The sequence below is a fragment of the Lactuca sativa genome, chromosome 2 (genome assembly GCF_002870075.4).
Source record: "Lactuca sativa cultivar Salinas chromosome 2, Lsat_Salinas_v11, whole genome shotgun sequence".
Lineage (NCBI taxonomy): Eukaryota > Viridiplantae > Streptophyta > Magnoliopsida > Asterales > Asteraceae > Lactuca > Lactuca sativa.
In genome coordinates this window covers 174,048,859-174,120,947 of record NC_056624.2, presented here as the reverse complement: position 1 = coordinate 174,120,947, position 72,089 = coordinate 174,048,859, and the positions used below count along the sequence as shown (strand labels likewise).

At 36.5% G+C, this 72,089-nt stretch overlaps 5 protein-coding genes and 1 long non-coding RNA gene across 8 annotated transcripts; 2 read left to right on the top strand and 4 right to left on the bottom strand.

Annotated features, from left to right (window-relative positions):
- Window positions 1-3,460: 3,460 nt before the first annotated feature.
- Window positions 3,461-5,283, bottom strand: LOC128132087 (uncharacterized). The gene is made up of 3 exons (XR_008230012.1): window positions 5,077-5,283; window positions 4,171-4,236; window positions 3,461-3,612 (listed from the first exon to the last, which is right to left on the bottom strand). It is a non-coding gene; the product is annotated as an uncharacterized LOC128132087 (long non-coding RNA).
- A 2,320-nt stretch (window positions 5,284-7,603) lies between these two features.
- On the top strand, window positions 7,604-9,545 carry LOC111900213 (protein SHORT-ROOT). The gene has a single exon (XM_023896081.3). The coding sequence runs from the start codon at window positions 7,729-7,731 to the stop codon at window positions 9,322-9,324; it is 1,596 nt and encodes a 531-aa protein (XP_023751849.1). The 5' UTR covers window positions 7,604-7,728; the 3' UTR covers window positions 9,325-9,545.
- A 15,984-nt stretch (window positions 9,546-25,529) lies between these two features.
- On the top strand, window positions 25,530-27,362 carry LOC111900214 (ADP-ribosylation factor-like protein 8b). The gene is made up of 7 exons (XM_023896082.3): window positions 25,530-25,758; window positions 25,860-26,068; window positions 26,273-26,354; window positions 26,449-26,481; window positions 26,592-26,713; window positions 26,801-26,962; window positions 27,040-27,362. Exons 2-7 carry the CDS (start codon window positions 26,031-26,033, stop codon window positions 27,155-27,157), a joined length of 555 nt encoding a protein of 184 aa, XP_023751850.1. The 5' UTR covers window positions 25,530-25,758; window positions 25,860-26,030; the 3' UTR covers window positions 27,158-27,362.
- Window positions 27,363-28,615: 1,253 nt separating this feature from the next.
- LOC111900215 (single myb histone 1) lies at window positions 28,616-30,499 on the bottom strand. 3 transcript variants are annotated; one of them, XM_023896086.3, is made up of 7 exons: window positions 30,347-30,493; window positions 29,901-30,072; window positions 29,573-29,793; window positions 29,369-29,453; window positions 29,137-29,220; window positions 28,718-29,040; window positions 28,616-28,647 (listed from the first exon to the last, which is right to left on the bottom strand). In XM_023896086.3, coding segments are annotated over exons 2-7 (864 nt in total). In that variant the 5' UTR covers window positions 30,051-30,072; window positions 30,347-30,493; the 3' UTR covers window positions 28,616-28,646. The 3 variants fall into 3 exon arrangements, with proteins under 3 accessions (XP_023751854.1, XP_023751852.1, XP_023751851.1); XM_023896084.3 differs by having other exon boundaries at window positions 28,616-29,040; window positions 29,901-30,067; window positions 30,347-30,499; XM_023896083.3 differs by having other exon boundaries at window positions 28,616-29,040; window positions 30,347-30,492.
- Window positions 30,500-31,633: 1,134 nt separating this feature from the next.
- LOC111900216 (probable amino-acid acetyltransferase NAGS2, chloroplastic) lies at window positions 31,634-34,498 on the bottom strand. Its single transcript, XM_023896087.3, has 9 exons — window positions 33,972-34,498; window positions 33,779-33,866; window positions 33,501-33,706; window positions 33,260-33,411; window positions 32,725-33,142; window positions 32,538-32,635; window positions 32,323-32,434; window positions 32,058-32,217; window positions 31,634-31,971 (listed from the first exon to the last, which is right to left on the bottom strand). Exons 1-9 carry the CDS (start codon window positions 34,311-34,313, stop codon window positions 31,748-31,750), a joined length of 1,800 nt encoding a protein of 599 aa, XP_023751855.1. The 5' UTR covers window positions 34,314-34,498; the 3' UTR covers window positions 31,634-31,747.
- Window positions 34,499-55,069: 20,571 nt separating this feature from the next.
- On the bottom strand, window positions 55,070-56,826 carry LOC111900217 (uncharacterized). The gene is made up of 4 exons (XM_023896088.3): window positions 56,596-56,826; window positions 56,146-56,523; window positions 55,921-56,051; window positions 55,070-55,343 (listed from the first exon to the last, which is right to left on the bottom strand). Exons 2-4 carry the CDS (start codon window positions 56,384-56,386, stop codon window positions 55,227-55,229), a joined length of 489 nt encoding a protein of 162 aa, XP_023751856.1. The 5' UTR covers window positions 56,387-56,523; window positions 56,596-56,826; the 3' UTR covers window positions 55,070-55,226.
- Between the last annotated feature and the right edge of the window lie 15,263 nt (window positions 56,827-72,089).

The following is a 72,089-nucleotide window of genomic DNA, read 5'->3' as shown; positions in this document are numbered from 1 at the left end:
TGCGTCTTGGAATACACTAAGATATCATCTATGAATACTATCACAGACCGGTCCAGCATCGGCCTGCACACACGGCTCATGAGTTCCATGAACACGGCTGGAGCGTTGGTGAGCCCAAATGGCATCACCACAAACTCATAATGACCAAACCTGGTCCTAAAAGCAGTCTTCTGCACATCCTCATCTCTGACTCGCATCTGATGATACCCGGAACGTAAATCGATCTTGGAAAACCAAAACGCTCCCTGAAGCTGGTCGAACAAATCATCTATCCTCGGGAGTGGGTAACAGTTCTTCACCGTTACCTTATTCAACTCCCGGTAATCTATACACATACGGTGCGACCCATCCTTTTTCTTCACAAACAAAATCGGAGCTCCCCAAGGCGAACTACACGGTCTGATGAAACCCTTGTCTAGCAGCTCCTGCAACTGCGTAGACAACTCCTGCATCTCAGGGGGAGCTAACCGATACGGGGCCCTAGCTATCGGCGCCGCACCCGGAATCAGATCAATCCCGAACTCTACCTGTCTCTTTGGAGGTATCCCAGGAAAATCCTCTGGGAATACATCAGGGTAGTCTCGCACTACCGGAACATCATCTACTGCCATCTTACCCTTCTCCCTGGCATCCAAAACATAAGCTACATATCTGGCGCAACCCTGCTGAAAATAGCGCCTCGCTCTTGCGGCTGAACAAAAAGCTGGTCCGCGCTGTGGCCTCTCGCCCTGAATCACTAACTCTCCCCCACTGGGAGTGCGAACCCTCACTAGTTGCAGCTCACAATCAATCACCGCCCCATTGGGACTCAACCAATCCATGCCTACTATAACCTTATTCCCTCGCAGGGGAATAGGGACCAAGTCCATCATAAACTGCTCGTCGAACAACTAAAGAGAACATCCTCTATGCACTCTGGCAACCCTCACGGTCCTGTCATCTGCTATCTCGACCTCTAGTGGACAATCCAGCTCCCCTGGAGCTCTACTAAATCTCTTGCTAAGCGCTAGCGATACAAATGATCGGGTAGCCCCCGAATCAAATAATACTGTAGCAGAAATGCCGTTCACGGAGAATGACCCTATACAAAACATATAACCATAAGCAATAATCAATCAATGATAATAAAGAGATGAAAGGAGAAATACATACCCGTCACCACATCAGGAGTCGCTCGTGCCTCCTCTACTGTCATCTGAAAAGCTCTACTCTTCGCCACTGGCGCCTCAGCTCGGCCCTGCCGGCCATCTGTAATCCTCAAAGTAGCAGGGGCAGGTGCAGCCACCTTCCCCGCTGCAGCTAAACTCGGACACTGGGACTTTTTATGTCCCCTCTGATTGCACTGAAAGCAAATCAGATCTGATGCTGCAATGGCGGTAACAGGGGCCGTACAATCCCTGCTCAAATGCCCAGTCCGACCGTACTTGTAGCAGCCGAAACTCCCTGCCTTGCACACCCCATCGTGCAATCTCCCACACTTGCCACATCGGCCATGGCTCTGCTGAATCCTGGATCTGTGATCTGAAACCTTGGGCTTTTTGCCCGAACTACCTGTACCCAAAACCACCTCCGGTTTCCTCTTCTTCTCCATCTCAAGGTCAATCTCCCTCTCCCGAGCCCTAGCAATCATGTCATCCAGTGTTTTACAGCTGGACCGGCTCACAAACTGGCGGATATCGCTCCGCAACATCTCATGATAACAGGCCTTCTTCATCTCCTCATCGGCTGCATACTGAGGAACGAGAAGAGCCCTCTCCCTGAACTTGGCGGTGATCTCCGCCACGGTCTCTGTAGTCTGGGTGAGGTCCTGAAACTCTCTAGCTAACTGCTGCACCTCAATAACCGGTGCAAACTCCGCCCTGAACGTAGTAGAGAAATCAGCCCAGGTCATGGCATCTAGCGCTGCATCATCTCCAATGGTATGTCCGACCTCTTCCCACCAATCCCGTGCCCTGTCCTTCAGAAGACAGGACGCCAATCTAACCTTGTCCCCTTCGGGACACCTGCTCGTGCGGAAAGCGTTGGCCACATCCGCCAACCATCTAGTACTCGCTATGGGGTCCCGCGCCCAGTGGTAATCTGGAGCTCCACATGCCCTGAACTCCCTGAACGTAAGTGTGCGCGACCCCATCATGGCCGCCACCTCGGCACGGAAGGTGCCCAATCTCTCATCCATCAGCTCTAGGATACCCTCCTTGATCGAACCGAAGATCACAGGAGTCTGCTCCAGTATGATACTAGTAATCTCTGAAGAAAGAAACTCTTTGGTCTGCTCATCCATACGCTCGGCCCCCGAGCCTGATCCTGATCCCTCCCCGGCACCGGTACTGCCATCTGCTAGCCTCGAACGCAAAACCACCATTCTGAAACACATCAAGGCAACATCCGAAAACTAAAATATCTCAAGGGATCATTGATACTACTACTAGCTTCCTGGTCTTGCCTCAGCCTTCCTTGATTCGAGTACGGATCCTCTGCTTTCAGTAGTACGGGCCCATACTACCTTCCACATCTATCCGTACTTTCCTCAAGAACTGCCTTGACTCCACCAAGTCACTACTACTACTACTGATCTCTGTTACTCTCATCCTAGGCTTGCCCTAGGGAAATCTCTGACTCCCCTCAAACCAGTCCTCAGCTGCTGAAGGCCTCCTTATAATGCTAATTAGCCATCACCTGAATACCATCACATGTGATGAGGCTCAGATAATCCTTCGAGTAAAAGGCTCGTCCCCTACAACGGTTGGACTCAAACAAGAGCTGCGCAATAGGGTCAAATCCAACACTCTGAGATTATTCAACCCTGATCACATGTGATGTGACGTATTCACCTAATGGCTAACTCCCATCACTCGGAGTCCCACAAAGCACAAAGCAAGTAGCATTCGGACACAAGAAACTACTCAAGCAATTATATCCTCATAACGAGAAAACTGTATTAGCATACAATGCTAAACTCATACTATCAGGCATAACCTAAACAGGCTATCCAACTGCTGTCTACTCAATACTAGCATGCAATTCTCATAAAGCTGAAACACATATAGCAGGCACATAATGCATCCTCCTAAATCCTTAGTCCTATACTAGCATGCTGTTCTACTGAAACTGAAACTGAAACTGGAACTAAAACTGAAACTGAACTAATAAACTTGTATGGGTAATTTGGGAGTACTTACTTGATCTCGGCTGATCGCATGCACCACACCCTTATCTCGTTTAAAAATTCTTTCTTTCTAAGTGCTTTTCAAAATTCTTTCGAAAACATTTTCCTTTTGAAAATCTTTTTATCTTTCCCTTAGTTTGAGTTTAGATACACCCGGAAGTGTATCCGAATCCCTCAAACCAAGGCTCTGATACCAACTTGAAACATCCCCAAAATACGACCCGGAAATTTCATTTTTAATATAACCAAAATTCATAAAATTGAGTATCACATAATAAAACCATACGCTACGTATCTCAAACCATACTAAAATACTGTGTGAAAGCTGTGTCACAACTGTATCAAAACATATCTAAGTAAACTGAATCAACTCCCAAGACAAAAACTGAAGTTGTGGTGTGTGCGATGTCATCATCCCGAGCTCTTCCCTTTGCTTGCGGAAGTACCTGAAACCAAAAACTGAAACCGTAAGCACGAAGCTTACTTAGCTCCCCCAAACTACCATATACCACACAATAACAAATAAAGCACATATTGGGCCTTGCCCACTGCATCAGACCGAAGTTTGGAACTAGCTGCATCGGACCGAAGTCCGGAACTGACTGGGACCTTGTCCCCTGCATCGGACCGGAGTCCGGAACTAACTGCATCAGACCGAAGTTCGGAACTAACTGCATCGAACCGAAGTCCGGAACTAACTGCATCGGACCGAAGTCCGGAACTGACTGGGACCTTGTCCCCTGCATCGGACCGGAGTCCGGAACTAACTGCATCGGACCGAAATCCGGGTCTGTCTGAACATAGCATATCATAAAACACGTATTTGCTAACATAACACATATACTGCATCGGACCGAAGTCCGGAACACATAACACAAAACATGCTTGAATCACAAAGACATCAAGCACTCTTACTACTGCATCGGACTGAAGTCCGGAACTACTGCTAACTAAACGAGCCGGCATTTTGGCCGCAGACCCGTTCCTACTGGAAGGAAACTCACCTCGTGAACTGGCTGCTGTGTGTATGGCTCTGGAAGCTATCTGCTGCTGCTCTGGTATCTCCCTGGCTACAATTCCATAAACACACTCAATCAAATACTAATCACTGCATTGGGGTAAAATGACTCTTTTACCCCTGGTCAAAGTCAACTCTCCCGGTCAAAGTCAACCTACAGTTGACCTGACTCGCCGAGTTGGGCCGCCAACTCGCCGAGTCTCTATTCTCATTTCTCAACCCTACTCGTGGCTACTCGTCGAGTATGGCATCAACTCGACGAGTTCCCTTTTGATTCAAAAAAACTCAGGCAATCTGCATCCGACTCGCCGAGTCGTATGAACAACTCGACGAGTTGTTCTTCGAGCTAAGAAGATTGCCTTGGACTCGTCGAGTTGTATGAACAACTCGTCGAGTTCCTCCATTACTGAGTCTAACCTCCAACTCACTGAGTCCACTCTACTACTCACTGGTCCCCACTCGGCATCACTCAAAAGGGGAAAATCGGGGACTCGCGACTCGACTCGCCGAGTCGTTCTTCCGACTCGCCGAGTCGCTTGCATGCAGCTACTCTAGACTCGATTCTGCTTGAATACAGCGTATAAAACTTATAGATCTGGGCTCCCTTAGCTCGATTAGCACGTAAAGATTCTATCTTTATGTGCCCATAAGCATCCATGAAGATAATAAGGCTCAAAAAGCATAATAAAGGCTAGATCTAGGGTTCTCATGCAAAGCATCTTCAAAAAGGCAATATATCTGGGCTCTACAACTCCTAAATGAACAGATTTAGGGATATCTCGACCTATTAAGGCATCCCTAAAACTATAAGGTTTGGAAAATACATCAAACTAGCCCTAGAAGTGTTCTAATGGAGGTTTAAAGCATAAAACAGAAGGAATCCGAGAAATACCTCAATGAACTCTGATTTTGACCTTGGATCTTTGCTCTACACCTCTTCTCTTTGGACCTTTCTTCTTTTTCTTCTTCAAGCCTTCAAGAAATCACACAAAAACACTTAATCAATCAAGGGATGGTTTAGGGTTTCTCACAGACTCTCTGAGGGTGAGGGAGGCGAGTTTGGGGCACATAACAGTGCTTAAATAGTGAGCAACCCGGGGATTTAGGGTTTCTTCCTGGCAGGCAGACTCGCCGAGTCCCGAATATGGACTCGCCGAGTCGCTGACTTACACGTGCTCGAAATCATGTCCCTACTCGACGAGTCGGGCTATAGACTCACCGAGTCCCTCTTGAAAACTTCTAAATAAATATCATGGAAGCAACATACCAGAGACGGGTCGTTACATTTGGTCCCTAACTTTTTTTTTGCATACGGACCATCCCTATGGTTTGATTTTGTTGCGTTTTTCGTCCCTTGACCAAACTTGCAATTTTGACCAAACGATAGGGACGAAAAAACACAACAAAATCAAACCATAAGGACGATCCAAGTACAAAAAAAAAGTTAGAGATCAAACGTGTAATTTTGATCAAACCATAGGGACGATTTCAGTAATTTACTCTTAACAAAATTGTTGGGTTGAATTGTGTTGGTAAACTTATTTAATATTTGACTCTGTTTATGAGCCAACCCAAGTACCCAACCCAAAATATTGATACCTCCGGTTTCAACTAGCTACTATATGATCACTAATTTTCCGATATCATAAAGTCCTTTATATCAATCGTGATGGTTTTTAACGAAAATTTAATCCAAAACTAATACAACTCGCGTATACAAATATATGGATATTCAAACATGGGATTTTCATATTCTTTCTAATAATTCTGGGAATTTGGGATGAGCGTTAGAAGCATGGGCAAAGGTTGTATGGGAAAAAGAAAAAGCGGTTTTGATTTAAATAGAAAATGTGCAGAGGAATGAGGAGGCATGCTTTGTTAAAAGATGAGTTTTACCACCGCCGGCAGCTTTTCCTCAAACCTTCAAATACTTTAAAATATACTTCCCCACTTAAAAGAAAATATATATACAAAGGTTAACTCCAAACATTTTATAAATAAGATAAAAAAACAATTGAAAATTATGAAATCTAGTCTAAAACTAGTTTATAAATGTTAATATTTCTTTAATATATAAAAATACAACATTTGTATTTAAAGCTATCTAGAATAATACGACCTCTCATTTTCTAAAAGATTACAATCTAAACTAGCAATTATTAAAAAAGATTGTGACATTCATCTTAGGCCACAAATATTAACTTTTGAATTAGTGCTTTTTAGGCACTAGATTATAAATCTAATTTTTTTTTTGGTATATATTAAGACCAAAAGATGTATCCATCGAATGTATAATGAAATGATGCGGCATTACAGTGAGATGAGGAACACCACATCATCTGGTGTGATGGGTGCGATAATCCTATAACCTTCATTGCAACGACCTTTTTTTTTTCATTGTTTAGACATTTGTTCGTTATAATATTTCATTGCTTCATGTTTATTAAAAGTAAAATAATAGTAAAAATATGGGTAAGTGAATGGTGATCTTTTCCTAAACGAAGGAAGAATGACAGAAAAATAAAGGAACAAGGAACTACACTACTTGGCCATAGCTAGATATGACATTTTCTTTTTAAAAAGAAAGAACTTTAATAATTACTCTTGAATAAAATATATGGTATCTTTTAGACAAAAAAATGTTACCTTTCGATTTAAAATAGTAATTAATTATGTGACTTCTGTCCGTTCAAGTGTATATAGTCTAAGGGAAAAGTGTAATACAACCACAAAACATGTTTAAAATTAAAATCACATAAAAATCGTTAAAAACGCACGTCTTTGGGAAATTTTGTTATGCTACGTATTATTCATTTCGTGTGCAAAATTTTCTACATAATGTTTTTTTTAAAAGGTTTCAGATTTTGATATAAGATTTTTTTTCTTTTTATCAAATTATACATTTCTTCCAAAAAGGAATTTAATTTAATAATTAACAAAGGAAACCAATTCATAATCCCACTTACGTGCCTTAAAAATTGTGACAAGTGTTTTATACTAAGATCTACATATAATCAAAGTATATTGAATTCTATAAAATTTACACACAAATATAATATTTTGTTTGTTATATAGTTTTATTATTTTTTATAAGGCCTCAAACTCTATAAACGTTCAATAAAATATATTTTAAAAAATATCATTATTAAAAAAATTATCCTAACAAAAAGTTTAATGATACACCTATTGAACGTTAATATGATATTGAGTTTAATACTTTAAAAGCCGATTAGATTTTATTTCGTTCAAACATTTTATTAAACTACTCATAATTATTCAAAATATTCCACAAATTACTAAAAAATATTAATTGATTTACCGATTTAATTCCCCTTTGGTTCATGAAAATTATTAAAACTCCATTTTCCCGAAAAGCACAAACATCCCCTTCAACGTTCAGTTTCCTGTCATTGATTACCCGAAAAGCATAAACATAAAACACCCCCTTCTCGAATTTAACTTGAATACCTACGATACAACCTACAAAAACACACATTACCTTACCTTGTATGATAAGACATCTTTCATTTTAACAGGATATTATATGGATACTATGTTCACCCTCCGACACCAACAACTCCTCTCTGATTATCAACAACAACATCATCATCATCATCATCGTCAATCTTTCAACTCCACCGTAAGTTCTAGCAGTTCTAGATCCTCCACCGATCATCAAACAACCACCGGCGCCGGCCATTACTACCAACCACAAGAAGAATGTTTCCCTAGTACTTTCTTCATGGAAGAAGATGATCTCTCTTCTTCTTCCTCATTGCAACAACACTACTACTCTTCTAACCAGTTACAACCCCATTTCCACCACCAGTTTTCCGCCACTCCTACTCCTACTTCCACCACAAGCACCACCACCACTCCTCCTCCACCTCCCAAGACTCATGGTTTTTCTTCTAATTCTGATCATACCAACTTTAACTACTCGTCTTCCCAGGATCATATCGCTATGGAGTTTTCGAATTCGTTCTCCGCCAACGGCTGGGCGTCGGATGTGTTATTGGAGGCTGCGCGTGCGGTGGCTGATAAGAACAGCACGCGTCTACAGCAGTTGATGTGGATGCTCAACGAGCTCAGTTCTCCCTATGGCGATGTAGATGAGAAGCTTTCTTGTTACTTTCTTCAAGCGCTTTACAGTCGGATGACGGATTCCGGTGAGTTGAATTACCGGAATTTATCGTCGATTTCGGAGAAAGTTAGCACCTTTGAATCAACCAGAGAATTGGTGCTCAAGTTTCAAGAAGTCAGCCCATGGACGACGTTCGGACACGTTGCGTGTAACGGAGCGATCTTAGAGGCGTTAGACGGCGAGACTAAATTGCACATTGTTGATGTCAGCAACACATACTGCACACAGTGGCCGACGTTGCTGGAAGCCATCGCCACCCGGGCAGATGAAGCACCTCATCTCCGCCTCACGACGGTGATCTCCTCCAGATCAGCCGGCAGCGACGGAATAGAGAGGATCATGCGAGAAATAGGGAGTCGGATGGAAAAATTCGCCAGGTTAATGGGTGTCCCGTTTAAATTCAATGTGATACACCATATCGGCGATTTATCCGATCTGAATTTTAGTCAGTTAGCTATTCAATCTGATGAAGCTCTTGCTATAAACTTAAATGGCACGTTACGTTCTGTTAGTAATCACCGTAGGGATTATTTGATCTCGATGTTTCGGAGTATGAACCCTAAAATAATGACGATCGTGGAAGAAGAAGCTGATTTGGAAGTGGGGATTGATGGGTTTGAATTCTTGAGAGGATTTCAAGAGTGTTTGAAATGGTTTAGGGTTTACTTCGAAGCTCTCAACGAAAGCTTTCCTCAAACGAGTACCGAGAGATTGATGTTGGAGAGGGAGGCGGGGCGGGCTGTGATGGACTTGGTGGCATGCTCGCCGGCGAATTCCGTGGAGAGGCGGGAGACGGCTAACCGGTGGTCCAGTAGGCTTCGTGCAAGTGGTTTTGGTGGGGTTTCATATAGCGAAGAAGGGTGCGACGATGTCCGGGCACTGCTGAGGAGGTATAAGGAAGGGTGGTCAATGGCTCCGTCGGAAACGGCGGCCGGAATTTTTTTGATGCGTAAAGAAACACCGGTGGTGTGGGCTAGTGCATGGAAACCTGTATGATGATTGCGACTTCCACTAAAAGAAAATAGAAAAAGGAAAGTGGAGTGGGTGGCACGTGCATGGCATGACGAGGGTTCGCTAGCTCATCATTAATTTAATCTTGTCTGCCAAAATTGTATTCATTTTCTTTTTATTTTTATTATGATTTTTTTACCAAAATTTTGAAAATTTGTATCAACTTTTTATCGTAATTTCTAAATGGAAGCTTTCATGATTTGAAATTTCCTTTTTGATCAAAATTACATCTTACATAAAAGGTTATTTAAAACAAGTGTCGAACTAGTTGGGCCGTGAGGTCACATAGATAATGGGTTAACTAAAAGTGGGTTGTGGTTCGGGGAAAATTAGGGAAATATTTTTTGTTTTTTTTTATGTTTAGATAATATATTTTTACTAATTTATAAAATAAATCCTATTATTTTTATAAATAGATCCAATAAAATAATAATATTTTTTTAAGACGTTCAAGTCTCTAAGCGTAAAGTACAACTAATCGTGAATAAAATAATATTATAATTTGAATGCGATTTTTACTCGGTCTCACATTGTTAATAAACCCTCATATCTCGGTTCTCTCCATCTCCAGATTTTGAGTTGTACCTCTCAACGCCTTTCTCCGGTATATCCAACTTCCTACCACCCTGACTTTCACTCTCCCTTTCTTCTCTCTACAAACCCTAAGCTGCCTCCACCACTACCAACATCAATCGCCTCATCCGTCACCACCATCACGTCTTACCACAGTCGCCCACCTCACGACCACCTACTCCACCATTTCCGTCGTCATACTACCGTAGAAATCTTCTTTCCTTGCTAAGTGGTCGTCTTTTCCTTCTCACAGACCACCGACCTCCAGATGCGTCGTACCATCTCTAGCCACCTGAATCAGCATGCTCCCAACGATTCCCTTTCTCTCCCTTAATAGAAACCCTAATCGTTCGAAACCTACATCTGGAGGTTAATGGCCGATGAGTTTCTGTATCAGAGCCACCTCAATTTGGAGGTTGAAGACCCAAAACCAAATCAATCTATTAACACCACTATCCGCCACATCTATTGTTATCATTAGACAGCACCATCGGCAAAGCCAACCATCATAATTGTGACCATCATTAAAGATCGCTGCACCAACAACATTATACCACCTATAGTCTCCTTGTCGAAACCATCACCACCAACACAACTCTTCCCATCTCTATATCGCTAAAAAATTAGGATGAGAACCACCATTACTCACAACAACCTTCAACTGTCACCACAATCCACCGGTGTCGCCTTTTCTGATTCCAACACGCCTCCCTTTGTCTTCTTCTATATATAAACGTAAGTAACTTATCCACTGCATACCGTTTATTTGACGCTTTCTTTCTATACTCTAGAAATTAGAAAGATACATGTGAAAGACACAAACAACCATCGCCACCTACATCATCTCGCGATTATATATCTTCCCAGTCGATCTACACAAGTAAGTTATACATCTATTTTTTTTCCTTCCTTAATGAAGATAGAGCCAGTTTAGGATTTTTATGTTTTTCTTATTTGGTTCATGTTTATTGGATGTATTTCGTGTTTCTCTAGGGGATTTTGAAGTTTTTAGATTCAAATCGAACAAGGGATTGTCGTTTTTAACATTCAAATCGAACAGGTTCATATTTCAAGTTTCCCTAATCCTCAGACTCTGAATGTGAAAAAAGATAACAAAAAGATTCCTTTTGTTTTACGTAGAATCGCAGACGAAGGAAAGAAAAGAAACTAGGTGACCAAACATAAAGCCTAACTATTAGGTTTTGCTTTTGATTTCTCTATTTCTTTTTTCTTTTTTGGTGACAAAGTTGGGTGAAGACATATCAGGAGGAGGTGGATATGTGAGATGAATTGAAGGGTTGTTTTATTTTTAATCTTTTTATCAGGAGGTGGATCTTTGAGATGAATTGAAGGGTTGTTTTATTTTTAATCTTTTCATCTGTATGAATTTTCAAATTAGAACCCATGGAATTTTTGTTGTTCATTTTGTGATTTTCCAGGTAGTGACAAAACTGTATAAGGAACTGGTGTTCTCTTTGGGGAAAATGCACAACCATGGTATATATTGAACTACACATAATGAGTTACAATAATATGAATTTAAACCCTTTTTCAGTTTGATTGTTTTGTGTATGTGTACAAGATCTATTGATTAGGTCGCTGGAAAATTATAGGGTCACGGTTCAGAGGCTACTAAAAAACACAATGCTGCTAAATAATCTTGGCAACCAAGGCCAACTATTTTGAATTACAATATGTTTTTAGGAATGGTAGCCAGTTCATGATTTTATCTAAATTATAGACTGCTATCTATTTTATTTTATAATTGGTCTTCAGTTCTTAATAGGTGTTTGTGTTAAAGGAATTGAAGATTTTGAAACAAAAGAAGCATTAGGATTATAAAAACCTTTTTCTTTATCTAATTTGAAGGCACTTATTATGAGTAAAATGTATATTTTTTATTAACCATTAACTTACTATTACTAACAAATTGGCTCCTGTTTCTTTTGCAGTTATCAGTAAATGCGATTTGTTTGTTTGTTTGTTGATGCTATATTAATGGTATGGTTTCTCCATTCCTTTATTTCTACTGTTAAACTTCGCTCTTTTGTGATTGATTTTTTTCTCATTAATTTTTTAAAATTGTAGATGTCTCAAAACATAGAAACGAATCTTTCAAAGTAAGTAGTTCTTACTATACATACATTTTGTAAATCATTTTCTTATCTTAACCCAACTTTGCTGTCAAACATATATTTAATCTTCAGTTCCATAGTTTTAGTGGGACAAGGTGGAAGGCTTACGCAAAATAGAATAGATGGTGAAAGTTGGCAAATGATGGTATTGAAAATGTACATTTTTAGGAGAGAGATAGATACGGGTGATGTAGAATCATGAGCTCCTTGTAAAATAAACACAATGGTGAAATTTGTATATTATATACGGTTAAATGTCAACATTTACGTACTGAATGCTTGATTTCCTCTTGTAAAAAGCGCATGCATTCACAACTTAAAACCTTTGTATTTTATTGAAACAACCATACATGTAGAAAAATCATGTATTCACAACTTAAAATTTATAAAAAAAATCATGTATTCACAATTTTAAACATCTATTTTCTTATTAATAACAGTTAAAACTAACATTAACATAACTAAATAATAAATAAACATTAAAACATTACAATTCATCATTTTAAAAAACCTAAGTTAACATTATTTGAGAAAATAGTAATATAAGAAAGTATAAAACATCAAAAAAAATCATGTATTCACAACATTCACGTTTTAAAATTCATATTTTTCAATGAAGCAGTCAGATCTGTATAAAAAAGCATACATTCACAACTTAAAACTTCTAAAAAAAACATGCATTTAAAGCTTAAAACTAATGCTTTCATTTACAAAATCATATTTGTATAAAAAAATCATGCATTTACAGCTTAAAATTTATAAAATCACGCATTTGTAGTTTAAAACTTATTGAAATCATGCATTCACAGCTTAAAACTTATATAAGTTCATGCATTCACAGCTTAAAACTTATATTTTATTATTAATAACAATTAAAACTTACCTTAACATAACTAAAGGATAACTGAAACATTAAAACATTACAATTCACGCTTAAAAACCTAAATAAATTTATTTTTTAACACTAAAATAATAACAAATATCCTAAACTTAATTTATTTTAGAAAACACTATCATTATGCAAATATTATAAAAAAAAATAATAAGAAAATAGACCAAGATTCACTACGTAATAACAGTGGATTCACAACTTAAGAGTTTATGCAAATATTATAACAAATAAGAAAACAAACTTAGATTTATAATTAAATAGCATGATTTCACAAATTAATAACATTTAAAACTAATTTAACAAAAGTACACACCAAAAGAGAGATTATAACACTAAATTCACAGCTTAACAGAAGGAATAAAAATCAAAACAAAAAATCGACGTACCTGATGCATATATGTGGTGGTTTTCATCGAAAATTAAAGAGAAAGAGATGGAGCCAAGCTGGTGATTTTTCACTGGAGTGGCTAGGTAGCATGTGTGATGGCGGTCTTAGATCTCGTTGGAGCTCGTAGATATAAAGGCATAACTCGTAGATCTAGAGAAAAGTATCATAGATTTGTCATCAGAGATCGTAGATCTATCACCAAAGAAGTATAATGTGGCTTTTTTTAGTGTTCCAGCAAAGAAAAAAGTGGTGGATTTGAAGGTGGAGGTGGCAGTGATGGAAAATTTGAAGGCGGAGTTTCTAGATCTGACCAAATCTAGATAGATCTGGAGTAGGAAGAAGACCAGGGATGAGAAAAAGTACCAAAATCATTTAGATCTAACTATATCAGAACAGGAAACACAAAGAAAATTGGTAGCAATCATGTTAATTCGACAATGATGGAGGTGTTGTAGGTGTTTTCATCAGATCTTTTCATAGATCTATAGACGAAAATATAGAGGTGAAAAGCATAGATCTGGCACTGTTGGAGCTTGTGGAGTTGATGGCGGCGGCGTGACGATGGTAAGAGGCAGCGGTTGTTTGCCGACAGTAGGAGGCAACAGCGGTGCATGGTGGTGGTTGGTGGCAACTGGTGGTAAGTTATGTGTGTTCTTCAAGTTTAGTGGAAGAGCTTTCAGAGAGTTTCAGATATTTATTTCTAAAGTATCAGGCATTGTTTAAAAAGATGATTTAGATCTGATACATATAAGTTGTTTTAGTGTTTATGTTATCAAAATGACTATAATGCCCTTATTGTTTTTTTCTATTTATCAAAACATAGAAAAAAATCAAATGTTTGGAATTAACAAAAAAATACACTTAATATATGTTAAAATAGAGTGGTTCTTAGAGTTCTTAGTCTTTTTTGGTTCTCATTTGAACATTTACACACACACACTCACACACACACACACACACACACACACACACACACACACATATATATATATATATATATATATATATATATATATATATATATATATATATATATATATATATATAACCATTTAAATTTAGCTTAAATTTGTGTTTATATATTTATCAAGTTAAATGGTCATATATATAAGAAAATTTTGTTTAAAAGTAAATAATTTTTTATATAATTTTCTTAAGACTTTTATAACTTTTTATAATATTTTTTTCCTATATGTTTTTCTGATACAATGTTTTAATCTTTGCTAATACTTTATTTTAACTTTATTATAATTTCATATAATTTTAATACAATTGTTTTTAAACCAAATATTTTATAAATGTTTTAAATTTTTCTTACAAATTTTTAATTTTTTTTTTCTTTTACATCTTCATACAATTTTTTATAACATTCGGACAATTATTTCTAAACTTTCTTGTACAATATTTTTAAAATGTTTTATAGATTTTGTATGATAATTAATACTTTTTTATAATATTTTAAAATACTTTCGTTAAATACTAGTTTAAGACGTTGTATTAAAAAATAAGTTTATAAGCTTCTGATTAAAAAGTATTAAAAAGTTGTAATAATTTTAAACATTTACGTTAAAAAAAATTTGTTTTTTTATTTGCTACGTCATTTTTTTTAAAAGACCCTCCATACATATTATTACATATTTAATTTATTTAATTTTATTGTTAGATACTAGTTACATTAAAAATATTGTATATGCTTAAAAACAAGAGAAAAAAAAATATAAGATACTATATAAAATATTTCACAAAACAAAAACACATTTATTAGTTAAAAAGTAAAGTTTAAAATTGATCAATATTTAGGACATTATGAATACTTTAAGAGTAATGATTGAAATAAATAATACAGACAAATATGAAAAACAAAATCGCTATTAAAAGTCGCGAAATGACTTATCAGTGTAATTAAATTCTCGTTTTTTTCACATTTAGACAACTTTTTTATACACATTCAACCATTTAACTTGTTAAGTGTGTTTACAAATTACCACTGTCAAGTGCTATAGTCGGTGACAATGGTAATATGTGAACACATACGAAAAGTTAAATGGTTAAATGTGTACAAAAAAATTTATCTAAATGTTAACAACGTGACAAAGATAATTACACTAGTAAGTCATTTTCACTTTTGTTTTTTTTTATAAATCGACCAGTTTTTACCATAAAAACAGTTTACTCGTAAACCAAAACCATTGCAACTTGTATTTGTTCATTATAACTTATGTTTACAGAATATGTAAAATGAGGAACATTTATGATTTGGTTTCATTGTTCATAGTGAATTTATAAGCAATTGTAATTTGACATTTGAACTATATTTTTATTAGTATCGTACTCTTTTATTATATGGTAGGTCTGACAAACGTGTCATATCAAGACATTAAACGGGTTATGAGAGTTTGACCCTAACCTGACAAGTTTAATTCTTGTGTCGTTTCATGTGTACCCTTATATTTTCATGTCGATTTTGTGTCGGGTTTCAGGTTAAGGTTTAGACCATGTAAATATATTGTGGCATGTCAAGTTGAAACATTTTAAAGGTTGGAAAGTAAGATACGTAGATACGAAAAAGAAAAATTGAAACACTGAAGTTGAGATGTGGAATGACAAAATATAGAGTAAGTTTATATGGTAAAAAGAAAAGAGTTAGAGCTTAGAAGCAAATGAGATAAGTGTTGAGGATGAGTAAAATTAAGTCACTTTGAAAGCTTGAATTTTAATTTTAATTCTTAAGTTTGGCCCACTACAAATCTATATTATATAATTTATTTTACAAAATATGAAATTTATAAAGAAAAACATGATATATATATATATATATATATATATATATATATATATATATATATATATATAACACCCCATTTCCACTATATAGTATAAACGACTAGTCACATAAATAGACGTCTTTGATAGATGAATATTTCGGATAATTAGTCTTGACGAAAGTCGTAGTAATCGCAAAACCAAGAGTGTGCATGTAAAGAACGTCCAAATCTGACTTCATAAAAGGAAATTATGATTTTTAGAAGTTTCAGCATAGCAATGTATGACAAAAAAACCGAAATAGAAATTGTTTGATTGTTAGGAAAAAAAAATCTAAACTATAGTTGAAGATCTCGTCCATATGATTCTGTCGATATAATGATAGTCAAGAAAGGATATCGTATGAGATAGTTATGATTTTTTTACAGACTTTAATAGTTTAAGCCTATTAGAAATATAACTTTAAAAACAAAGTCAAAACTAGTTGGCGGAGTCTAAATGAAAGTTGTAGCTCTCGTCGATAGCTACGTGTGGATATAGAACCCCTAAAAAATGTAGCTCGTATGGAGAAGATATGGAATTTTTAAGAAATCCAAAATCTTCACGCACACAGCCGCGCGCACAGACCAGCTGTGCGGCATGCACTAACACACCACCTAGATTTTGCCACATGTCACTTTCTGCATGGAGCCACGTTAGCACTCTTAACCAAGTGCACGGCATGCACCTGACTACGTGCTTGATGTACACCCCAAAATCAACAATAAATTGGCGATGATTTTCATTCATTTCTCACATCTCTTTTCCCCCAGAGCCTTTGTGGAACTCTCTCGTACTCATAGTCCCTTTACTTTCTAGTTTCGGCTACTTTAGTAAGGTCCTCGAGCATATGAGTTACAGAGCTTACAAGTCACACTTTCATCTAAGGCGTAACATGCCGGGAGTGCAACTAAGTTCATGGATGACAGATAAACTGAATATATAGCATAAGTACAACAATAAACAAAACAACATATATATTTCATCATAAGGTTTAAATACAAGGTTCTTACAAGTGATAATTGATAGTAGTTGCCGTAAACAAGTAGGAAAATAACCAAAAATTAGATAGCTAAGTTGTCTATACTCCACGACTAAGCTTTTGTCTGAAAGCTTGTCTATTGATCTCCTGAGAATACATGTATGTTTGAGGGTCAACACAAAGGTTGGTAAGGGTCACAAGTTTTCTGCTTAACCGCAGTATAATACGTTTGAAAAGTTTAAAATTTATTTCCTTTGTAAGAAAATTGTGTTTGGAAGAATGTTTGATAAAGATAGAAATATAAACCATGGTTGCTAGGTAATAAAAGTCTAGTCCAGTTTATAGTAAAAAATCTGTACGGATAGACATATAAACTATGGTTTCTAGGTAATAAGCATCTAGTCGGGCTTATAGGAACGGAATGATACGGATAGACGGATAGAGCCATCTGCCTAGGTTGTATTTAACGACCGCAGATTCGGATAAACGGATGGATGACAAGTATATTTGATAAGTGTAAGTGTAAGAACGTACGATACTTGTTTAAACAATTGATAAAACTTAGAGTACAAACACATAGATAAGCCTAATATACAAGTTCTGCAACTCATATAAATAAATAGATACCTATATATTTCAGTGTATGTGTGAGATATATTGGAACTACCAAGTTTTGATAACCGTCTATACAGTCATAGCACAATTGTAGTCAGAATATATATGTTATTTTTCTTAGTTGTATTATCTTAACAACATAACATATGTAAATATTGATGTTTAAAACGATTTTGTTTACTTAACATGTAAGCGTTTAAACAATTATTTCTAAAACTGTTAAAGTATTTACACAAAACAATGATATTTTATGTGTATTTTTTATGATAAATATTACTTAGTACACATACTACCATGTAACACTCATAAAATATGGTCCCAAAAATTTCATTTTTAAATCATAAATAAACCATACTTATTAAAGTCATCTCATCAAAACATAAGTCATAGTATCTCAAAATATCATAAACGGTATATCCATATCAAAACATATGTCAAATATATCAGAGTAAACATCCCAGGCTAAACAAGATGGTGTGTGCAATGCAGTCATCCCGAGCTCTTCCCTTTGCTACTGGAAGTACTTGAAACCAAAACTGAAAACCGTAAGCACAAAGCTTAGTAAATTTCCCCCAAACTACCACATACTGTACACATAACATGCTAATCGGAGATACGGGCCCCACCCACACTCGGGTAACGGGCCCCTCCCTATGAGATATGAGCCCTGCCCACACTTAGTGAGATACGACCCCGCCCACACTCAGCTAACTAGGAGATACGAGCCTCACCGACACTCAGCTAATAGTGAGATACGGGACCCGCCCACGCTCAGCTAACTAAGAGATATATACAAGTATCACACAGACAATAAGTATAACCAAAACCTACCAATTCATTCCATATACATACTCAAGTAACGCTATGATACGAGCCCTGCCCACACTTAGCTACTAATCAACACACATAACATACATGGGCCGGTATTGGTGCCTTCGACCTGGTCAATCTAGGAGGAAACTCACATCAATGTCGGATGATAGCTGAAACGTCTTTGTCCCGAAATCAGCTCTACACAATCCATGAACCAAAACAACCCATTATATTTCATTTCATACTTATAACTCTTTAGGGTCAAAATGGTCAAAGTCAAGCCTATGTCAAAGTCAATGCTCCGAGTTGAATCAAATCGTCGAGTTCTCCCTTCTACTCGCCGAGTTCCCATGAATCACAGAATCATGAAATCGCGATCCAACTCGTCAATTTTTCCTCCAACTCGCTGAGTTCTTCCTTTTTGATAGAATCGGGACACTTCGACCCAACTCGTCGATTTTCTCTATGAACTCGTCGAGTTCTTCAGTCTGTTAGCCCTTCTGTAACACCGTAAATTTTCAAACAAATTTTTCATTTAAAAATCACATTAATCTCATTAACATAAATCACAAAATCTCTAAAATCTCAATTTATCAAAACACATGTCTATAATAACAAAATCCAAGATCCACAAAATATAACTCAGTCACGTGTGTACAATCAAGTCGGCACCTTCCCATGATCCTGAGAAGTACCTGAAACACATAACTCTTAACACAGTAAACACGAAGACTAGTGAGTTCCCTAAAATACCACACATATCTCATTAGCCTCTCATGGCTATGTTGGATTAATGTCTAAGCCCGTAACTATATTTGGTAAGTACTTGACCCTGTTGTGCATGGTCCTTTTGGGTTGCCTTCACCATAGCAACTTGACAGGGTATTTTATGGAGAAAGAGAGAGAGAGAGAGAGAGAGAGAGAGAGAGAGAGAAGATATTATGGTTTGTTAATATATTATAAGAATAATATATTATAAGAATAATATATTAAAGGAGAAATCATATTATTTGATTAATATTAGTCATAGATTAATTAGGAATTAATTTGGAGACTAAAAGATATTAATTGAATAAAAGGGACTTAAACTGTCAAATGTTTGATAGTTGTATTTTGGGTTGGGAAACCTAATGGACTAAGGGATGAACGAAATTATGATGGGAGCCCATCATATTTTCGTCCATGGCCTTATTCCAGAAGGTTCCATAGGTTGCTTAATGTTTAAGATAACCATTAGGATTTTGACTGAAACCCTAGCTGCTCACAGAATAAATAGACCCCCAGGTTACAGAAATCGACCACTGCTTCTCCTAGAACCCTAGAGTCGATTTTGTGTGCCTCCTCCCTCTCTCAAATACTACCCTCTTGCTATTTGGTGTTTGTAAGCCATTAGAGGAGTTACACTTGTGACTCTAAGCATTAAAGACAAGAAGATTCAAGCAAGCAACAAGAGGTAATCTTCTAGATCTGATTTGGTCATTATAATTTTGAATTATTATCACTAGATCTAGGGTTAGAAAGTCTTGGATGAATGCATGTACAATTAGAGAAACCTAGATCCAAGCATTAGGGTTTGCATGAGCACATAGGATGTTCTTGTGGCTCAAACCCATCAGGATATCCTCAAATAAGACCATTCGGTCAATGTGTCTCAGTGGGACCATCCGGTTCCACAGCTCAGGTGGACCCTCCGGTCCTAACTCAGTAAACTCAGTGTAATACACATCATAAATCACAAAAACATAATGCAGGATATCATAATACTCAATATAAGCATATAAGACCCTCTGGTCACAAATAGATTACCACTCAAGGTAAGTATAGTGAGAAGACTCACATCGGATGATGAACAGCTCCTATAATGTTGCTGTTGCGCACTGACCTCTATCTCTTAGCCAAATCCACAATTAACCCAATTAGGATCTAAGTCCAAACCCTCACTTATTAGGTCTAAAGGTAGTCCACTAACCAACCGATAAAATAACCCAAAACCTAGTAGGCCCATTAAGGCCCAATAATAAATGGCCTCCCTTTAGGCCCAACTCTTAAGTCCAAGTGGCAAGCCCCACACAAAGTGTAACATCCCGGAATAGCAAGAGTAAAGTTGAAGGGCTAAAAGAGTAAAATGGGAAGGAGCGACTCGGCGAGTAGGGTCGCGACTCTAGTTGCGTGTTAAGTGACCAACTCGGCGAGTAGCATGGGTGGACTCGGCGAGTTGCTTGAAGATAGGCTGGAACTCGACGAGTTGGAAGAACAACTCGGCGAGTAGGTTGAAGATAGCCTTAGACTCGACGAGTCTGTTCTTGGACTCGGCGAGTCTTGTCGAAGAGTCCCAATCTTTTCTGGTTGAGCCGTGAATCAGTGAGTCAAGGGGATGACTCGGTGAGTTGTGTGTGAGTGGACTCAGAGTTGTTGAGCTCGGCGAGTCTCGGGGTGACTCGGCGAGTTGAGTCGCAGATTGGGGAATTTCTGAGCATGGGGACTCGGCGAGTCATCGGGTTGACTCGGCGAGTAGAGTCAGTCAGGGGTTGACTTTGACCAAGGGTTGACCAGTGGTTTCCAGGGGCATTTTGGTAATTGTTGGATATTGTTTTGAGTTCAGTGCCTTGGTGGTTGTCCAGTGGTGGAGATCGTATCAGTGATCGGAGCAGCTTGGGTTATCTATTCAGTCGGCAGTTTCGAGGTGAGTTATCCTCACTATATCAACAAGGTCTAAGGCACCAAGGTCGGCCCTTATCGGATTAAGATCTAGGTATTTGTTGTTATGTTATTGCTTTGATATGTTTGCATCCTGGTAGATAGGATGGTATATGTTAGAGACCTGGTTGAGATCGGTATCCTGAGATGTAGGGTGATGCTATGCTAGTGACCGGTTAGGTCGGTATCCTGGTTAGGATGATGATATGTTATGTGATCTGTTTGATCGGTTTGTTGACTGTGAATTGTTATATGATTGTATGTTTATGTGCACATGGTTGTTTGGACTGGAGTTGGGTTGAGGCGGGTCCTGCTTTGTGCTGTAGGCTAAGATACCCAGGGCGGACCGGTTGTCCCGAAGGCTCAGCGAGCGGTCCGGATAGGCTGTAGGCCCCAAGAGGGCGGACCAGACGTGCCGAGGCTCGGAGAGTGGACCAGGCCGACTGAAGGCCCGGTGTGGGTGGACCAGTCATACTGTAGACTCAGAGAGTGGACCAGGTGGATTGAAGGCCCGGTGCGGACGGACCAATCACACTGCAGACTCGAGGTTTATGGCTAGACTCAGAGGGTGGACCAGGTGGATTGTTGGCCGGTGCGGCGGACCAGTCACACAGTAGACCCGAAGTGCATGGTTGTTCTGTGATTGGATATGTTATGGCATGTTATGCGTGCATGGTATATGTGGTTGGTATTTTGGGGATATCTCACTAAGCTTTCGGGCTTACAGTTGTGGTTTTATGTTTTTCAGGTTCTTCACGAGACCGTGGCAAGGCGAAGGCGTGATCGTACCGCTCCTCGTGTTTATGTGGTGATGAGCTTCTGGGAATACTTAAAATAAATTGTATTGAAAACCTTTTTGTAATAACTTTAATGGGATCAGGTTGTTTTCGAAAATTTTAAATTGGTTAAAATTTTTGGTCGTTACACAAAGGACCAAGACACACACATACACACACACACACACACACACACACACACACACATATATATATATATATATATATATATATATATATATATATATATATATATATATATATATATATATATATATATATATATGATCAAAATCTCCAATACAACAAGCCCAAACTTCAGTCCCAATATGAGATTTAGCCCAAAAATCCCACAATGAGATTACGCGGGGCGTACCTCCCTTGGTACACTCAGCGTACACACAAATTCTGATCGAGGACACCATCTCAGTACGTCGGGCGTATTAGAATTATGCGGGGCGTACGTCCAGTCTTGCTTTTCCCACTCTCTTGGTCTTAACTCGTTAAGACCATAGCTATACTCTCAGATCTGGACTCCCTAAGGGCTCATACTCCATAAAGTCTGTGACTTTAATCCTTTGCATGGCTGATCAAATCCCAAACACAAAAACTCTCACTCTTTACTCCTAAAATGCTCATATCTCATGCATGGGGTGGTTCTAACGTCCAAGACCTCATTTTTTTGAATCCACTCCATTAAAAATTACTCAAAGGTACAAATAATAGGCTCTGGAGTTCAATAACTCATAAAGCTTCAAGCTTTGGGACCAAAAACCCTAAAATGGACCATAATATGCACAAATAAAAAGGATGGGAAAGCTTTGAGCTTTATACCTTCAAATGATGCTCCAACCACAGAAAAGCCCAGATCCAAAGCCTGGACTCCAACTCTATTCTCTTCCATGCTCCTTCTTCACTCTAAAAATACCACAAGAACACTTATAAGCTCACAAATGGTCACTTAAGCTAAAGAACTGGAATTAGGATTTTGAGAGGGTTGAGGTCTGGAAATGGTGGCCAGAAATGAGGCCATCATGTTCTTTAAATATGGTCACATCCCTCATTTAGGGTTTTCTCTCTGAGCCTGGTACGCCCAGCGTACTAGGTGGCTCTGTGTCCAAATTAAGCACATGAGTACGCTGAGTGTACACACATGTACGCCCCACGTACTCAGCTGCCACCTCTTCTCAAATAAGGGATCAATCTTGCCAACGCTTCAAACTATCATAGCTTCCTCACAATAAGCATGTTTCCAACAATCCCCACATCCACGAGAAAATGGCGAGAAGCCCAACGCTTCTAGTAACTCGTCGCAGTCTAAAGGCTTTCCCTTGCCCGGGTTGCAGCCCACGAACCCTAAATCACAGACGATCTGAAACATGATGTTACACCTTCTTAATGCATTAAGCCTTTACTCTTCAGATCTACACCTTATACTCCAGATCTAGACTGGAAATGCCTCTAGAAGAGTAAAGTTTCCAACTTTACCCATTAATACCTTTCCTAAAAGGGGTTAAGCTCAAATCCTAACCCAAAAAGGCCAAAGTAGTAATCCAAACACCACCAAAATTACAAGATAGACCATGAGGTCATAAATTTGGACTCTAGGGACAAAAAGATCACGTAAAGTCCCAGCTTTCTCTGCATGCATGGCCATTAGAAGCTCGAAAAGGCCAAAATGATGGTCTAAAGGTTTCATGGGACTTCCATGGCCATAAAGTTGGCACCTTTATGCCATGAAAACCCCTCAAAACCTTAGATCTGAAATGTTAACCCATTTGGGACATCTAACTCCCAAGGATCATGACATTTGGACCAAAACCAAGCAAAATAACCTTAAAAGAAGATCTAAACAACTACAAGGCAAGGTTTAAGCTTTATACCAGCACAATGTCATGGATGAGGCAAGGATTCTAGATCTATAAGCTCCTTCTTGAGTCCTCAAGCTTTTCCTTCTTCCAATGGCTTCAAGTACACACTAAAAACACTTAGAATGGCTCACAATCACTCACAATAGCTTTAGGGTTTCGAGATTTAGGGTGAGGGATTTAGAGGTTGGAAATAAGCAAAACACTTTGGGGTTAAGGTGTTTAAATAGGGTGCAAATCCCGGAAATTAGGGTATCATATCTGCTAGCCTACTCGTCGAGTTGAGACCCCCCAACTCGTCGAGTTGAGGCCTCCCAAATCGTCGAGTAGGTTACTTAAAATACGTGACCTTTATGATCTATACTCGACGAGTTTGGGGCTTCCAACTTGTTGAGTTACTCTATAAATTAGAATAAATTATAAGTTAAATACATATCAGGAACCAGGCGTTACATACTATGCACAGACGAGGGCCAGACATGAAACACCGAGGGCAGAATCATTTTGGTAATTAAGCTTTTCTGAAATCCAACAACCCATGTGACCCTTCAAACCAGATTCTCCGTACTGTAGGTAGTAGAGTAGTAAATAATAATTTTGTGTGATTTATATTGCATAAAAATGGTGATGTTGTTTGTTTAAAAAAAATAAATATATTACAAGTAGTACATGTATCCCCCCCCCCCCCCAATCCGCGGAAAATATGTAAAACTGGGGGCCGTAACACTCACCTTAAATTGCGATTGACAATTTGTTTTCGAGAATGAATGCGAGAAAATCGGGATGTATTGTCGTGAACGCGATATACCGAGATAATTTAGTTTCTTACGGAAATATTAACATAGATTAATATGTCGAGGGTAATTGGTATTTTAGCTATGTAAAAGAATTTATTTAATAATTTCCAGGGTTTTGTTAACTAAAATTTATTTAAATGAATTATCAGTGGCAGAAAAGTAGATGGTGGTGGCCGATCTTAGTTTCACGGTGGCAACAGTAGGGAGGCGACGGGTGTTGTTGCTCCGGTTTCCTTCTCATTTTTCCAACAGTAACACGACGGGAGGGAGAGGGAAGAGGGTAGGGGTTTGGTTAACAGCAGCACAACATGTCATAGTTAGTAATGGTAACGGCTTTTGAATGGTATCGGCAGTGGGCGACGATGGGCAGCAGGAGGCTGCTTCCTTCTTGCTTGCCTTCGATAACAAATAAATTAATTTTTATTTTATTTATTTATTTAAATTAAATTGTACTAAAATAACAAAAATTTAAATCTAAAATAAGAATGTTAAAATTTAAAAATAAAATAGTTAGTGTTCAATAGAATACAATTCAAATTTTAATAATTAAGAAACAATAAAAATTTAAATCTAAAATAAGAATGTTAAAAAACAAGAATAAAATAGTTACTGATTAATTAAACACAATTAAAATATAAATAATTAAAAAAACAAATAACATGTTATGTTATTAGTTTTCAATTTATGTTATTAACCTTTTCATCCGTTAGCTGTTATTCTAGAAATCGTAACAGAAACAAATCTAAGCATTATCCTTTTAAACTTATCTTGTTACAAATCTTGTTACAAAATATAAATCTTATTTTTATTATTTTATATAATATAATCACCTTCCACGTTGAAACATATGTTTACCTATTTTGTTTGGAAAAAAAGAAATAAAACAAAGAGATTGGGTGTCAAAGAGTTCCACAGGCAAACGTGCATCCACGAAACCAAAACGTCGATAAATCAACCACCACCCACCATTCGTCCGTCGTATACGACGGTGCCGTCAATCATCGCCGACTCAACTCCACTCCTAGTAAATTTGAACGTCCCTTCAAGATTTACACCACGAAGCTGAGCTGCTTAATCTCAGGTGACCTTCTAAATTCAAGAAATCCCAATTCCAATCAATTATTGTGTTTTTATGGCAATCACTAATTTAATTCACCATTGATTACGCTTCTCTGTTGTTAGAAATTTAATGTAGAGGAGAGAGAAGGAAGAAAACAGAAGGAAAGTTATCCCCAAAAGAAACCAAATAATTTTGAAGGTCAGAGAGTAAAAGAGAGTGATCGATCTGCTTCAATAAATCGCATCCTCTTTTCTTTTTTTCGTTTGAATTATCTTCTTCTTCACTCAACCGGAATGGGTTTATGGGAAGCTCTTCTCAATTGGCTTCGAAGGTAATCATTCCACTTTCCGATTCACGCCCTAAATTCGCATAATTTGTGTTCCAATTCGAATTAATAATGGATTGTTTGTTTGTTTGCCTTCATCTTTTTCCTGTTAGGGTTTCGTATTATGAACTTCATCCTTGAATTGAAAAATTCGTCGATCTGTTTATGAATTAACCCTGCATTCGCTAATCTTGATATCAAATTTTACAGCCTCTTCTTCAAGCAGGAAATGGAGCTCTCTTTGATAGGGCTCCAGAACGCTGGAAAAACTTCACTCGTAAACGTTGTTGCTGTAAGTAAACAGTAAACCACTTCCATATTCGTTATAATCATATCTCAATTCGAATTCTTTGTTAATCTTTACTTGATTTTATGAATGCTCATAGACTGGTGGATATAGCGAAGACATGATCCCTACGGTGTGTTTTCTTTTCTTCCAAAATTAATTAATCTCACTAACAATAACACATAGTAAGCTAATTCCTTCAACATCATCATGAATCTAATTAAAAAAATGTCAAATTTCAAGGTGGGATTTAATATGAGAAAAGTAACAAAAGGAAACGTGACCATAAAACTATGGGATCTTGGAGGTCAACCACGATTTCGTAGCATGTGGGAGAGATATTGTCGTGCAGTTTCCGCCATTGTGTATGTGACTACTTGCTATTATGAAATCCTTGAAAGAGTTGACCTTTTTCTGTCAAAATGTTGACTTTTTTTGTGTCGTTTATGCAGTTATGTTGTTGATGCAGCGGATCATGAAAATCTGAGCATTTCAAAAAGTGAACTCCATGATCTGATTAACAAACCAGCCTTGAGTGGTATTCCTTTACTTGTTCTTGGAAACAAGATTGATAAGACTGGTGCGCTCTCCAAGGAGGCGTTGACCGATCAAATGTAAGACAAGTTTTCTTTAACTGACCCAAATTGATACTGATATTGATACTGATATTGAAATTGGATTGTCTGTGTAGGGGGTTGAGATCGATTGGTGAAAGAGAAGTGTGTTGCTTTATGATTTCTTGCAAGAACTCGACGAATATAGATTCGGTGATTGATTGGCTTATAAAGCATTCAAAATCTAAAAGTTGAAGAAGATGATGATAAGGAAAGGGGAATGTTTGACTGAAGAAGGATGGGATTTTTGGTGGTGATTTGGTTTGCATAGTTGATTTATTATTACACTCTATTTTGTTCTTGATTGATGTGTATAACTTCTATGTTCTAGAGGAAGAGTAAACTCTACGGTTTTAGTAATTTTTAACTCGAGACTTGAGGTATTGTTTGTTTCTTTGAATCTTGTTTTTCTTTTATTGTCATGAATTGTTTCTATAAACTTGCATACCACATTTAGCTTTTGTCAATTAACTTAAACTCAACTAATTAAAACAAACTTGAGAAAGATTTTAGATAAATGATGATTTGGAAGATTTTCTAGTTTTCTAAGAAAATTTTTCAAGAGAAACGAAAATTTTGAAAACGCGTTTGGTTGGTTCAGTTTTCCAAAGTTTTCTTAGAAAATGAAAATTTTTAGTTTTCCAAATTGTATGTAAATTAGAAAAATGATTTTTACAGTTTTCCGAAGTTTTCTAAATTTCTAAGATGGAAAATGAAAACTCCACTCATTCCAACCAAATGCGTTTTTATTGAAAATTGAAAATGAAAACCTAACCCTATTTTCTAAAAACATTTTCATAGAAAATGAAAACAGTTTTCCACTACCAAACGCACCCTTAGTGTTTTGATTCTTATGGTAACTGTTTTGTCAGATATAATTTTTTTTACCTTTTTTTTTTTGGTTAATTCATAACGGCTGAATAAGTTATTAACATCATAACATGAGAATATTCTATGTTTTGGTAAAATAAGAATAATGTTGACTAATTGAGCTTTCTAGAAGTAATTGCAATATTCCTTGAAGATGCTTGTGGAAAAGTGTATTTAGTTTTTTTGGAAAACTTTTAAGAAGATTGAGTTTTATTTATGGTGTTTAGGTGTTCGTGTTTGATTAAAACTTACTGAGTTTTTATTTTTTATTTTTAGAGAAAATAGAAAAAATGATTGGATGTGTATGATCTATCAATTTTTTTCCTTTTTTGTTACTTCAAATAATACAACATTTGATATATTTCAACATAAATCGAAACAAAAATTTAACAAAAGAATCAACATAAAATTGAATGTATGATTTAAAACATCAAACTAAACATAAAAAAACACTATTAATAAGATAGTTATTATTACACTCATTTTTTTTTAAATTAACAACCATATGACAGTTTGAGGCATTCTTTATTTACACTTTTTTTCTTCACATTGTGCTTATCAAGTATGTACATAAAAAGGAGTGGGTTTGTTTTCAAAAAAGCACATTTTAATCCTATAAAATATGATATTTGTGTTCTCCAATCTCATATTTGTATACAAGATCCCCGATTATTTGTGAACAGTTTACCTAAAACAAGTTTTTTTTTACCTAATTAAATACTCTCATTCATTTTATACCTCAAAAGAGAACAAAATTCACAAGCCTTTACAACACTCCACATATCTCCCAAATCCTGTTTCAATCTCATTATATTCTGCAGATGAACAAATATTTTTGCTAAGTCAACTTTTATAATAAACTCATAAACTCAACATTTTTACTACCATGTCCAAAATGCAGTTTTCTTTAACGCACGCATTGCAGCAGCAGCAAATCCTTTAGCTAACTCTGCATCAGCTTCTGCAACTTCTGCTTCCCTTTCTGCCCTTTCAGCTTCCAAAATAGCAGCTTCTGCTTCTGCAACTGCCTTCACAGCAACAGCAGCAGCCTCCTGAGGTGTCATCATCTTCATCTTCTCCAACTCTGCATCTATTTCTGCTTTTGTAATTATCTTGTTGCCACTTGTCTCTCCCACTCTGCAATTCTCCTCATTTTTTGAGCTCTTTTTTACATATGAACTTGGTGCAATTCTGTACCTATGCTTTACCTATATGATCCAATTCCAATGAGGAGAAAATATAAATTAAGATTATTATATAGATTCTTCCATGAAAAAGGATACCATATAATAACAGCCAACTACCTTGATTAATTTCCCACAATCGATTAAAGCATTTAACTCTTCTTTCAACTGTCTTCCAAAGTTGGGAGGTGTTGGCTGATTCTCCTGAAATAAGTTCTCAAAATGCTGAAATTATGAAGAATACTAAACAAATAGCAAAAATAAACAAAACCCATTAATCATGTCTTCAAATTCTGACTTAAGAACACATGTATGGCTGCTTGAAATTCATCCAATTGGTATGAATTTATACCTCAATATACTCAGCAATTGCAGCACGACTAGAGCCACAAGACTCCTTCAGATTAGCTATTGTATCCAATATAAGGCTATCCAATCTACAAATTAAAATAATGTACATGTATTTTTCAGTCCCCTTAAGTAACAATTAGTTGTCCACTTTAATTAATTTATATTATACAATGACAAGAGGTTGATATTTGATAATTGACATGACCTTGGCATTGGAATTGGAATTGGCTTCTTGGAATCATCAATTTGCAATGGTAGAGTTAATGTTGGAAGAGGATCTACAATACAAATTTGCATATCATGTTCTTCTTTAGAAGAAGTAGAAATATCTTCAGACTTATGAATTGGCTGAGACTTTGAAGATCTACTACCCCTTTGGCGAGATCCATAGCTACTACCCATGCAGTTCATATTTCTCCATTTATCCTGTTTCAGGAAAACAAATACAACTATAAATATATTGTTATGTGTTTTGTAGTAATGTAGCATACTCGATTTGATCTTATAATCCAGTTTGTAGAAGTTGTTTCAACCTTAAGGTCCACATTGGAACGCAAATGCAAGACAGAAGAAAATTCTGGATCTTTGAGAATTGTGCTCCATTTCCCTGGTCCATACTTGGCTATTCCAGCTTTAAGAGCAGCTTCCTCTTCTGATGTCCACTTCTGCTTAGGTACGCCCATTTATGCACCTCTGAAATCTTTCCTACAACAAATTCCAAACAAAAAGCTTTTAATTTTACAAACCCTTATCACAATAATCTATGATCGAAGAGGGAATCGCCAATTCTGAACTAATTATGGATTAACGATAAGAACAACACACGCATTCAATGATGCACAACTTTCAATCTCTAATTCTGCATTCAAAATCTAACATTTCGTACAGATTTTCATCAGTTTCTTTCAATATCCATTCATAATTAAACTAGCTTTGAAATACCATAGCTCAAACATGTACAACAGTTCAGTGGGTTTACCAGTGGCAAAAAAAAAAGTAACAGTATTTAAGGCAGAAACGGGAAGCTTAAGTGAAATCGGAGACAGCGACGCAGCATCTGTTTGTTAAATCTGATTCAAACCCTAAAACAAGTTTCTATCGATTACAGAAAGTAGTAACGAATTTAGCAAATTTTGCCCTATTTAATCCGGTTCACCCGCCCTTTCCTGTACAAACTTGTAATTTCATTGCTAGACCTTCAAATGTGTTGTTTCTTCACTTTTGGCCCAATGGTTTTAAAGTAGTTCTAAAATATCCCATTTTTTAAAAACTATATATAACTTCAGCTTTGGAATTTCTCTCTATTGTTTCTTAAAAGTTACAAATTTTGTTTTCTTTTACGAAAAATTATTTTTTTTTAAATACTATCACAAAGTATCAGTTGTAACTTTTATTCAGAAAATACCATTAAATTAAATATATTTTATGAGCAAAATGTTTCTATTGCTTAGCTTCTAATAATAATAATGATAATAATAATTTTAAGTTTAACATCTCAAGTCATATGTTGCTCATTTATGATATTAACATTTTCTTAAACTCATTTTCAATTTAACATACAACATCCGATGATCTTCATTTCCAGTAATCATGAATGAACACATTGTAGCTTAAGAAATATAGTTTAAAAAATATATCTTCTTTATTAAGAAAAAATCAGTAAATTGTACCACTAAAGATCTCAAGTTGCATAATGTCCCAAGGTTACTATCAAGTTAAGGTAAATCACAAAAAACTAACAGTAGTACTTGGTTTGATCAGAAAAGTCGGTTGATTACACAAAGAACACATACAAACTTACAAACATTCTCTTATTTAGATAGATAATATTTTTTCTAAGTGTCTACTATCATATTTTTAGGATTTTCTTCTTTTTATCCCAATAGATGGTTTTGGCCAACATGTTTTCACCAAGAAATAGACATGTAAACTTTTTGGCTAACTCATTGGAAAAATGTCATCACTTATACAGGAAAAAACACATCTGTAGATCTAACAAAAGTTTCCTGTCTCGCAGGGTTTGAAGGATGAAAGTTTCTCAGCAATCTACTTATCTACTTTAAAAGTTGTGACAAAGCAAAGAAAAATAATGCATTGAAAATCAACACCTATTTATACTATTTGCATTTGATATCTTTTGATTTTCTTTTGTCAGATGTTGTGGATGTAAGTTTTTTTTTTTCTTAAAATTAGTTTTGTCATTCATACACAATTAATTCGCCTTCCAACTCAATGTAAAATTTAACAAGTAATGAAAGAATCATGCTGGATACTAACAAACATTCTCTTATTTATAAAAAAAAAAACCTCCCAAAACCACATGCACAATAACAAACATTCCCTTATTCATAAAACTAGCTCCATCTAATATCAACACAACTCAAGCAAACATACTATTAAAACGGATTCCACTAGTGTCGGGTAGCAGTTGTTTCATATAATACTTAGATCCCCGCGACAAATTTATCCTTTTTCGCCTTTCCTCTGGTATACACTCAATTGAGCACTCCGAAAACCCCCGCCTTACAAACCAATCTGCTGTTCGTGTTGTCAGCAAGAACAGCTTCTGAAGTCCCATTGAAGATGCTTTTTTCTCAATATAATCTGCAAGAATATTTTTTTCCATGAGCCAAAAAAAACATATTGACTTTTGTTTTAATTTGAAGTAAAAAAAACAAGTCAAGACATACCAAGTAATTTGTCCCCTTGCCCTTGTCCCCTACAGTCAGGAGAAACAGCAATCGCAGCAACCTCCCCACACTTTTCTTCAAAAAATGGAAACAGAGCAGCACACGCGATAATTTGCCCCTCTCTCTCCACAACAATGAAAGAATCCAATGCTTTGAGTAACTAACACAACATAACATAATGTACAATTAAAAGTTAATTCAACAACTATCACCAATTTTATCTCTAAGTCAGTTACTTAATATTATCAAAAAGAATTTTTAAAACCTCTTCATCGGTTCTCTTGACCAAAGTTCCAGAATCTTCTAGAGGTTTGAAAATTTGTCTTATTCCAGGAAGATCATCTACTTTTCCCATTCTGGTACCTTCATAAAGATCACTAAAAAATACAAAAACAAATATATCAACCTTAAATCTTATGTTTTATATGTGTAGATATATTAATATTAGGATAATATATATAATATATACATATAACATACCTAGCCACCATAGTCCCTACTCCATCTCTTTGAAAGAGCTCCTTAAGTAGCACTCCAGATATACTCCCATCTAGCAAATGAACTCTCTGGACACCTCCCTAATGTAAATAAAAAATAAAAAACATAATTAGTAATGTTCATTAAGTTAATTTATAGTACAAAATTAATAATTATTGTAACAACTTACTCTACAAACAAAGGCTGCAGCAGCCAACTCTGATAAATACCCATTTGATCTACTCAACCTTTCTTGTCCTCCAATGGCAAACCCTTGTTCACTTGACCACAAACCATTTCCATTATCGAAACCAACACCATTCTGGAATTTTGCAGTATACCTGTCACTCGATGCCATTCCATTCATGGTGCTAAAATCAATGGAATTGGAATTGGAATTGGAATTGGAGTCTTCCTCTCCAATGGCTTTTACGTAATTAGCAGCAATCTCACTTTGTTTAGCTCGTCTACGAATCAACATGTCTGCATCTTCAAGAGTCAAAAACCTAATCAAACGACCCCATTCATCTAAAATTGGACCATCTATGACGCATATAAGCTTCTCAGCTCCAAGAGCCAAAGCACAAGCTGTAGCAACTTCATATGTGCTGGATTATTGGAAGCAGGAAACATTAGTAACTGTTAGTATTTTCAGTTACAGATCATGGCAAACAGTAAAAGGTACCTATAAGTAATTAGTAAATCCATTTTACTATATAGCATACTTGCAATTTAGCACTTCACCAGAGCTTGAATGTCCAAGGTTGCTTAAGATGACAATGGAATCATTGTCCAGCTTCTTACGAATGCGTTCAACATCAACTTTCTTTACTTCACCTGTTGCTCCATAATCAATTCCTTCAACAACTCCTCTTTTCTGTCAAATGTTATACATGGATTAGTTTACAACAATGGAAGAGAGGAACACAGCAATGGAAGAGAGGAACAAAACGTGTGATAGATTACCTTGGCTGCAAGAAAATTACCACTTTCAACACTAACACTGTCATGCCAGCGCCTGTTTTCTCCATGTCTGCGTATGCTGCATAAGGATGGTCCGGGAGAGAGTTTTGCCTCGATCATGAAACGGATTCTTCCAGCTGAATCCATTGCTGCATCCAGAGAATCGGGGTCTGTGATTCTGTATCTTCCAACATACTTAGGTTCACAACCTGTTACATAGATTCGTGAGTGATGATTTAAGTGACAGAAGTGTTTGTTAAAGAAGTACAAGTTTAACTCACCTTTTTCCGCTAATCGCTGGTCGATTTGTACATGTGTCCCTGGAACAAGAACAAATTTGATTCCCAGACCATGAAGGAGCGAGATATCCTGCATTCAGATCGATTATTTCAGCTCTACGTTCCATTAACAGGTTAATTTAATCACATATCAGACAACAGCAATCGGATGATTGAATATAAACTAGAGACTTGCCATTAAAATAGGATCTAAAAGGGAGCTATCGATAACTTCAGCAGAAAGAAGAACAACAAAGGTGCTGCCACGATGAGCCGTGAAATACGGCCACGCTTCCCGGAAAAACGTCACAAAGACCTCGTCCTTCATAGCATTAATGTTCGCTTCGCCGGCGCCTTCACTCTCAAATTCGCCCAAAACATTACAAGTGCTGAAGGAAACGTTCTTTCTCTTGACACTTGCAACGGAGTTGAACACCGGCATCTTCACCGACCCAGTCGTACTACCAAGGTCCGAAGTAGCCTTTTGACGACACAATGTTTGGAGGGAGATGCAGGAAGTCGAAGATGAAACAGCCATAGTAGAGCTTAATCGCAGCTTGGAGGCAATGAGACTAAGAGAGGATGGTGTGATTGTGGAGGAGCGGTGGCAAAATAACGATATTTTTTGCTTTCGGCGGAGGACCCCCACGGGCCGCCGCACCGCTAGGGTTAGACGGTCAACGATCGTAAAAGAGTCCAAAATTCGTGTTTGAGTGGCAAAGATGGACTTCGTTTAGGCTTATATAACATTACGATATGACTACAAATCAATTTCTAATATTTAAAAATCTTTTAAAGGTTTTAGAAACAATTCTTGCTTATTAATTTATATATGTAAACTATATTTTATATATCTTTTAATAATAATATTATTAAAAGATAAAAATTATGACATCATCTTAAACAATCTGGGTCATTGATTGTGTTTCAATTCTATATTTTCTACCCTTAGATCAAATTGCTGACATGATCTTCTCCAAATGAAATGTATTTAATTCTAATAAAAGCTTTCCAATTGTCAAACAAAATTAACTTACATCCGTTGAAATGGAATGTATATAATTTCAATAAAATCTTTCCATATTTTAAATCTTAAATTTCCTATTATAAAGGTTTTAATATGGTCAGCTTTAAAAACATATTAGTAACAAACCATTTCAATTAAGTCATTAATATCAACCATTAATATAAATTTGTTTATATTAATAAACCATTAATATAAAAAAAATATTTTTATTAGGAAAAATGTTAATTTTATATATTAGAGGTGATTATGATTTTTATTATTATTATGTCATAAGAATCCGGTTAACTTTGGTACGATTTTAAAATATTTTGGTATGATCATATAATATTTTTAGGTTGATTTAATAGGAAACAATATATAATATATTTATTCATCGTTTGAAATTAAGTATGGAAACAATTTTGTTGACAGTTATTGTTGATCCTTATAATTTTTTGACTTTCCAGGATTTGATAGCTAGGAATCGACATTGTTGTTGCATTTGGTAAGATTTTATTTTAACATCATACATTACCTACACATAAATATTTATTGTACTACACATCTATAATACAACAACCATTTATTTTTTTGTTCAAGATTTTCTTAGTCGGGCTGTGTCAACTAATCTCATGAAAGTGATTATTGAAAATTCAAGGGAGAAACGATTGATGAACCTGGTTGATCAGGATATAAGTTAAGTATATGTGTTTAAAAAAATTTATTTTCCAAAGTATTTTTCTACATGATACCATAAAACATGTCGTTTGCATGAAAATGACATGTTCATCAACACTTCAATATACATGTTTATTTTAGCATTACTTAAAACATTTCGAATCAACTAATTATAGAATTTACCTTTATTCATATTTGGGATAATGTAACGTCCGTAGATCAGAGTTAGTCAATTTAGAGACGATAAGCGTCAAAAATGACTTTTTGGGAAAGATTATTTAGAAGGAGTAATCTTAACTAAGATGTAGTTTATGTTACGAGGTTTCCGAATATATAAAGAACGTCGAAATCCAAGTTATAATGAAGAAGTTATGACCTGTCGAAGTTTCGCGACAGAATCGGCACGACACAGCACGACGTAAATAGTGAATTTACGTTAGATCGATATTTATCCAAAACAATCTAAATGATAATTTAAGATCTCATCGATAGTAGTGCAACGATGGAAAGACGGACGAAACGGACGTCAGACGAAGGAGTTATGAGTTTATAACGGAGTTTTCCTGTCCCGGCCTACTAAAAATAATATATAAGTAATATAATCATAATATATTAAAAATAAAGTCAAAATTAGCCAGTGGAGTCTAAACGAGACTTGTAGAGCATAATCTCACCTTCGCGTCGATATAAAGAACGTCGAAAACGGAGTTCGTATGCGAAAGTTATGAATTTCTGAAGTTCAGGGCGCGAAACCCCAAAACTGTCAGATACCACGACGTGGCAAGCAGTGCCACGACGTGGCCAGTCTTCTGACACCTCCGAAAGTCCTCCAGATGCAACTTGTAATGACGCATGCAGTGACGACCAATCCCACGACGTGGAAAAAGGTGTCACGACGTGGCAAGGGCAGATTTTGCCCTATAAATAGATTTGAAGGGTCAGCCGAGTTTGGTTGCTCATTCTGTAACACCGTAAAAATTAAAACAATTTTTCACTTTTGAAAACACGTTTTTAATTAAACCATTCATTCACAAAATTTCATAACATCAAGTTTTCAAATCACAAATGTCTCCCAAGATCAAATACATCCAATCCCATAGGTGTGTACGAATCAAGCCGACGCCTTCCCGCGGTCATCACTGGTACCTGAAACACATAACACTGAACACTGTAAGCATAAGCTTAGTGAGTTTCCCCAAAATACCACACTAATTACATAATAGTCACTCGAGGCTGTAACTTTGTTGACCCTCTGGTCAATGTGTTTCAGTGGGGCCCTCCAGCCCCAACTCTCTGTGGGCCCTCTGGCCCTAACTCTAGGGACCCGAAAGTCCCAACTCTGTAACTCTGAATCATGCATATCACATATAACAACAAATCACAACACATAATAACATGCAATCACACTGGCATATAAATCTATAATACTCTGTCTCTGAACTCTATTACCACACTAGGTAAAGTATAGTGAGAAGACTCACCTCGGGTATCTCGGTAAATATCTGTCTCAGAATAAATGTGATCTAGTCTCCGCCTAATCACACAAAGTAATACACCCATAAATACAACTGAACTCAACCCTAAAGGTCAACAAGGTCAACGGTCAACTTTGACCGGACTCGGCGAGTGCACTAGGGCGGCTCGGTGAGTCTATACGTGTCCACTGACTCCCTTGGATCCTCTCTTGACACGTCGAGTACTTCCCTAACTCGACGAGTTCCACCAGGCATGAATCGCGGGGCCACCACGACTCAACTCGCCGAGTCTCAAGAACAACTCGGCAAGTTCTGGCTTGACTCATCCCCCCCCCCCCTGACTCTCCCTGACTCACTGAGTCGACCGCTCAACTCGGCAAGACCACTCGCTGAGTGTTTACGGGCAAACTTCATGCTACTCGCCGAGTCTGTTCTTCAGACTCGGCGAGTCCATGCCATGCATAAACTCAAACTCACTTTTGAGGTCAGATCTGTTCCATACAATCATAGATCTGGCCTCCCCAGGCATGATAATCACGTAAAGTCCAAACCTTGGTGCTCAAACAACAACTATTTGCTCATAAATGATGTTTTAGCCCCATATCTCATAACAACAGAAAAAGGGAGCCAAAACATACCTCCAAGATGATGCTCTGAGCTCCAAAATCAAAAGATGTCCACCTCCCTTGCCTTCTCTTAGCTAGAATCTCCTTTGCCTTGCCAAATAAAGCTTCAAAGGTCAACAATGGCCTCTTCTCTCTCCCAAAACGCTCAAATCTCTTTAGGGTTTCTCTCTAGGGGTTGGTGGCCGCAAGTGACGGCCATAAGCCCCTTTAAATAGGTCTCAAACCCTGGAAATTAGGGTTTCATTAAACAACGTGGACTCGTCGAGTCCACTTTTGGACTCGCCGAGTCCAGACGCGAACCCGCGCCCAAAACCGCGATCCTACTCGGCGAATTTGGACTCCAACTCGCCGAGTCTCCTCACAATTCACCCAAAAATACAAGAATAAATAATAGTTGGGAATCCGGGGTGTTACAATTCTCCCCCACTAGAACTAGACTTCGCCCTCGAAGTCTCGCTCTGCAAATAACTCCGGATGCTGCTCACGCATCTCACTCGCCGGCTCCCAAGTCATCTCGGACCCCTTCCGATGTTGCCACTGAACCAAAACCAAAGGTACCTCCTTGTTCCTCAAAACCTTGATTTTCCTATCTCTGATTGCCACCGGTCTCTCAACATAATTCATGCTCGCATCCACCTGAATATCCTCTAATGGTACCACTGCCGACTCATCGGCTATACAATTCCGCAATTGCGACACGTGGAAAGTGTCGTGAATCTGACCCAACTCTGTTGGCAACTCCAAACGATAGGCTACCCTACCTACCCTCGCGACCATCCTGAATGGACCAATATATTGGGGCCCCAACTTGCCCCTCTTCCTGAATCGAATCACTCCTTTCCAAGGAGAGGCCTTCAGGAGCACAAAGTCGCCGACCTGAAACTCAAGCTCGGACCGGCGTCTGTCCGCATAACTCTTCTGACGACTCTGAGCGGTCAACAACCTCTGTCTGACCTACTGGATCTGCTCTGTCGTATGAAGCACGATCTCAGTACTACCCATAACACGCTGCCCGACCTCTACCCAGCAAATGGGAGTCCGACACCTCCTCCCATACAACAGCTCAAAGGGTGGCATACCAATGCTCGAATGATGGCTGTTGTTGTAGGAAAACTCTTCCAAGGGCAAATACATGTCCCAACTCCCCCCGAAATCTAACACACATTCCCGGAGCATGTCCTCGAGCGTTTGAATCGTCCCCTTGCTTTGTCCGTCAGTCTGGGGGTGATATGCGGTACTAAAATGCAGCCTAGTACCCAACTCCTCGTGAAACTTCTTCCAGAATCTGGAAGTGAAACGCACATCTCGGTCTGAGACAATCGAGATCGGCACTCCATGTCGTGATACCACTTCCCTCACGTACATCTCTGCTAACTTCTCTGTGGAAGAGCTCTCACTGACAGCAAGGAAGTGGGCGCTCTTCGTCAACCTGTCCACAATCACCCAAATTGCATCAACTCCCCTAGCAGTCCTTGGCAATTTGGTGATAAAATCCATGGTAATCTGCTCCCATTTCCATTCGGGAACCTCCAACGGCTGCAACTTACCATGCGGTCTCTGGTGCTCGGCCTTAACCCTACGGCAGGTTAAGCACCTCTCAACAAACCACACGACATCCCTCTTCATACAGGGCCACCAATACTCTCTTCTCATGTCTAAATACATCTTAGTGGCCCCATGGTGGATTGAGAATTTCGACCGATGAGCCTCTTCCATCAAAATGGTACGCGTCCCTTTCACAAACGGTACCCAGATACGCCCCTGGAATGTCATAAGCCCCCGACCATCGGTAACGAACAAAACCAACCCAACAACTCGCTCTTTCTTCTGCATCTCAGGCTGCATAGCCTCAGCCTGTGCCCCACGAATGGCGTCCAATACTGGAACTATCACAGTCAATCTCAAACATACATCTCGCAACGGGGTGCTCTCCACACTGTGGCTCAGTGCATCGGCTACAACATTAGCCTTGCCCGGGTGGTACAGGATCTCACAATCATAATCTTTGACCACATCCAACCACCTCCTCTGTCGCATGTTTAAGTTGGGCTGATCCATCAAATACTTCAGGCTCTTGTGGTCCGTGTATATCGTACACCGAACCCCGTACAGATAGTGACGCCAAATCTTGAGGGCGAACACCACTGCCCCCAACTCTAGATCGTGGGTGGGATACCTCGACTCATGAGGCTTCAGCTGCCTCGATGCGTATGCTATCACATGCCTTCTCTGCATCAACACCGCTCCCAATCCCAAGATCGACGCATCACAATACACCACAAAGTCCTCCATCCCCTCTGGGAGGGCTAACACTGGGGCTTCATATAGCCTCTGGCGAAGCGTCTCAAAAGAGGTCTGTTGCTCTGGTCCCCATGAAAAAGCGACACCCTTCCGGGTTAATTTGGTGAGTGGCACAACGATCTTGGAGAAATCCCTGATAAATCTCCGATAATAGTCTGCCAACCCCAAGAAACTCCTGATCTCGGATGGTGACCTCGGCACCTCCCAACTCATCACTCCCTCCACTTTGGCAGGGTCGACCAAAATCCCCTTCTGGTTAACGAGGTGACCTAGGAACTGAACCTCTCGCAACCAGAAATCACACTTGGAGAATTTGGCGTAAAGCCTCTCCGATCTCAGAACTCCGAGGATCTCCCTCAAATGCTCCTCATGCTGCTCTCTGGATCTCGAATACACCAAAATATCGTCGATGAACACGATCACCGACCGATCCAACATCGGCCTGCACACCCTGTTCATGAGATCCATGAACATTTTCGGGGCATTGGTGAGTCCGAAAGACATCACCACAAACTCATAATGCCCATAACGAGTCCTGAACGTTGTCTTCTGGATGTCCTCATCTCGCACCCTTACCTGATGATACCCCGACCTCAAATCGATCTTGGAGAACCAAGATGCTCCCTGCAACTGATCGAACAAATCATCGATCCTCGGCAACGGGTAACGGTTCTTGACCGTCAGCTTGTTCAACTCCCGATAATCAATGCACATCCGGTGTGAACCATCCTTCTTCTTGACAAAAAGGATAGCCGCTCCCCACGATGAGCTGCTCGGCCGAATAAACCCCTTCCCCAACAGCTCCTGAAGCTGCGAGGATAACTCTTGCATCTCTGAAGGTGCAAGGCGATAGGGCACCTTGGCAATAGGCGCGGCCCCCAGAACCAAATCTATACTGAACTCCACTTGCCTCACGGGAGGCACACCCGACAACTCCTCTAGAAATACATTTGGGAACTTACGCACTATCGGAACCTCCTCAACTGACCTCGGTCTCTCTGAATCAACCCGCGTATCCATCACATACGCCACAAAGCCCTTACAGCCCTGCTGTAGACACTGCCTCACCCTAGCGGCCGAACAAAATGCTGACCCAGAACGTGTACCCTCGTCGTACACCGTAAGAACTCCCCCACTAGGGTCTCGTATGGTCACCAGCTATCGCTCGCAATCGATAACCGCACCGAATCTGCTCAACCAGTCCATGCCCACAATGACACAGACATCACCCATCGCAATAGGAATCAAATCAATCGGGAACTCAACACTGAAAATCTCAAATACGCACCCACGGATCACCTCCGTGGCATATATCACTCTCTCGTCAGCTATGGAAACTCTCAGAGGCCGCAACGCCTCACGACTAATACTGATATGCTGACTAAAAGCCAGAGATACAAAAGACCGACTCACACCCGAGTCAAATAACACCAAGGCAGGTACATAATTCACAAGAAAAGTACCTATGCATAACATAATATAAGCACAATATCTCAACGTCAAAATAAATACACGAAAGAATACATACCAGCCACGACATCGGGCGCTGCGCGGACCTCCTCCACGGTCAACTGAAAGGCTCTCCCTCGTGCCCTCGGCGCCTCGGCCTTCACTGGCCGACTCTTGGTAGCTCTGATGGCGACAGGGGCAGATCCCTGATGTGTTCCCTGTGCTGATCCCCGTAACTGCGGTCACTCTGCCTTCCAGTGTCCGGTCTGATTGCAGTGAAAACATACTGCAAAACCCTTGGGGCAGTCCTTGGCCATATGCCCCTCCTTGCCATATTTGTAGCAAAACTCTGCTCTGCACACTCCATCGTGGCTCTTGCCGCACTTGCCACAAGTGCAGCCCCTCTGGCTCCTTAATCTCAAATCGGCGGGCTTGGCCCACTTGGCTACTAGCTAAGACTGCACCGGTCGCCGATCCTTCCCCTGAGACTCAGCCTCCTCCCTAGCCTGAGTCTCAAGCTCTATCTCCCTTTTCCGGGCATTTGCCTGAAGCTCGGCAAATGTCCGGTATGTCGAGTTCGCCACGAACTCACGTATGTCCCTCCTCAGAATGCTCAAATATCGACTCATACGTGCCTGCTCGGAGGACACGTGCTCTGGGCAGAACATCGCCCGCTCATGAAACATCCTCGTAATCACCGTAACAGACTCAGTACCCTGCTTGAGGGTCAGAAAAGCATGGGCCAAACGCTCCTTCTCCACCTGGGGAACGTACTCATCTCGGAACATAGCAGTGAACCTCTCCCAGGTCACTGCTGCAAGCTCAGCAGGCGTATAGTGCGCCGTCACAAATTTCCACCAGTCCTGCGCTCCCAAGCGAAGCTGGTTCAGCGCGAACCGGACTCTCAAATGCTCAGGAGATGAGCAAGTGAAGAAACACCCCTCTATGTCTGAAATCCACCTCATCGCCGCAATCGGGTCCTGGGTCCCGTCAAACTCCGGTGGTTTTGTGTTGCTGAACTCTCGGAACAGCAATGCATCACCACCCTGCGGCCTCGTCACAGCTATAGCTGCAGTGGCTGCAGCAACAACAGCCTCAGAAAGAGCAGCGTACTTCTCATAAAATGTCTCTATCAACGTGGTCTTGATAGACCCGAACATCTCTGGTATCTCTGCCCTGATGGTCGCAACCACCTCCTCCTGGATGATCCTACGGATCTCCTCATCCCTCGTATCACTGGTCCCTGATGCTTGGCGAGTCCCAACCATGATCTATCTCTCTGAAATACAACATAAGAATAATACCAGGGACTCCCTCGAGTATACTCACACTCGAGTACTCCATCCTACTTGTTCCTTGGTACCCCAAAGATTCGTATTTGGACTGTGCACTGACCCGGTGTCTTCAGTAGTACGGGCCCAATACTATCGTCCACACCGCATCAGCATCCACCCCAAGTCCTCCTCCCAGAGTCCCAAGTCCCAAGCACTATACTCTCTCTAATCATATGATACTCGCAACAGATCTCTCAAAATCTCATCGCTGCTACCTAACCATTCTAAAATATTCATAGCAGCAAGACTCGTAGACTCAGGCATCACATATCAGGCCACTCTAGTCCTAATAAGAATACCTAGTCTACTCTAGCATTCATATCATAGCTCATCAGACAACATATCACATTATATATTATAACACTTATAATGATGGTATTTTGGGAAATAACCGTTCGGGCGCTGACTGTTCGTACACACGACTCTGCTCTGTCTACCTCGCAAGTTCTTCTTTTGAAAACTTGTTTTATTATCAAAATATTTCTCAATTCCTCGGTTTGAGTTCAGATACGCCCGAAGGTGCACCCGAATCCCTTAAACCTAGGCTCTGTTACCAACTTGTAACACCGTAAAAATTAAAACAATTTTTCACTTTTGAAAACACGTTTTTAATTAAATCATTCATTCACAAAATTTCATAACATCAAGTTTTCAAATCACAAATGTCTCCCAAGATCAAATACATCCAATCCCATAGGTGTGTACGAATCAAGCCGACGCCTTCCCGCGGTCATCACTGGTACCTGAAACACATAACACTGAACACTGTAAGCATAAGCTTAGTGAGTTTCCCCAAAATACCACACTAATTACATAATAGTCACTCGAGGCTGTAACTTTGTTGACCCTCTGATCAATGTGTCTCAGTGGGGCCCTCCAGCCCCAACTCTCTGTGGGCCCTCTGGCCCTAACTCTAGGGACCCGAAAGTCCCAACTCTGTAACTCTGAATCATGCATATCACATATAACAACAAATCACAACACATAATAACATGCAATCACACTGGCATATAAATCTATAATACTCTGTCTCTGAACTCTATTACCACACTAGGTAAAGTATAGTGAGAAGACTCACCTCGGGTATCTCGGTAAATATCTGTCTCAGAATAAATGTGATCTAGCCTCCGCCTAATCACACAAAGTAATACACCCATAAATACAACTGAAACTCAACCCTAAAGGTTAACAAGGTCAACGGTCAACTTTGACCGGACTCGGCGAGTGCACTAGGGCGGCTCGGTGAGTCTATACGTGTCCACTGACTCCCTTGGATCCTCTCTTGACACGTCAAGTACTTCCCTAACTCGACGAGTTCCACCAGGCATGAATCGCGGGGCCACCACGACTCAACTCGCCGAGTCTCAAGAACAACTCGGCAAGTTCTGGCTTGACTCATCCCCCCCCCCCTTGACTCTCCCTGACTCACTGAGTCGACCCCTCAACTCGGCAAGACCACTCGCTGAGTGTTTACGGGCAAACTTCATGCTACTCGCCGAGTCTGTTCTTCAGACTCGGCGAGTCCATGCCATGCATAAACTCAAACTCACTTTTGAGGTCAGATCTGTTCCATACAATCATAGATCTGGCCTCCCCAGGCATGATAATCACGTAAAGTCCAAACCTTGGTGCTCAAACAACAACTATTTGCTCATAAATGATGTTTTAGACCCATAATCATAACTCTAGGCCAATACTCTCATGTACCCTCATAAAGCTGAAGGAATAAAGCTTCTCTGGACCTCTATGGATCTCATCTCAAGCCTCATCACAAATAGGGACGAAATGGACATCAAATCTAACCAAAAAAGGGGTCAAGAAACCCTAAACCCCATGTTCAACATAACAACAGAAAAAGGGAGCCAAAATATACCTCCAAGATGATGCTCTGAGCTCTAACATCGAAAGATGTCCACCTCCCTTGCCTTCTCTTAGCTAGAATCTCCTTTGCTTTGCCAAACAAAGCTTCAAAGGTCAACAATGGCCTCTTCTCTCTCCCAAAACGCTCAAATCTCTTTAGGGTTTCTCTCTAGGGGTTGGTGGCCGCAAATGACGGCCATAAACCCCTTTAAATAGGTCTCAAACCCTGGAAATTAGGGTTTCATTAAACAGCGTGGACTCGTCGAGTCCAGACGCGAACCCGCGCCCAGAACCGCGATCCTACTCGGCGAGTTTCGACTCCAACTCGTCGAGTCTCCTCATATTTCACCCAAAAATACAAGAATAAATAATACCTGGGAATCCAGGGTGTTACACATTCTCTCATCTTGCACCTGTATTACATCGATGTACGTGCAAAGAAGTACCCCCGAAGCCCCGGTATCAACCCCGAAACCCGAAGATCCCAAGAAGAAAAGAGTTTCCGAGCCGAAGCTCTGTCCGCGAGAAACCCGGTGTGTGAAGATATCCCGGTTTCACCGAAGAATATCTACTTGAAGAGCCGTAGTGCTGTCCGAGCATCGTCTAATCAAGTGAGTGTATAGTCCCTTTCATAAACACAATTTTAATACAAGTATTGTTTGAATGTATTAAGTGTATGTTTTGGGTGAGTGTGTGGTTACTTTCTTCTAACACATAAATATTAAGTATTTGCTATGAAATACGTGCTATGTGTTTATACATTGTTTGCTTATTTGAGATGATTGTGGAATGGATGTTTTATATAGTTTTTAAATGAGTTAAACTGTATATGTATTTTATATCTACAAATATGTTGGGTAGAACATGGGTAGATGAGATAGTTGGTATGTGATAAAATGATGAGGTATGAAAGATAATTAAGAATGATATTGGAATATGCACCAATTAGAGAATGCCATAATACTGGCAGATGCGCTTAAGAATAATATCGGTAGATGCACCAAGTAGTGAATGTCGTAATCCTGGCAGATGCACTTATAGGATAATGTCGGCAGATGCGCCAAATAGAGAATGTCATAATGCTAGCAGATGCGCTTAAGCATAATGTCGATAGATGTGCCAAATAGAGAATGTCATAATACTAGCAGATGCGCTTATAGGATAATCCTGACAGATGCACTTATAAGATAAGGTCGACAGATGCGCCAAATAATGAATGTCGTAATCCTGGCAGATGCGCTTAAAGGATAATGTTGGCAGATGCGCCTAATAGTGAATGTCGTAATCCTGGCAGAGGCGCTTAAATGATAAAGTTGGTAGATATGCCTTAAGTAACAGTTGAATTTGTGTCTATTCCTTAAAGTCAATCTTTAGGAATGAATGAATGAAGGATAGGTGATTCTTAGGGTAAAACCTTAAGAAATAAAGAAGATAACGGAGATGGGTAATTGGGTTGATTGTTTGATGATTAAATATAATAATTATATTATTGTGGGTTGAAAACCCTATATGCTCACCAGGCTCCCAAGCCTGACCCACTCAGTTTTATTTGCATTACAGGTAATGGCACAAGAGTATAAGTTGGGGGACTTGACGAGAGGTTTTGGATTATAGATCAGTAGTTATAAAGAACTGTTGTAAGATCTATTTTATACTGTTTATGCTTTTGGTCTGTATCGGAACATGACATCCCAAGATTTTGTTATTTAATGAAAATACATTTCTTAAAAGAAATGCTTTGATAAATAGTTATCATATTTTGTTTCTGGGACAAATTCCGCAACTGTTTTCTTTAAAAGATAACTATGATTTTAAAACAAAGCATAAACAAACCGGTTTTTTCTGGCCGTGAAATTGGGGATGTCACAGATAATGACTTAAAAGGGTAATGAACTTTCGATTTTGTTCATATTTAATCACTAATTTTTTTTTTCATGATCTACTTGCCACTAAACTATTGAGACTGTTCACATTTTACCCTTATGACCGGTTAAGGGTAAAATGTGAACAGTTTCAATAATTCATTGGCAAATAGACAATGAAAAAAAATTTAGTGACTAAATGTAAATAAAATTGAAAGTTTGTTTCCTTTTCAAAAAAGTTTAATAACTAAATGTGAACAAATATTCATCTTGTATAGTTGTATTATGGTTTAGCAAATTATGTATTTTTGTTAAATTTAAACAACATTTATTGATGAAGAAATTTATAAAAAAAAAAAAAAAACAAAACCCCGAAAAAGGTATAAAAAACGAAAAACGAAACCAATATTATATGTATAAGTTTTATGTTATAAAAATATGCAATATTATATGTATAAAAATTATCCTAATATTATATGTATAAATTTCGTGTTATAAAATTATAGAACATATAAATTGACATACATTAAACCATATACGTTGTTTATAAAAGAATACATACATACATTGATATATTATATATGTTGTTATACTACATGTATTGACATACATCATATTAGTATATTTACTATAAAAAAAGACATCTAAAATGAAAGTCAAATTGTTTAGAATTTAGACTTTTTTAATTTACCGGGACAATTTATTTATATTTGAGATTGTATTTTCTTAAAGTCTTTGAATAATTATTAAAATTTATGATTATTTAACTAGATATATAGAATTAAGTAAAACCGTTAACATGTTTTATGAAGTGTTGCGCCAAAATTACATCATCCATATTAACTTTACAAAAATATATTTTTTTAGAAAAAAATAGTTATATATATATATATATATATATATATATATATATATATATATATATATATATATTCAACATTTAAAATGACGTTATTTTGTTTCCCTTTTGAAAAACTCACTCATAATTTTAAAAGGTTTTAGAAAAAACAATTCATATTTAAATAACTATTTAAAAAAATAAGATTTTTAATTTTTTTTTTCAGAATACAACGTAATTTCTGACCATGAAACACAATTTCTTAATAGCTATGGATGACAATGATTCATTTTTTTGTTAAACCGAAATCAGATTGGAAATTTTGATTTTTATTTTTTGAACATACCAAACCATTGGTTTTTATTTCGGTTTCGGTTTTTTGTTTTTTTTTTAAATATATTTTTTGGGGTTTTGTTTTTTATTTCATAGATTTCTTCATCAAAAAATCTTGTTAGAATTTAACAAAAATAAATAATTTGCTAAAACATAATACAATAAGAAGTTTGTTTACATTTAGTCATTGAACTTTTTTTTAAAGGGTAACGGACTTTCGAATTTGTTCACATTAGTCACTAAATTTTTTTTTTCATTATCTATTTGTCACCGAACTATTGAAATTGTTCACATTTGATCTTTATGACCGGTTGTTACCGATCATAAGGGTAAAATGTGAACAATTTCAATAGTTTAGTGGCAAATAGATAATGAAAAAAAAATTAGTGACTAAATGTGAACAAAATCGAAAGTCTGTTACCCTTTCAAGTCATTATCCCTATTTGTTTTGTCAAAATTAGTATTTGTGTTTTAATATATATATATATATATATATATATATATATATATATATATATATATATATATATATATATATATATATATATATATATTACTTTTAAATATTAAATTATTATATTTGTTCAACTTAATTTTTAAATATGGTATTTATCTTTCTTAAACTTTCAAAATATCTTATTTTTTAAAACCTTATTTTTAATACTTTTATATATTTTATAATTATTTTGAAAACCTTATTTTATCAATCAACTAGTCTACATCCCTTATAAATCTAAGTTTAAAAGTATTATTTATATTTTTTTTTTGTAAACTATCAAAATATTATATTTATTCAAATTGTTCTTTAATAAGGAACTATAAATAACCAAACAATTAATTTTCATTAAAGCAATTTCACATTCTTATCACTTTTATTTTCATCATTGAATATTTACAGAAATAAAGATCAAAAACTTTATTCATTTTTCAGTATCGCACCATATGGTAAATAATAGGAGTAAATATAGAAGCGTACTCACCCATATTGTCGAGAAGTGGAACTGGTGTTTCGTCGAGTTTTAGAACCAGAATCGGTTATACTTGTTCTTTTGATTTTGGAACCAATTGAGGTTTCCGGATTTGGGTATCCAATTTCGAAAGCATTTCAAATTTTCAAATTTAGTAATTAAAAACCATAAAACTAACATTTCTATTGAATCAAATCACTTTCTTTAGTCTAAATGTTAGTAAGCATTCTTTCAAATTGCTCAAAAAAATTGTCACTGTTAAGGGGGAGTACGTACACTATCATTTTCAACAAAGGAAAATTGAGTAAAGCATCACAAGGCAAATCGAAGAGTCTAAAGCAAAAACTATGGCACGTAGGTTTTTATACTAATCACATGGGTTGAATTTAAATTCTTTAATTATCTAGAATAAAAATCAAATTGATACTTGTTATCATTGTAATTCGTTTTTCTTCTTTGATATGAAAGCACTCACATAGAATTTTGGAAGCATTCAAGTTTCATTTAGTATATTCAAATAAGTTGTTTAGTGCATCATAAATATATACCTCATACACTTGTCAGGTGAAAAACATATGCCTACATTTTAGACATTTAAACATATCATGATTTTTTTTTGAAAAGACAATATATATATATATATATATATATATATATATATATATATATATATATATATATATATATATATATATATATATATATATATATATATATATATATATATAGGCATATGTGAATATACCTAACAACCTTATATAAGCTTAGGTACCTAACTTCATCAAACTACGTTATTTTGCATTAAATTTTCATTGCAATCATCCAAGGTTCTTAAACTTCATCCCTAAACTTGATTCACTTCAAAATTTTTTGGAAATTCATCATTATATTTCTCCTACATCCTTTCATTTGTAGCGGTAGGATATGAAGCCCATCAGGTGATATTCAATAGAAAGACGTGATGTAAAAGAAATATATTGTTGAAAGTCCAAAGATTTTGGAAGTAATCAAGTTATGAGGTTGAAGTTTAAGAACCTTAGGCAATTACAATGTAAATATGATACAAACCGATGTAGTATTATGGAGTTAGGTACCTAAGCTTATATAAGGTTGTTAGGTATATTCATTTTACCTATATATATATATATATATATATATATATATATATATATATATATATATATATATATATATATATATATATATATATATTTATTCTATAAAGTTATGTAAATGTAGGGTTAATTAAAAATAGGGTTAAGATAGTAAATTGGTTTAAATAAATTATATGTTATTTTAGATAGAGTGAATTGCTTATCACATGTTTTTTATTTAAGTCGATAAGCATTTTTTATTTTTATCTAACTAAACATCTAAAAATATTTACTACAAATGTTAAACCGTAAAAAGTTAATAAACATTTTAGACCCTATTGAAAGCTAGACCACCACACCTAGTATATAGTTGGGTTAAAAATCAAAAACAAGTTTATACCTATATAAACATATCCCTTACTTTAACAATTTTTTCTTAGACGTCTACTTTTGTTTAAAATCTATAACTAACTATTTAAAATTTTCAAAAATTCTCATATACTAGAAAATTGTATGAGAAGATAATTAATTATAATTTTCATTTAAAACCTACCGTTGTTACCTACAATTGCTCATTTAACTGGTAAACAAGCAACAAATGCATATTTACGTCCTTGAAATAGTGTAGTGTTGTATGCATCATAGGTGGATTCTAATTAACGACAAAAACCCTTGTTTGTAAAACCTATATTGCGTAAAAACCCTTGCACGGGATTCTACATAACATAGCAGATATTTTTATCCTCATTTCGTATGTTATCGATTATCTCAACATATTTCACAATCTTTTTTGTTTTTTTAATGTAGAACCTTAATGGATTCATCGTTGTACTCACCCTCATATGCTGTGGTGACATACTAGTTACAATGACTTGAATGGATTTTGCTTTTTTTTTTTTTTTTTTTTTTTTTAATTTTAATTTATGACAATTCCTATGTAATTGTTATTTTGATCAAGCAAGCTATTATTTATCATGATACCAAAATTTTAGGTTAAACCTTCTAGCACAACCCTTGGTCATCAACCTCTACCTCCGACAACCCTCTCTAGTAGTCCTTAAGCAATTGGAGATGAGTGAAATTGCATGGTAGGAAGGATCAAGCATCATGTGTCATATATAGGAGAGATTTACTCCTTATTGGAGCAAAGTGTAATAGGATAGACTTTGCAAACCCATTATATGAAGACATGTTTAATGGTCATGTATCTATCCTAAATTATAATTCGAAATGGAGAATGCCTCTGGATATACAACAACATATTTCAATCCGAAATTAGCCAATGAGGATGTGAGATGCCCCAGAAAGTGTAATAAGCATGACGCTTATCCGAAATTTTCTAGGCCGTTTTTTTCTTCGAATGAGAGGGACTTAAATGAGAGTAGCGGATTAGGTTGAGTTAGTTGCGTGTGCATTACATCTTTGATTATGCTTTTATATACTCTTAAGCTTATATATTACCATTATAAAATGATTTTTTATACAAGGAAGTGATCATGGAGAATGTTTGTTACTCTGAAAAATGTTTTTCAAATGTTTTTGGAATCTAGACTTTGGATTTAGGTTATTGTCATTACTCAATACCATTCCATAGTCGGATTATGGTATTACATATTAGACTTTCCAAGCCTAACGTATTATTTTGATATGTACTTGTAGATGAAGATGAAACTTAAGATAACAAGCTTTGCCATTTAGAAAGTCATGTTTATATGATTTATTTAAACTTTTGTTTTGATGTTTGAATTTGACAACTTGGTACTTTAAACTTTGTATCTGTGATTATTTAACTCTTGAATTTTGTTTTGAATTGTCAAAATAATGTTTTGAACCAAATATCTCAACTAATTTTGAAAAATATTTGAAATGATTTTAAGAAATTAAAATTTCTACTAGATTATAGGAGGAGTTATACTACATGCACATTGCGAAAACCATTTTTTTTTTCATTTCTCAAACAATTTGTGGAAATAGGGTTATATTGAGAAACCATGGATTTCTTAATTTTTGTCCACTAAATTAGACGTTACTCCTCAAAATTCCTAGTATAAACTTTTGAATTTTTTTTTGCAAGTGAAGCTGCGTAAGGGGTATGGTCACACCCATCCTACTAAAAAAGTGATTACACATCACCGTCACATCAGCTCCACTACAAACTCACTACCAACCTACTAACTCTTGGAAATGGTTACACCACTCCACAACACTTTTCTTTTTATTTTTTTTATTTTTTAAATTAGAATAAATTAAAAAATAATTATTAAACAAAAATAAAAACATAAATATTAATTAAAAACATCTTACATTAATTTAAAAATACAGAAATTTAAAATCTAAATTACTTAGAAAAACATAAACATTTAAATCTTAAATTACTAAAAAAACATAGAAAATATTACTCATCGTCCGCGTCGCCACCGACCCTGTTTTCATCATCTGTGTCCTCATCATCGTCGTCGTCATTGTCATCGTGTTGTTGGAATTGTCTTTTCCATATATGCTTAGTCAAATCATAACGTACATTGTGATGTGTTTCACTGTTTTTGTATTTCCAAAAGTACTGTGCCGACTTGTATAACTGGTGGTCGATTAAGCATATCGTCCGGAGTACTAGCCCTACCATCTTCTTCTATTACCATGTTATGTAATATAACACAAGCAGTCAACACCTTCATCAATTTTTTCCTATCCTATGACCGTGTCGGACGTTTGATAATGTGTCACTTTTGTTTGAGGACCCCAAACGCCCGTTCCACATCCTTCCTTGTCGATTCTTGTGCTAACTTGAACAATTTTCGTTTTTCATCGGTCGGAAATGAGTACGAATTGACAAACATAGTGTACTATGGATATATCCCATCCCCAAGGTAATACCCATAATTATATTGATGTTTATTCACAACGAACGATATGGTTGGTGCTTTACCCTGCAAAATATCGTTAAATATTGGAGACGTTTCAAGCACATTCAGGTCGTCGTTTGACCCTGTCATACCAAAGAATGCATGCCAAAAACATAGGTCATGTGAAAAAACGACCTCTAGTATAACAGTCGACACACCATGATCACCTCGTGTGAATTGAGCTCGCCATGCATTGGGACAATTTGCCCACTCCAATGCGTACAATCAATGCTGCCAAGCATTCTTGGAAAACCATGTTTAGCTTCATGTGCGGCATACAACTGTTCGACATCATATCTAATTGGATGTCGCAAGTATATGTCACCATAAAGCTATATAACATACTAAAAAAAAGATAAACACATTCTCGACCAGTCCTCTCAGACATTTTCAAATACTCATCTGACGCGTCTGCGACTATGTCGTATGCCAGTTGTCTAAGAGCTGATGTGCATTTTTGTATCGTGCTAAACCACGTTTACCTCTAGCATCCCATCTCAATTGGAAAAACTCATAATTGTTTTCCAAATCTCTAACTATATGTAAAAATAAATTTCTACTAATACGCATCGTTCTTCAAATTTTGATAGGTCGTATAAACTATCAGAGGTAAAGTAATCACATACCAAAAGCTCGTGTGCTGCGATACGATCCCGCTTTATCGAAATTCTATGCTTCTTCTCCATATTTGAACTTTCGCCTCTTTGTAGCACCCTTTCGCGTGCCGCAGACAACAACGTGTGCAACACCAAGTCATCATCAAAGTCGTCATCATCATCAGATGAAGAAGAAATCGAACCCGCGAAATTATTCATATTTACGTTTGAAAGTGTGTTTGAAAGAGTGATCGAAAATATGTTTGTTTAAAGACTGTTTAAATTGTGTATGTATTTAACTTTTAGTTGAATTTTTTTCGCAACGTTCAAAGGAGGAAACGGTCAAAAAAGGCATTAACCAATCACAACTTGCGTCTTCGCCCATAGCTGCACCCACGCCACAAGGCACCTAGGCAAACCTACGACGTTGTTCACGTGTAGGTGGCCTTTCCACATCAGCTCTACGTGTAGCCTTCACCTTCCATACCGCACAACCTAAGAGTTGGAAATAAGAATGGTAAACCAACATACAAATAGTACACATGTGTCTCACTTTTAAACATACACTTAACTATAGGGGTGTAAGTGAGCCGAGCTACTCGTGAGCTACTCGGGATCGACTCGTTAAAAGCTCGACTCGAGATCGAATTAAACGAGCCCGAGCCGAGCTTCAATTAGTGGGCTTGCGAGCCTAAACGAGCTTTTATATATATATATATATATATATATATATATATATATATATATATATATATATATATAGAGAGAGAGAGAGAGAGAGAGAGAGAGAGAGAGAGACTCATTTAGGCTCGCGAGCCCACTAACTTGTTCACGAGCCGAGTTCGAGCTTGGTCAGACTCGGACTCGGCTCGGCTCGTTTACACCCCTACCTAACTCTTTATCTTTAATGTAAAGATAGTAATTAATAGTAGCTATTAAATTATAATCTTGAAATTATTATCCTTATTAATTAGGTTTTGTTTTTTTATCCTTTTATTGTCACCCTCAAATAATATATAATTTTAATTTAAGAACTATTAATTAAATATGTATTTTTTATTTTTCAAAGATAAAATAGTAATTTATTTAGATTTTATCGTATGATATTTTTGATCTAAAAAACGAACAATATCTATATCAGGCAATAAGTTTTCAATACAAATGTTATTATTCATTCACAACATACTTTAACAACACAACATTCAAAACAGGAGACTCTTTTTTTTTCTCTGTTTTACCCTTGAGTTCAAGAGGTTTATTTTTAAGTCTTATGTCGAAAAACAATTTGCTAACCCTAAACTTTTTTTTAATCCGCCACTGTTTTTACAATTGGTTAATGGTAACGTTTTCCAATTCTTATATATATATATATATATATATATATATATATATATATATATATATATATATATATATATATATATATATATATATATATATATATATATATACATTTGTTGTAAATATTCGTCTACACACCCTATTTTGATCACAAAACTAAATCAAAAAATTTGTTGATGCCAAAATTCTCTGAAAACTTCACCATGCTAAAGCCGTCGGTGCCTTTTGTTTTGTTGCATCTTTTAGATAATACAAAATAAATAAATAAAATATATATATATATATATATATATATATATATATATATATATATATATATATATATATATATATATATATATATATATATATATTACCAGATCAGATGCTTGTTTTGTCTAGGTCATAATAAATGTTGCCAAATGTTTGTGGTAATTTCAGAACACGGGGTCATAATCATATAGTTTTACTTCCGACCAGTTTTATAGGCTAGATGCATACATTACATAAATACACTATTATGTTACGCTGAAATTGTGGGGTACCCTTGAAAAATATATGTACTACATGATGTTTTTATAGGAGTGGCATTTGAATTTTTAGATGAATAAGTTTATGAGATTCTTGATTTTAATTTATGCAATACTGATCTTGCTCACAAGAAGAAAGATGAAATCAACTTAAACAAATATTTTTACATTACAATAAACTTAAAGACCCCAAAAATCTCCATCTACATTAAACTATTAACTATCAATTAAGTGCAAGTTTATGATAAAGCATCCAAATTTCTAAACATGAAATTTCTTCAATCTTCATTTTCAGAAATACTATTCAAGGCCGGTTTCCATTGATGTTGTTGATGATGATGTCTTCTGTTTCTGTTCCTGTTACTGTTATTTTTGTCACGCTGCACCTTGTGACTCTAAACACGTAAACAAACACAAAACTTACAACGATATTAAGAAAAAAAAATACATAAATGATTTTGTGTTTATTTATCATGACATTCAAGAAATATTACCCAGAAAATGAAATTATTGATTTTTGAAAAGGGAATTTTATAATAGAAAATAGGGGAAAGGTATAGTATGGATGAAACAATATTTTCAGCTTTTAGTGAAACGTGGAGTCACGTACAATTGTACAAAGGTAAAGAGTAATATCTTTTGGAAGAGGCAAGAAGAATAAGCTTTCATAAATTTGGAAAAAAAGAATGGCGATAATGGAAAAAAGATTCGTTGGCCCATTGCGTGAACGTGAAACGAATAGCTACGAATGCCATAAATTACAATGTCGTACATGATGTACAAATCCACAATTTCCATGGCAAATTTCTAAAGTATCTTGAAAACCGATCAAATCCACAAAATGATTATAGAAAACTGTAAGGCAATAATCCAAATGTTGTGTTTTGTGTTCATGATTTGGAAACGAATATGATCCAACAAAGTTTTAGCGATTCTAGAGCATTTGTGGAGGACGACGGAAAGTTTGATTACCTTTGCATTTGCATTTGGTGCCTTCGTCGGAGCTCCGGCGAGGCCTTTCTTCTCCAACACGAGCACTCCTCTTTCCTGCAACAACTTCCCTAGTTTCACGCACTTCTTCGCGGCAAATTCTTTCAACACATCTAAAAAAAATAAAACGATCACATAATTTGGAGATGTCATAACGTGTAGATTGATAAATCATCGTAGAATCGTACATGAACTCCATTAGATTACCTTCGAAACGGATTAATCGGTAAACTTTACCAATAACCAACGGATCGTCTGGCCGGAGAAGTTTGAGCTGTTTCATCGGCAATCCATTCTCGGATTGCGACGTCACGACAACGGCGACGTAATGGCCAGGGTTTAAACTCATGACGTGTCGAGCACTAACCGACTTGTAAATCCTCTCGATCTTGTTTCCTGGATGCATAATAACCACCGTCGCCGCCTCCGCCGCTTGACAATTCCCCATACCACGATGATCGACCCGATTAATCAATGTCGTAACTCAAAAGTTCCGAAAGTGATTCAGAAATCAGAGATCAGAAATCAAATAGCCTTACGAGTTACGTTACGTCTTCCAGTTGTGAATTTTAATACTGAATCAGTCTGTACCGAATGTAAGGAACTGTGATAATCGAGAATAAATTTTGAGGACAGAGAGGGCTAAAATGTACGAACCTGTAGAGAGTTTCAGAGCCAATAAATGAGAGGAAAATTGTGAATGAGACTGACGTGATCGTCACGTTGATCAAGGAGCAATATCTGAGTACGAACTACGAAGGTTCCATTGATGATGTGAGAAGGTGTTACTCCATGAGTGAAATGCAGGATGTGGTAGGTAAAACTTAAAAGAAGGTGTGAATTAAATTGAAGATGGAAACGGAGAAGACGATGGGGGTGGGGGCATGGAGGATTATGATTTAAGTACTACAATCAATCCACCGGCATCCAATATTTGTTGGTATCGTAGGTCGGTGGGTCTACACAAATTATATATGTACGAGTTTAACCAACAAGCTACTATAAAACAAAAATCTTGATTTCTTATCAATTAAAATGTATATGTTCATCATTAAATTCACATATTCGTTTGATCTTTTGAACTATAGTTTTTATATATTTGATGTGGAAGCTAACCCAATAACCAACCTTGACATGGGTAATTATGTTGGCATTAAGTACCGAGTAAACTTTAAAAACTAGAGGGAATGAAGTGCGGTTTCAGCCTACGTGGCATGTGAAACCGCAGTGAACACCACCCTCTATGCGGTTTGGGTGTACGACCAAAAATGAAAGTGCTCATTTCTCTCTCACTCTTCCTCCATCTCTCTATATCTCTCTTCTTTCTCTTTTTCTCTTTTATGGAATAACACTTCTTGAATGTGGTAAGAAAGTGTGGCAAAAAGAGGGAGTGTGGCATCACTCCCTCCACCCTTATTTGGCTATGTATATTTCTTGTTGGGTTCATTGCAAAATGGATAATTTTTATTAACTATTTGTGTTAACACGGTTTGTTCTAAATTTGATCGGTAAACCGTTTTTGTTAGCCGCTATAATTAAGTTGCATAATTCTATATGAAAAAGGTTCTAGGTATTCAAAGAAATCGAGTTTACCCAATTTATACAAATGTGCTATTATAATAGATGTCAAAATACTCTAACCACATTCATGTGAAACTTATAAATTTTTTCATCATCTTTTTTAATTAATTTTAATTAACCATTATTAATCAAAAGTTTTATAGCATATGATATTTATGGTCATTAATTGGTTGATATTGTGATATATAACGGATGAATGTAGATTATCTTGTTAGAATTTTCAATTTGGTTTATTGGAAGCTTTAGAGGGTGTTTGGCAAAGCTTAAAAAAATGAACTTTTTGACTTATTACCGGTACCCCACCAGTATAAGTCAAAAAGAGTGTTTCGGTAGGGAGTTTTTTAAAAATAGCTTATAGCTGTTTGGCACATCTAATAAGTCATTTTTCATAAGTCATCTACCCATTACTTATCAAAAACCCCTTACTTCACCCTTTAAAGAACTTGACTGATCTACCCCTTAACCTAATGTTAACATCGACACAAATAGAACGCTTCCATCGTTGCTTCTGTTGTCGACCGTGACTCTTGAAGCCATCCATCCCTGCTTTGTAACGTGCCAAAATTTATAAGTAAAATTTCATTTTTAAGTTAATCAAAATCATCAAATATCCATATCAATCCAACAAAGTATTGTTGGATTAGTGTCTAAGTCCATAACTATTTTGGTATGTACTTGACCCGATGGTGCATGGTCCTTTTGAGTTGCCTTCACCAAAGCAACTTGATAGGATGAATTATGGAGAGAAAGGATTAAATATGATTTATTAATATATTATGAGAATTATATATTAAAGGAGAAATCATATTGTTTAATTAATATTAGTCAAGAATTAATTAGTAATTAGTTTTGTGACTAAAAGAGATTAATTAAACTTAAGGGACTGGAATTGTAATTATAAGATAATTGCAATTTGGGCCATGGATTGCCTTATATTAAGGAGTGGATGAATTCTATGGGGAAGCCCATAAGGAAATCGTCCAAGGACTTGAAGAAAGAGGTCCATGGGTTGCTTAGGGCTTAAGCATCCAAATTAGGGTTTCTTTGTTAGATAACCCTAATAGCCTCACTATATATATGACCCTTATGACCCAAAACGTGGCTAAGCTTCATTCTAGGGTTACACATGTTTTGGGCAGCCTCCATCCTCTCTCCTCTTCATCCTCTTGCTTATGGTGTTTGTGAACCATTAGATGAGTGACATTTGTGACTCTAGGCTTTCTAAGGTCAATACAAGGAGGAATTGGGATTGTTATCGCTACATAACAATCAAGGTAACATCTTAAACCTATTCTCATGTTAATATGATTACTTAAATGCTAGAATTAGGGTTTATAGTCTTGGATAACTTGTATCTACAATAGAGAAACCTAGATCCAAGCATTAGGGTTTGTATGAGCACATAAGATGTTCTTAGGACCAAAACTCATCAGTGGTATCAGAGCCTAGACTGGTTTCTATTGTATTGATGCATTATATGTTTGAAAAATTCGATTTTTGATGTTTTGGAGGCTGGACTCGCCGAATCCATAGCTGAACTTGTCGAGTCCATGCTTGACTCGACGAGTCAACTCGTCAGATGGAGCATACTTCGGGATTTCTTGCTGTTTTTGCTTAAGGATAGTTGCCTTATCATATTAGATCAATATAAATCCGATTTTATGATATTTTTGACTATATTCTTGATCTAATTGAAGATATTTATCAATTAATAAGATAATTGTTTCCTTATGTGATAATTGATTGATTATTTTGATTAAATTGGTAAATTGTTTTGCAAGAAATCATTAAATAAATCAAATATGGATAATTATGTGATTAAATGTTAATTTAGATTTTTTGTTATTTGATCCTTGTTGTTATGAAAAGTTTCATATTTTCCCTTTTAGGTTTTATAGTTTAAATTTGAACCCAAAAGTTTTGTTGTTTTGAAATTTAAATAGTTAAAACCCTAATGTTTTGAAAAAGGTTTCAAAACTTGCCCTCAAGTTTTGGAATTTAAATTTTGATTAATTGTTTAATTTTGATGTATATTTAAATTCTCAACCCTAATGTTTTGAAATGTTTTCAAAACTTGCCCTCAAGTTTTGGAATTTAAAAGTTGATTAAAAGTTTAATTAGGAATGTTAAATTCTAAAACCCTAGTATTGTTTTGAAAAGTTCATATCACACCCTTATGGTTTTATTAATTAATTAAGGTGTATAATTAAAAGCGGTTTAATAAATCCATAAAAGTTTAGGTTTACAATTTAATTGAATTAAAGATATAATTATTAAATTTGACCACCTAGTATTTTAAAAGTGTAAAATATACCATATACTATATATAACATTAAAAGTCTAACATTATATATATGTATGAGTAAAAGTCAGTCTTACCGTTAGTAGGCCCCATTCACGAAGCTGGTCTATAAGGGGTGTTTAAGGAAATTGCCTATAAAATGGCGATTGAATGGGTATCCACTCTTACCCACCACACTCTTGACTAGTGGAGGGTCGTTAGCCGAACGGGTAGGATAGGACGAAACCTTCCATTATAAGTATAATGAAGTATAAAAGTAACTCAATGTTTTCATAAAATTCCCAATCTTAGTTACTTAGGCAAAAGTGAATTGATGCAATTCCATGAAATTACACTTTGTGCCCTTGCGAAGATGTTAGTGGAGCGTGTGTGGTTTACCGGCACACTAAATGGTTCTAAGCAAAGGTAGCAAAGGGTGACTCAATGTTTGTCATAGTTCGGTGGAGCGTGTGTGGTTTACTGGCACATCGAATAGGTGACTGTAACATGTGAGGGCACCATGTAGTTTGCATGGTTATCCACACCCGCTTTGTGATCCTCGGCATCCCAGTCACAATCAAGAGGGGCATATCGAGATTTAAACATGCCATTGAAATGTTCAATGAATCTTAAAGGATCTAGGAGTTTTCATAGGTTTAAAACTTAAATTTCTTTTTCGTTTTTAATGGTGGAAATTAGTGAATCGTCATTCACTTACCTTCAAATGTTCTGCAATTTGGGTTACGGCATCCCTCTCCCGAGTTGTAGAATATTGTGTTGGGTCCTAGCCTTAGTATCTCATTTGGGTGATTTACTAAGGACTCAATCAATCAACTAACTTGAATTCGTTTTCTCCCGTTTTGTAGATGTCAAAGTTTGACAACTATGGTCTTCTCAAATCCCGTGGAACAAGCATTCCACATGAAGATGATATTCCACGATTCGATCGAGGAACAAGAGATCATACTTCACTTCCTCCTCCTCCTCCAGTTATTCTCCCTAACCCACAAGTTCAAAGGCTTGAAAAGTTCAAGATCACTCAAGCCCTTTTGGCAAGTAAACATAAAGAAGGAAAGTCGGTGTGTGCACACGTCCTAGGGATGAAGTGTGACATCCCCAAAATCACGGCCAGAAAAGACCGGTTTGTTTATGCTTTGTTTAAAAATCAGAGTTACATTTTAAATGAAAGTGTTGCGGAATTTGTCCCAAAACAAAAATATGATAAAGATTTATCAAAAGCATTTCCATAGAAATGTATTTCATTAAAAGACTCGGGATGTCATGTTCGTACAGATCAAAAGCATAAACAGTACAATATAAGCCTTACTACATTATTTCATATCTACAGGCCTATATCCGTAATACCTCGTCCAAAACATCACACCTATGCTCATGCGCCACTACCTGTAATACATAAAACTGAGTGGGTCAGGCTTGGGAGCCTGGTGAGCACATAGGGTTTTCAACCCACAATAAATAAGTTTATTAATTTCATCGATCAACAATAACCCGATTACCCGTTCCCGTTATCCTCACTTTACGTCCCTAAACACCTATCATAAGGGACCTAGCCTAAGGATCATCATCGGGACGGACACTACTGCTAAGGGGATTCCTCAGCAATAAATGTCCTAAAGGCAACCATGTGGGGGATGGAGTACACCGGTGAACATATCGTTCACAAACACCTACAGGTTGCGAGCCTGCTAGTGTTCCACTGGACTGTCTAGAAGAGTCTGTGGTCGTCATCCATACTCCGCTAGATGACAGAATCAACAACATAAACATCGAGGCATCTCATCATTTTATCACACATCACCTATTGCATCTACCCATGTTTTACCCCAACATTTTCGTAGATATAAAATACATATACAGTTTAAATCATTGAAAACATGTATAACAACGTTCATCTAGCATAGATAGCAAGTATTCAGATAATATGCACACATAGCACGTAATTTATATAAAATACTTCATATCTATGTGTAAGTTGAAAGTAACTATGCACTCACTTGTTAAGGTGATGATTCCAAAATCGGGCAGCGCTTGCTTCTAACGATTCTATTTTCCTTCGACGAAACCTAGCATTATTATCGCTAAATTTTAGTCTAATATTTACCGTGACCAACTATTAGTCTTAGTATTATTATTATTATATAAGCGTTAAACAATATTTTCCAACCACTATGTACAGACAGGGGCCAGACATAAAACACCGGAGGGCAGGACCATTTTGGCATATAGCACTTCTGAAATCCAACAACCCTGTGCGGCCCTTTAAACCAGATTCCCCGTACCGCGAGTAGTTAAAAAAAATATATTATAACGACACTTATATAAGTTATAATAATAGCTCAAATATTTATTATAAGTTCATAATAACAATACTAATTTTAAATATAAGCTATATTAAAATAAGGTAAACATAACTTACTTACAAGGGGGTTTTAGCTAGGAGTCGGGCTCTGCAGGGGCAGAACTTCGTCGCTGAATCTTTCTAAGAAAGCTTTGTGCAGCGCTTCAGCGCTCACCTTACTATACTAAGCTATAGAAAGAGAAGTCGAATCACGAGGGACCGAAATGCTCGGGGGATAAGGAGAGAAAGACTCTTGAATCAAGAGAATGGTGCAAGAAATATGAGAGCCCAAGGCTCTTATTTATACTAATTGAATTTTCAAAAACTACCCTCCATAATTACTTAATGACCTTTTAGTTATATAAACAACTAAACACCCCTCTATAATACTATTATAAATGGATTTAATGATATTTGTACTAAACTAATTTCGAAAGAACTCAACATTAGTCTTATAATGACCGCATCGTCGATACCTTTCTAATGATATATACATATGTATATATATGTGTACGTATACATGATTTATACTTTATTTTAATACGTAAATATGCTATTATAATTTGTAACTCGTTCATACGAACTCCGTTTTTGACGTTCTTTATATCCACGCGTAGGTGAAGACGTACTCTACAACTTTCGTTTAGATCACTAAGGCTAAATCTCGCTCTATCGTAAATTCACTATTCACGCTTCCCGGTATCGTGCCGGTTCTGTCGTGAAACTTCGACGGGTCATAACTTCTTCGTTATAACTCGGATTTCGGCGTTCCTTATATGCACGGAAACCTTGAGACATATTCTACAACTTTATGTAGAGATATCGGGATTATCTCACACTTTAATTTTGACGCCCATTTTTATTCTTTATTAATTATACATTTATAATTAAATAATAAACATATATAATTCACATAATACTCAAATATTTCATCTTTATTACTTCAAAAAGAGTTACAAGAGTTGACCTAGACTATTACATTGACAAAAATGCTTAGCCCTGAAACCCGGGCGTTACATGAAGTTACACATTGATAGGTTAAGAATAATGGGATCCGTTGTCTGTGAGGAGATGGCTATTGATTGGGTTCTTCAGTCACTTCCTAACTCATATAGTGAGTTCGTAAGAGAGTAAAACTATATGATAAACCACGACGTGACCCTTATAGTGTTGCGTTTTGAGCAATCTAACACTTCCTAAGTGTGCATGCAACCCTAATAAACCTTGGATCTATGTTTGTCTAAATACATGCAAAATAATAATTTTCCAAGGTTCATAACCTATCTAACATGGCATGGGGTACTTTTAAACATAAAAGAATTAGATGAGATTACATACCTTTTTGATGAGCTTGATTCTTAAGGAGTTTGAGGGCCAAGCACCAATAGTGTGAATGCCTCAAATGGAATCACAAATCACCACAAACTCTTGGAAAACTTTGAGAGAGTGTATACACACATAGAAAATTGGCCACACACACAAAACCACACTAGTTGCTATTTCATGCAACATAAGCATGCTTATATAGTGTGCATGGTTAGGGTGAAACCCTAATAACCCATGACCTTTCCTTTTCCAAGGATCCATGGGTTAAAAGCTCCATGGATCATCCATGGACTTCCATACAAGCCTAGCCCATTAACAAATGAGTGTTAGCCCACACTATATAAAACCAATGGCCCACAATCTAATTAGTCTTCCTTTTAATCTCTAAATTAATTCATAATTAATTTAAGACTAAGACTAATTAAATAACATGACTTCATATTAATATATTATAACTTATAATATATTAATAAACATATGTGTATAACTCTCATAAAATTATCCATAAATAGTTTGGGTGAAGTGCAACCCAAATGGACCATGTCGGGTCGGGTCAAGTATATACCAAATAAGTTATGGACTTAGACACCTTATCCAACATATAGATCTCACCTATATGCTTATTACTGCTGAAGCAACAATGGTTTGGCGCAATAGAAAAGCAAAGTTGATTGGTGAATCTGCCTTGAAGACCTCTATGGATATAGACAATGGCAACGAAAGACATGCTATGATCGAAAAGTTTGATCATAAGAGAAAGGCAATGTCTGAAGTAGTTCCATGTCATATTCCAAAAGAGTCAATTTGCTTTTATTGCCAAGAGAAAGGGCATTGGAGACAAAGCTGCCCCATTTACCTAAGAGATCTAAGAGATGGGAGAGTCGAAACGTATGGCTCTAATATAGGTAAAATCCATTAACTAACTCTTTTTAAGCTTCTATTCTAGATTCTTAATACATAATGTGATAAGATTACAATTGATGTTTTGTAGGATCGAAGAAAAGAAAGGAAGCTTAAGGGAAGAAGTGAGCAAAATCTAACCGTGAAGGAATGGATTTCGATCGCATTTATCGAAGATTAGATTCTTGAGCTACTACTTAGAGTTAGAATTAGATTGCTAAGAAAGATGTATTAGCATAGTTTTTCAATGAATTGCATTGTAAGGACAATTTTTTTCCGCAATAAAATAAATTTTGATTTTATATTATTTATTTATCCTTGCAATGGCGTATATGAAAAATTGATGTTTGAATGTTTCTATTATTAGCAATAATGGATTTGGTTCTTATTATGTTATTTGTGGAAATGTCGAAGAATTTACCAAATAAGGAAAGTTTCTCATCACCCAAGTTTCAATTGGACAGAAACTTGGAATCATGCAACTTGGTTGCACGATGAATGAGGAATTTCATATTTGGAAATTAGACTAATTCATTGATAAAGTGTCAAGTGAAGGACTAAGAGATCGAATACACAAAGTTGCGTGTTGATCAAGTCCACCATAAGAGTAACAAAGATATTCGTCATGATTTACTAAAGGTTTAGTAAATATGATTATATTTATAAGATTAAGTGTAATTCTGAATTGATTAAAAGGGTTTAAATCAATAGCAAAACAAATAAGAAGAATCAAGTAGGCAGAAAGATAAAAGTTTCTCCATTCTAAGAAGAAGAGAGAGTAGCTTTTATGCTTTATGATAGGTCTTAATGATTAAGAACCATATCTCAATTGATCCTCTAAGTGAGTCTTAGTACAATTATATGTCTAAGAAGAGGAATCAAGAATTGAGGAAATGGTTAAATCAAGAAGTCAATCATACTTTGTTCCAATAACAAGTCTTAAAGTTAAGATTGTGACATTGAGTGAAAAGTATTAAGAAGGTTTGTAACATTCATCAAATGTGGAAAGTTGTGATGTCTTCGATAAGACAAAGACCAACTAGGACCAATTTATGAAGAGTTTTGATAAAAACTACACTAACTCTTGAATATTTGTTTGTCAAGAAATGGTTATTGACAAGAGAATCTTATATGTCAAGAAGTCAGTGGGAGTCTTAATGGTCTTGAAAGGTTTCAAGAACAAATCAAATAAACATTATCGATCATCACTAGCACACGAGTTGAGGTTTACAACCTATCGTGTTGACATTATTTTGTTTCTATGTTGTTCCAATGGAGTTAAGTATGCATGTGAGTCCTATGAGTTCTCATTTGAATGCATAAAAAGAAAGGACCTTGATCAATGGAAAGTACATTGATAAGAAAAGGTGAGCTGCTTAACTACTTGGAAGACATGGTGGGCAGCTGTGCTACCATAAGGCAAGAAATCGAGATTAAGAAAGTTCGATCCATATGAGTTTGAATTTGTCGTAAACTTTGGTTTTGACAAATTCACATGGATAGGAACACATACACCGTTTAAATTTAAGTGTCATAAGATTTCCTCCTTCATGAAAATGATTGTGAGGAAATGCTTTCACTAAGAAAGATTTTAAGAAGATAGTGATTGTAAAATTGCATTCTCGAATTCGATCATGGTTACGGTATCCCTTTCCATGTTTTGAATTGTGAGGTTTGGCAATTATTCTTAATTGTTTAAGACACACATATGAACTATCTAAAGGCAAAAGTGTATAAGGTCAAAAAGCCTTGATAAAAGGTTATCAAAGCATTAAGTATTAGAAACATGGACTTAAGAAATTCAATAGGTATTGTTTTTCTGAAAGTTAAGATGTTTATGAATACATGTCGAAGCTAGTGGGAGCATAAGTGTTATGTTTATAATAATCATCATGCAAGTTGGCAATATTAATTATAGAAAACAAGAGTCATTCTTTGCAAAGTCGTAAGGATGGAATAGTTGTTTTGCTATAATTAAGGGAGAGAATATTATGCTTCATTTCAAATCTAAAGGCTTAAGTTGTGGAATGTTAATAATTTAGTCAAATGTATATAGTGTGTTCTTAAAATTTCGATTATGATTACGGCATTCCTCTTCACTATTCGATTTTTGAGAACATAGCAAATAAAACATTATGCGTCGTGTCCCATACGCTTCGGGTATAGGATCGATTGCAAATGCTATAATATTTGACCATTCTAAAATTTTCCAAATGTCTAGCGCATTTAGAGGGAAAAAGGACAAGAATTGGTTTTGACTAAAATAATTAAACAACTATCAAAGGACAATCCAAAGTTCGCCGATGATTGGTCGCTTGTGAGTAGTTGGAAGTATAGTATTGGAAAATATGGAAATGTTTCCATATTGGATGGACCATATCGACATTATTATGAATAGATAAGATTCTATTAAGAATGAGTTGTCATATGGAAAATATGGAAACGTGTCCATATTGAGAATTGAATATTGAAAATCTATGTGTAGATTAGAAACTTTTATGCAAAAGGATGTTCAAAGTAATGTTCTTTGAGTGAGAGACATCACATCTAAGGAATTGTATTGTAACAATCTCCGATAGAGGACTTTGTAATATCATTGGCAATAGTCTTTGTGACTTTGGTGTAGTGACATTACGAAAGGATAGTTGCATAGAATGTTAGAATCTAGCCTATTATATAAGTAGCAAGAATTTGATATTCTTTCACTTAAGAAAAAGGATTTGGGGTTGTGAAATGAGAATGATTGGAAATGTGATCAATTTGGTCTATTTCACAAAGTAAGAACCATAGGTAAACATTGTGTGCATGCTAAGAGCATGGGACAAGTGTAATAATTCAAGTAAGAAGTTGATTACCCGAAACGACAAATAATGAGTAATCATATGGTGATAAATACAAGGTGTTTTATTTATACTCAAAGGTTTGAGGCCATATGGGATTAGTATTATTCTTGTGTTTCACATTTGCATGTTTTGACTTCCTGAATAATATAATTGGTTAAGAACAGTTAAATTATTCGAACGGGCCACAGTCGTTCATATGTTGGAAGTAGGTATGAATGAAGACTGTCGTGAATTGGTGTGTGGATTGTCTAAAGAGCATTAGACATAAGCAAATGTTTGCTGCAACGTTCATGAGTGCTTATGAATATGATTTGAGCATTGGATTAAACCCACGCTCACTTGGATCACTCCATGAATTGTATCACGAGTGATTGGTGAGACGATAACATCTTATATTCTTGAAACCGAGATGTGTGAGTTGTATCTTGCAAATCGGTTGCACATTGATAATATGTAAACGCACTAGTAACTTGGTGTTATGAAACATATTGTTGTGTGTGATTCGGTGAGTGAGTGCAAGCAAGCATTGTATCAAAGTTTATCCGTTCCTTTTATCCAAAGTGGGATAAAAGCAATATCTTTGGGCCCCTCGATGATTTTGTGATGACAAACGTAAATGCTCGGCCGGGCTAGGGCTAATTTGATTTGTTCAATTAGTCAGTCGTCATAAATCGGAAGTCGAGATATAGTACAAAGAGAATGATTTGAAATCATATCTCATATGATATCTAGAATGGAGGAATATATGATCCCTTATCTAAAGGACACACGTATCTGATAGAATCAGAGTTGACAGCGGCTTTGGAAAGCTACGATTGCAGATCAGGATCTGAAGTCATACGCATAATAGTTATTAGACTTATCCAAGTGGGAGACTGTTGGATTAGTGTCGAAGTCTATAACTATTTTGGTATGTACTTGACCCGATGGTGCATGGTCCTTTTGGGTTGCCTTCACCAAAGCAACTTGATAGGATGAATTATGGAGAGAAAGGATTAAATATGATTTATTAATATATTATGAGAATTATATATTAAAGGAGAAATCATATTGTTTAATTAATATTAGTCAAGAATTAATTAGTAATTAGTTTTGTGACTAAAAGAGATTAATTAAACTTAAGGGACTGGAATTGTAATTATAAGATAATTGCAATTTGGGCCATGGATTGCCTTATATTAAGGAGTGGATGAATTCTATGGGGAAGCCCATAAGGAAATCGTCCAAGGACTTGAAGAAAGAGGTCCATGGGTTGCTTAGGGCTTAAGCATCCAAATTAGGGTTTCTTTGTTAGATAACCCTAATAGCCTCACTATATATATGACCCTTATGACCCAAAACGTGGCTAAGCTTCATTCTAGGGTTACACACGTTTTGGGCAGCCTCCATCCTCTCTCCTCTTCATCCTCTTGCTTATGGTGTTTGTGAACCATTAGAGGAGTGACATTTGTGAATCTAGGCTTTCTAAGGTCAATACAAGGAGGAATTGGGACTGTTATTGCTACATAACAATCAAGGTAACATCTTAAACCTATTCTCATGTTAATATGATTACTTGAATGCTATAATTAGGGTTTATAGTCTTGGATAACTTGCATGTACAATAGAGAAACCTAGATCCAAGCATTAGGGTTTGTATGAGCACATAGGATGTTCTTAGGACCAAAACCTAACAAGTATGTGAATGTGAAAATTGTTATCAAAGTACAATCTCAAAGATCATGAAGATGTTGAACATGGGTGGATGTGCTAAGATCAGGCCGAACCCTTACGTTTTGAACCGGAAGTACCTGAAACATAAACTTAAACCGTAAGCACAAAGATTAGTGAGTTCCCAAAATACCACACACAACATATACATAAATATAACATCACGTGGCTGTAACGGGTCCGTATCAACCCCATGGTTCGTATTAACCCCATATAACAGAAAGTAGTTGTGTCGGATCCGTATCAACCCCCATCTCTAAATTGACCCCAAGTCCATAATGACTTCAAGCCCAGATTGGCTCCCTGGATAATTCATACAATCATATTAGTAATAGACACCTAATCACATACATCCTACACATACAAATGAGTGGGCCGACATTGGCGTCATCGACCCACTAGTGTGGTGAGAAGACTTACCTCAACTGAAGATATATGAATCACACATTTGAGTTGCTATTACTACGACTCCTCACACTTATCATAACCTAAAATCAACTCTAATTAATAATTGGGATTTTAACCCCATAATAGAAGGTCGAATTCATCCTTTATCTTACTAAGGTAAAAAGACCATTTTTCCCTTCCCATACATGACCCAACTAGACAATGCCCAAAACCCCTAATGGCCCAAGGCCCAAAGATGGCACAAAATGTTTTCTGAGAGTACGACCTGACGTACCCCTTATTACGCCCGACGTAAGCTCGATCTCGGAGGGCTTACGGGGCCACACCTCACTACGCTCAACGTACACAGGATTACGCCCAATGTATTCCCCTGAAGTCCAAACTCTCATTTAATGTCTTAATGCTTAAAGACATAATGTCCAATTTTCAGATCTAATTCTAATGAATGTTTAAAATCATAAAGTTGTAACCTTTATGCCTTTTCATGTCTATAAAGAGCACAAAACTAAAGCCCTAACTTTTACTACCATCTAAAACCCCATAACTTTTGCATGAATGAATACAAAGGGCCAATCTTGCATTTTTATATCACCAAACAATCAGAAATGCCTGGAAGGACAACTCATATGGTCTGGAGTAGATCATACTCATTAGACCAAGGTTTTTGGGACAAAAAGGTCATAACTTGCAACCTAACAAGATCTAGTAAAGCAAGCATCAAGATTTGAACTTTATACCTCCTAGAGATGCACAAAGATGAGAAGAATTTGGATCCAAAAACTTGAGAGTAACACCACTTCTCCAAAGATCTTCCTTTACCACCAAGAACACGAAAATAACAATTAAGAGCTTCAAAACTCGCATACAAGAATTAGGGTTTCGAGATGGGGGCTAATAGGGATGGAGGTTGGAGGTAAGGAAGGGTTTAAGGCCATAAAGTACTTTAAATATGGTCCAAACCTTAAAAATTAGGGTTTGAAGTCCACACGAGTACACCCAACGTACCTCAACGTACGAGAAAAAGTGCACATCCGAAGTTAATGAGTTATGCAAGGCGTAGCTCCAACTTACGCCAAGCGTAGGGACTGAAAATGCAAACATTTTGGGTTTTTAAGATATAATTGAAAAATACCTGATAATGAATGTTACACACTCGCCGCTGTGAGCCCTTTCTTCGCCGCCACCAACCGGAGATCTTCACAACCCACAAGTTTGCGTTTTTTTCCTTTCTCTTTCTGCTTTCCTCCATGTTTGTGCTGATGTCGATTTCCCTAGCTACTATTTGTGTTGTGTCGATTTTATTCTTTTTAGTGTTGTAGATTTTTTGGTTCTCTTAATTTGTGTTGTGTCGATTTTTTGATTTGAATTAGAGTTGTCGATTTTTCCATCTTTTCCTTAGTGTCTATTTGTATCTTATATGAATTTGCATTGTTGTCGATTTTTCCTTTAATATGGAGTTTAAATGTGTCGAATTCAAAACTTTGAATGTGAAACCAGATTTATGCTTCTGTCGATTTTTTCTGGTTCAATTATCAATGAAATTCTTTAGATACATATACAATACATTGAATGCCCTTTTTGGTAATTTTACATATATAAGTTTTTTTGGCCAAACACTAAAAATGACTTATCAGATTATAGTGTTTTGACACCAGATAAGCTTAGCCAAACACTTTTTTTAAAAACTCCGTTTTGACACCGCTATAAATTAATAAGTTATACGCCAAAAGTTAAAATCTTTTTTAAATAAGCTTTGCCAAACACCCTCTTAAACAAAATGATTGATGTGAAGATAACAAATATATTTCTATTTTACATGTTTGTTTTCTCGAACAAAAACTTTGTATTTATTTTGTTTTTTATTTGATTTTTCGTTGGTTCATAATCTTTTAAGGTAATATTGTCTTATATATGAAAAAAGTAAGCGAAAGATGATTTCTTTATGATACGACAACTAACTGGGGGTGAACAAATTTGAGCATCACAATTGGAGACTATTTTATTCTATTTTTCAAATTGTATAAGATGGTTTCTTTCTATTTTCCAAAAATATCGAGACAAGTAGCATGGTAAACAAGACGTCAAAATCCTAAAGGTGATAGTTATCCAAGTTAATGTGTGACTAAAATAGTAGTATATATATTCTCAATATGTTTAAGCATGTTAACATCACATTTATATCATATTTTTATAATTATCTAAGTTATTATATAATAGATTAAAGTTATCCATCCTTAGCTACAGTAAACTGCTAAGGATTTGACATAAATAGCCCCTTGATTATGGATAATGTTACAATTCCGTCTATTTTCTTTTACCATTCAAGTTTGCCATAAGATAGCCTCTCTTCACCGACTTCCTTTTTACTACGCACCGCCATTATAATTATATAAAGATTACTTTTTTATGCATGTTATTATTTTAATGTTTATACATCATTATAGTTGTTTTTTCTCATAATAATGTGTTAGCATATCAACATACATATTGATAGGTTTTATAGGTTATAAAAAAAATCATGTGGCAGAAAATAACTTAACCCTTAAATTCACATACAACCTAATTAGATCTATGTTTTCACTATTGAAATCTATAAACTATGAACATAAAAAAGAACCCTATAAAAAACCCTAGAAATTTCGAAATACTTAAAGAGGTTAAGATTTACATACCTTTTATTTGTTGTTGTAAATAACTAATTGAATCCTTCTTCAAAAGCTCTTAGAAGCAAACACCATAAATC

Coding starts and splice junctions, on each gene's coding strand:
- LOC111900216 (XM_023896087.3), bottom strand. CDS start 34,313: ATGGCTGTTTCATCTTCGACTTCCTGCATCTCCCTCCAAACATTGTGT. Junction 33,867..33,971: donor TTTTAGATCCTATTTTAATG/GCAAGTCTCTAG, acceptor ATCTGAATGCAG/GATATCTCGCTCCTTCATGG. Junction 32,636..32,724: donor CTGCAGCCTTTGTTTGTAGA/GTAAGTTGTTAC, acceptor TATTTACATTAG/GGAGGTGTCCAGAGAGTTCA.
- LOC111900215 (XM_023896084.3), bottom strand. CDS start 30,050: ATGGGCGTACCTAAGCAGAAGTGGACATCAGAAGAGGAAGCTGCTCTT. Junction 29,221..29,368: donor CAATTGCTGAGTATATTGAG/GTATAAATTCAT, acceptor AACTTATTTCAG/GAGAATCAGCCAACACCTCC. Junction 29,041..29,136: donor ATTGTGGGAAATTAATCAAG/GTAGTTGGCTGT, acceptor TGGATCATATAG/GTAAAGCATAGGTACAGAAT.
- LOC111900217 (XM_023896088.3), bottom strand. CDS start 56,386: ATGGGGAATTGTCAAGCGGCGGAGGCGGCGACGGTGGTTATTATGCAT. Junction 56,052..56,145: donor CCGATTAATCCGTTTCGAAG/GTAATCTAATGG, acceptor TATTTTTTTTAG/ATGTGTTGAAAGAATTTGCC. Junction 55,344..55,920: donor CACCAAATGCAAATGCAAAG/GTAATCAAACTT, acceptor TTACGTGTTTAG/AGTCACAAGGTGCAGCGTGA.
- LOC111900214 (XM_023896082.3), top strand. CDS start 26,031: ATGGGTTTATGGGAAGCTCTTCTCAATTGGCTTCGAAG. Junction 26,482..26,591: donor GCGAAGACATGATCCCTACG/GTGTGTTTTCTT, acceptor TCAAATTTCAAG/GTGGGATTTAATATGAGAAA. Junction 26,963..27,039: donor GAGGCGTTGACCGATCAAAT/GTAAGACAAGTT, acceptor TTGTCTGTGTAG/GGGGTTGAGATCGATTGGTG.
- LOC111900213 (XM_023896081.3), top strand. CDS start 7,729: ATGGATACTATGTTCACCCTCCGACACCAACAACTCCTCTCTGATTAT.